At 37.9% G+C, this 71,856-nt stretch overlaps 5 protein-coding genes across 12 annotated transcripts in view; 3 read left to right on the forward strand and 2 right to left on the reverse strand.

Moving 5' to 3' along the window:
- Positions 1-4,937: 4,937 nt before the first annotated feature.
- Positions 4,938-18,633, reverse strand: LOC306911709 (olfactomedin-like protein 2A). Its single transcript, XM_079487255.1, has 8 exons — positions 18,422-18,633; positions 13,951-14,211; positions 12,651-12,758; positions 11,713-11,901; positions 11,324-11,576; positions 8,449-8,694; positions 8,165-8,350; positions 4,938-6,716 (listed from the first exon to the last, which is right to left on the reverse strand). The coding sequence occupies exons 1-8, from the start codon at positions 18,488-18,490 to the stop codon at positions 6,103-6,105; spliced, it is 1,926 nt and encodes a 641-aa protein (XP_079343381.1). The 5' UTR covers positions 18,491-18,633; the 3' UTR covers positions 4,938-6,102.
- A 2,106-nt stretch (positions 18,634-20,739) lies between these two features.
- Positions 20,740-38,183, forward strand: nr6a1b (nuclear receptor subfamily 6, group A, member 1b). Of its 2 annotated transcripts, XM_079487144.1 has the most exons (10): positions 20,740-21,005; positions 25,584-25,619; positions 31,025-31,252; positions 32,450-32,505; positions 33,431-33,588; positions 33,953-34,165; positions 35,077-35,331; positions 35,504-35,625; positions 35,741-35,893; positions 37,056-38,181. In XM_079487144.1, the coding sequence occupies exons 1-10, from the start codon at positions 20,960-20,962 to the stop codon at positions 37,169-37,171; spliced, it is 1,383 nt and encodes a 460-aa protein (XP_079343270.1). In that variant the 5' UTR covers positions 20,740-20,959; the 3' UTR covers positions 37,172-38,181. The 2 variants fall into 2 exon arrangements, with proteins under 2 accessions (XP_079343270.1, XP_079343271.1); XM_079487145.1 differs by lacking the exon at positions 25,584-25,619 and having other exon boundaries at positions 20,890-21,005; positions 37,056-38,183.
- A 5,462-nt stretch (positions 38,184-43,645) lies between these two features.
- nr5a1b (nuclear receptor subfamily 5, group A, member 1b) lies at positions 43,646-56,334 on the forward strand. The gene is made up of 7 exons (XM_079486053.1): positions 43,646-43,889; positions 44,632-44,756; positions 45,115-45,256; positions 46,230-46,969; positions 53,299-53,418; positions 53,502-53,649; positions 54,561-56,334. Exons 2-7 carry the CDS (start codon positions 44,652-44,654, stop codon positions 54,812-54,814), a joined length of 1,509 nt encoding a protein of 502 aa, XP_079342179.1. The 5' UTR covers positions 43,646-43,889; positions 44,632-44,651; the 3' UTR covers positions 54,815-56,334.
- Positions 56,335-61,947: 5,613 nt separating this feature from the next.
- Positions 61,948-66,002, forward strand: psmb7 (proteasome 20S subunit beta 7). The gene is made up of 8 exons (XM_079487262.1): positions 61,948-62,131; positions 63,266-63,359; positions 63,454-63,551; positions 63,630-63,770; positions 63,974-64,089; positions 64,667-64,725; positions 64,837-64,988; positions 65,600-66,002. Exons 1-8 carry the CDS (start codon positions 62,070-62,072, stop codon positions 65,709-65,711), a joined length of 834 nt encoding a protein of 277 aa, XP_079343388.1. The 5' UTR covers positions 61,948-62,069; the 3' UTR covers positions 65,712-66,002.
- A 172-nt stretch (positions 66,003-66,174) lies between these two features.
- Positions 66,175-71,856, reverse strand: part of nek6 (NIMA-related kinase 6) — an 8,984-nt gene continuing 3,302 nt past the window's right edge. For 3 of the 7 annotated variants that reach the window (XM_079486735.1, XM_079486733.1, XM_079486734.1), the window contains exons 2-10: positions 69,989-70,066; positions 69,659-69,799; positions 69,152-69,214; positions 68,964-69,074; positions 68,561-68,669; positions 68,145-68,252; positions 67,837-67,931; positions 66,939-67,052; positions 66,192-66,859 (exon numbers count right to left, since the gene is read on the reverse strand). In XM_079486735.1, the coding sequence (XP_079342861.1) occupies positions 66,749-66,859; positions 66,939-67,052; positions 67,837-67,931; positions 68,145-68,252; positions 68,561-68,669; positions 68,964-69,074; positions 69,152-69,214; positions 69,659-69,799; positions 69,989-70,051 (915 nt within the window). In that variant the 5' untranslated portion in view covers positions 70,052-70,066 and the 3' untranslated portion in view covers positions 66,192-66,748. Of the gene's footprint in view, positions 66,860-66,938; positions 67,053-67,836; positions 67,932-68,144; positions 68,253-68,560; positions 68,670-68,963; positions 69,075-69,151; positions 69,215-69,658; positions 69,800-69,988; positions 70,067-71,856 lie in introns of all 7 variants that reach the window. The other 4 variants (XM_079486737.1, XM_079486736.1, XM_079486738.1 and 1 more) reach the window with 2 other exon arrangements.

Raw genomic sequence — 71,856 nt, forward strand, 5'->3', positions numbered from 1 at the left:
ACTGAACAATGAAGGTTCTTACATGTCTTAAACCAGCGTCTTGACACAATTGATTTGAAGTGTAGGAAGTGACAAATGCATTTAGTGTGACATGATTTATGATTCCTGCCCATCTTTAGATCTCTGTGGTACTCAAGGCTAATGAATTCATTTGTTAAGGGAAAGCTTGTTTCGGGTTATTAGTTAATTGCAAGACTGATCTAACACAGTTTAGTCTAGCCAAACGTGTCATGCACCCAGATTTACATGCTCAAGCACATACCTACTGCTCACACGGCATCCAGACACACACCCAAATCCCACGCAAATGCCAAGACGGGGCCCTGTGTTCACGACAAGGCTTTATGACTACACTGTAAACACAGTGAAGCGATTTTTACGGTTTTGTTTAATGAGAAAAATAACAAGCAAATCCAGAATCACTCGAGTGTTTGAATTCAAAACATGCTCAACAACGCTGGCTGATGCCCATCATGTGAAAGAAAGTGAAAACCTGTCTTAAAAATTCTGCCACCCTTTACTCACCCTTAAAATATTTTGAGAAACGTCTCAGTGGGTTTGTGTCATTATAATGGAAGTCAAGGTTGTTTGGTTATCAACATTCTTCAAAATATCTTCTTTTGGGTTCTGCAGAAGAAAGTCATATAGGACATCTTCATTGAAGGCTAAAACATCCCTTTAAAAATAAACAAATAATTCAGGCAGTGAATTTCTCATTTTCTATAAGTGCACTTCTTAAGATATAAATCTTATCACCTCATGTCACATGTGCCGAGCAGCTTTACGACCGGTGTGTTTTTCAGATTTTTTCTGGGATCTTAAAAGACTCCTACAGAAATTCTCAGTCAAGATGTCAATCAAGTATGTTCTTCTATCAAGTATTTCCTAAAAGCAGGATAAAATAGAGAGACATCCTCTCAGACTCGTTGTGCAAGATAGCAGATGGTCTCCAGGCAGAAATGCGGTAACTGAAATCACATGCAGCGGAAATAACTTCTGACTCTCATCTTTCTCTAACTCACAAAACGCGTTGCCTTGATTCTCAGAATATTCATTCATTAGAAAACGTGAACGATGTTGCTAGACAACCGTGGCAGAAATGAAATCAATGCTTTTTCTAAGCGTGAGCTTTTGAGTTCGAGAATTTTTTTTTCATGTTTATTCGGACAAATCGGCGATCAGAACATTTGTATCAACTGATCCAAACCCTTGTGCTATATGAAATGTATAACACCTCAAATAGAAGTGGGTTGGTCTGGTTAGTGAACACAGGTGTTACACGTTACTGGGAAGCTTTTAAAAACCCTTAGTCTGTAATGTGCCAGAAAATGGCATAGAAATTAAACTTGAACGAAAAGGAAAGAAAAGAAAGGGGACCGAAAAGGGACAGAAAAGGCAGTGTCGAGGAAATCACAGACGAGATCATTTCAATATCTCAATTATTTCTCAGACATCAATTTGAATGGAAACCTTTGTTCGAAGAGATCTCATAAATGCCTCAAACTGAGCTCAGATTTGTCAATGTGCATTTAAATTCAATATAATCTCAAACATTGTTTATGTATTTTAAATGTATACATGTAGTTTACAGATTCGTTTCTATTTGTATTTACCCTAAGCAATTTTAAGAGACACTAAACTACTAAATTGATACTTCAATTCCTCCAAATCATAAAATTCGCCCTGGCTGAAGCTATGAGATTCTTATCAAGAGCTTTCCTGTAGCTCAGTGGTAAGAGCATTGCGTTAACAAAGCAAGGTTGTGGGTTTGAACCCAGGGAATTGCAGATATGTGTAAATGTATAGGAAAATAAAATGTAAGTCGCTTTGGATAAAAGCGTCTGCCAAATGCATATATGTAGATAAAAACAAATATATTGCACATTTAGGAGTCGGTTCTTGTGCATGAATGTTATTTCTCTACCAATACGCAAATCTGAGCCATTGGTTTGATATCTGTGCAGAGCATCAATCTGAAAGCCTTTCTATGTTTTGACAGGGCACAACCTTTGTCTCTGGTGACAACAGCTGGCACACAGGCGGGAATATAGCAAGCATTCAGACACACGATATCTCATTTATCATCGCCAAACAACATCTGGTAGATTCCTGCTTTAAAATGACATTGAATGGGATTCATTATTTGGCATCAGTGTTTCAGCAAAGCCAATTATTTTGAGAAATGTGTTTGCTTGTCTGTTAAAACTCATTCTATTAGCATGCTTGTGCATTTGCTTTGCCAAGGCTTCATTCAGTCTGAGAGATGAAGAATGTGTGTATAAATGTGTGGAGTTTTAAAAAGATTTTGCATCGTTGTGCGTTCTGTAAAGAGCTCTTTGTTTCCGGTAACAAAGAGCAGAGCGTGACTTGAGCTAATTAATCACATTGCCACGGCCTGAGGAAGATTGAAGGAAAGAGATATCGAGTGAGTGTAGGAGGAACTGAAGGACACAGGAATGCGTGCGAGATAAAGAGAAAGTGTAAATAGAGAAAGTCATATAAAAACAAATGGAAGACGGCAGCAGTGGTTGCAGAGCTGTTGCTCCGAGCTTACAGTAAACATTAAATAAACAGATGATAATCAGATGATAAAGCATTTCAACGGTTAATGAACAGATCAGATCCTCTAACATTCTCTCTCTTTCTCTCTCACCAAAGCTGCATTTGTGTACAGTATCAAACTGATGCGAAGTCTTCAGATTGACTTCAAGGCAAGGTCAAGAGTGTTTGGTTCGTATTATGAGGCATATTACTTCATCTTATGAACGAAAAACAACTGGCACATAAATAAACAAAGACATAAATAAATCAAATGTTTCGAAAATTTCAAGGAAACATTTTAAAAATGGACTTCTCAGTAAGATGTCTCCTGTGATTTTCCACGCAAATAGACAAATAAATAAATTATAAACAAAAAATGTAGGTATTACATTTTAATAAACAAACAAAACAATAAAAAGTCTCTAAAAATATAATAGAAGTCTATGAGATGTCTCCTGCTTGTGGTTTTCCATGCCATTGAAATTGCAAACAAACAAATAAACCAAAAATAAAATGTCTCAGAAATGTTCAATATAAGGAAACATTGCAATAATTTACTTCTAAAGGACGTCTATGAGAAGTCACCTGAGTCCTGCTTGTGATGTTCCATGCCATTGAAATTGCAAACAAACAAACCAACAAACAAACAAAAAAATCAAAAACCCCAAAAATAGAACAAACAAACAGATAGACAGGTCAACAGACAGAAAAACAGCTTCATAAATAAAAAATTATAGGTGAATGGGTAAAGGTAGACCTATTTCAAACATTTTGAAAAGTGAAAAAAGTGAATTCAGATGTGGTTGAAATCTGGACCAACAGATTGATCATCCGTCTGTTTCTCATCCAGTCCGTGGTTACAGAGTTTGGTTTTAATCTTGATTCTTCATTCCACGTGTTTAAACGTTGAATTTTAAATGATAATGTCACAGGGAACAGACAGACATTTGGCCTCCATTACTCTTGCATCATATACTGATGTGATCCTTTCATCAGCTAATGGATGTCCAGGGTTACAGTGTGTCAACGAGTAATAGAAATAATGCATCTACACAACTGTACTGATTGGAGTCTAAATATAACGTCTTGATTTAGACTCAGTTATTTTACCGCTCTGTACGGAGTGAAAGATTAATACATTAAATGAGCGCCACGTTCCCAGCGGTCTGAAAAGGGTTGCTATTGATGGAGGGGTCTCAAACTGGTTACATACTAAAAATACGCACAAACATAAAACTCCTTGGGCACTTACACTACATAAAGAATGTCAATGTTTCAATACATGACAATGATGCTAGACTTCCCAAACAAAGCGAGATTTTTCCATGAATGTTATGAGTTTTTATGCTCTGTGGTGCTCAGTCAATTGTTACATTATTCAGATTATTGAAAAGTGTCAAGAACATCTTGAATCTGGGCAAAAAACTTTCAGTTTACATTAAATTTACAGAGTGAATCAGTCTCTTAGAGCGCAGGAAAAATATATGTGATATGGAATATGTTCAGGTACGTGAGAGAAAATATAAAACGAGTAAGACCTTGCTTCTGATAATTCACATGTTTATAAGTCTCTCAGATCAAAGAACATTTACTGGCCTTGATAGTGAATACTGGGGCGATGTCCTCTTATCTGAAGAACCGTTTGTAACCACAAACAAAGTAGACATTTAGAGAAAATGAACGTTGTCTTAAGACTCTACATACTGGCTGAGTGCAGTATATATGTAAGATGCCTACAGAGATGACAAGGGGGATGCGTGGGAGATTTTTTTTAGTGTAGTGGTTTAACTTTATTCTACGTGTTGTCTTAACTAATATCAATAATCATTTTAGAATAAAAAACAGTATGGGCCTATGAGCAGGCAATACTAGAATATATAAGCGGGCCTGTCCTGGTTCACTTCAAATACAAACAAGCAAGATTAGAACTACTATTTATCATCTGCATCCGAGAGAAAAAAAAAGAGCAAGAGTGAATTTCAAGTTCCCATGTGTTTTCTGGAAATTGTTTGCTTATTTAGATGATTCTCCCATTTAAGGGAATAAATGAAGAATCTGTGTGATCTTAAGTTCAAGATCAGCTTCAACCCAAATCTGCTCATTTCCCTGTGTTGTGCTTGGATTGTGAACATTTAATCAAATTTTCTTTCTCACCTCAGTGTTGAAATGAATATCACGGTTGCACCTTCGGTTTTGAGTGGAGGAGAAACTAAAATTGCAAATCTGTTTTATAACCAGCACCACAGCATGACCCATGAGGTTTCACTGTTAGATGAAAGAGACGAGCAACGTGGTCATTACATTAATGCACGTGACACTGTATAGCATCACAGGGGCTATGCAGTGAACTCACTGGGTCTCACAGAGCTTTAGGAAATATTTCACAATACCAAATGCACACTTAACAAAATCAGTTTATTAAAATCAGACATGCTGCATTAGAAGAGTAAAAGAATGTCTTCCTATTGTGAAAGATGATGTTTCTAAAACTCCAACTTAAAATAAAAATATTCTTCTATTTACAATGAACAAAAGGACCCCAAACAATATTAAAACATTGAATTGCATTACATATATGTACGTTACCCATACACTTAAGAGGCTTTCCCTGCATGACCATGTTTGTTATAAACATTCTATACGTAACCCGGCCCTGTCATGAGATAAACAAACATCATCACGGCTCTCTTATTAACACACACAGCTGCCTTTCAGCATGATATCATGGTTTTGCCAGCCCTCTGAGACTACATGGGCTGAAACCCCGCATTGAATTCTCTGGAACGTTTTTAATATGAAAACAGACATAAACATTCAAGCAGGTGTGTCGAGAATGCGCGTAATGTTTATAAAATATCTTTACAGGTACATGAAACATCAATATGTTATTGCTAAGTATTTTTATTTCCAGAAACGCTGTTCGGAGTCACGAAACGTTTGAAGACTGCGACTGAGGGATTGGGACTCGAGTCTGAATGTTTGTAATGGCCTTTTCATACCAAGAACAATAACGATAACTATAAAGTTTTAACAACTGAATAAAAGAACAGCAGATGCCAGAACCTTTTTTCACAGCTGATGAATGAGAAAACAAATACAAAAAATATAAATCTGTTCGGGGCCGGTGCAGTCTTTACAGTGAAACTGTAGCATGCATGTTTTCGTCCATTGATGTGGAAGCTAATATAGTAACAATTACAGTTATCGGTAAAGTAATAACTTTGTATTTTTTGGTTATGGTCATTTTTCTTAAATAGGCCATAAGTATTTTATTTTTCAACCAATCACAACCATTTGTTTTAACATCTATCTGCAGGTTTGTAACTGAACATAAAATTGTTAAAATGTTAAACAGCACTTGACCAAACTTAAAGTCAACTAACTCTGCAACTCCGAAACTCCAGTTGGGGAACATTGACACCAATTTTGGGCATTCAACGAGTGTTATGTCCCTTCGTCCTAATAAAATCCCACTAAAAAAGTAATGTTCACGAGGACATGATATACGTTGCTCTTTGTCAGGAACCAATCGGATTACGGTTACGATCCACCAGCCGAAGTTCACTTATTTTCCTGCTCAATAAAGTTGATTTTATAAGTAAGTTGATGTCCGTTATCCCACGCATACAGAACCTTCTCTTTAGGGTTGTAATCCACCTGCGTGGTTAATCCGTACTCATTTATAAAAGGTAACCGTGGAGACGCTTCGGCACCGGTGAGCGTATCGTACGCGTACGAAACCTCTCCTTCCCTCTGGTTGTAAACGTCCACGGCGTACAGGACGCCACATATTATAAAGCAGTTTCCGAAGGAATTCCGTCTCAGTCTCGTCCTCCACGTGGTCTCCTTTTTGAGCGACAGGTCATTAGGATCGAGCTTACTGACCACGATTACCTCGGCCTGTCCGTAGTCGTAGTCGGTGGACGGGTAGATGACCCAGAGCCCGCTCTCATCTACGGCAAAGTCGATGTCGGAGTGGCCTTTCCACTTCCAAGGTGTGGTGTCTTCGTAGACGACGTCGTGCAGTTGAGACCAGGCTGCTACGAAGCGTTGTCTGAGATCGTATTTAATGATGTTCTTTGTGAAAGCGCGGTTATAGAAGAAGCCTCCTCGGTACACAACATGACCCGTTCCGATCCAGTTATAAGGTAGCTTGTATAGATTACTCCAACGACCTAGAAGAAAAGAAAGACAACATTTACACAAATACATACTTAATTGTGCTATGAGTACACCAATCCTGTTAAGAACCTACGGACATTTATCCAAACCGATAGTCTTGCTAATGTACATATTTTCAGAGATTTACAATAATATCATGTATTCTGTATTATATATATATATCATTTCCATGATTATTTATTTCTATATTTACAGCTGCGGACAAAACAAGAGACCATTCCAGATTTGCACTGCTAGATGTGTTGTGGCCATTCCAGAATTTCAACTAAATCAAACCTCAGGAGTGACACAAAGTCATCCAACAGCAACGTGAAAGACTTACAACATGACAAGACACATTATGAGGTTATCATATGACACATCATTTTGAACTTTTCCAAAATATATGTAGAAATATTACTGTTCTATTGCTTAAAAGTGAATGTGAACAGTTTTTCCTGCTGTATTTGAGGACTTCTTTTTTGAAAGCTTCTCTTCTATTATTTTGACCTGTTTCTCCAGATTTCATTTTTGGCAAATGGGTGCAAACAGAAACAATATTTTTATTTGTAATTTGGGAGAATTAGTGAAGTGCAAGTGACCTATATGTCAGATATGGTGACCCATACCCGAAATGTGACCTCTGCATTTAACCCATCCAGTGAGTAGTGATGTTCACGCACTGCAAGTCCTGAACACACATTAAACTAGAGCAGTGGGCAGCTATCACTGCAGCGCCCAGTGAGCAAGTTACACAATATTTACATGTATTACATCTGCACATGCACTATTCGTGAGCAATATAAACTAGAAAATATACATTAGCATGTTGAAAATTGCATCATTGCTTACAAGACCAAAAAAACCTTTAAATAAACATGATTAAAGAAGAATGTGACTGATAGCACTATTTGTTTGAACACGAAGACCTACTTTTTTTTGTGGTTTGTGTTTTTCTCTAGGGTACTAAGTGAACTAAGTATTACAGGAAATGTCCCTGGAAATCTGAAAAAACAGCCTATACACAGTTACACATACGCAAATAATAACCTTGTTCCCAAGGACACAAACTCTCTTCAGGGTCTTACAATTCTCACACAAACACCACACTCTATCTATCCATCCATCTATATCTATATATATCCATCTATCCCTATATCTATCCATATCTATCTAATCCATCCATATCTATTTCTATCCATCCATATCTATCTAATCCATCCATCTATTTCTATCCATCCATATCTATTTCTATCCATCCATATCCATATCTATATCTATCCATCCATATCTATATCTATATCTATATATCCATATCTATATCCATCCATCTATCCATCTATATCTATTTTTCCATCTTTCCATCTATCCCGGAGTATAACAGCTGTTGTCAATAAATAAGCACATTAACGTGTTCTGAGCACAAATGTGTGTGTTTGTCTCTAAAGAGCAGAGTACCCACCCTGTTTAAAGTTGTCCAAGTTCCGGAACTCCACAAGGTTGTTGCCATAGTAATAGTTGGTGACGTAGATTTTAGAGTCCTTGGTGACCGGATCCTTCATCCAAGCCCCCTCGTTTCTGCCGTAGCTGTGCTGTTTGATGGGCAGCTCGACGGACGCCAGGGTCCCTTCACAGCTCTGCTCTTTAACTGCAAACGAAAAAACAACATCAGCTTAACTCTACAAAACTCTAAAAAAGACACTAGTTCAAATGTATATTATGTAGAGACGTGTACATGTTGTATACCTGAAATGTACGTGTTGTTGCCAGTGTTGTCCAGCACTAGCGAGATGGTCGGGGCCGGTCTTTCTTCTCGATTTATTGTTCGGCTAGTTGTTGTGGCCTGGGTGGTGGTTGTTGTCGTCGTGGAAACAGTGGAAGTTGTTGTCGTGGGTACGGTTGCTGTGGTGGTATCCGTGGCTAAAGTAACTGGTGGGGTGACGCTCTCCTCTACCTCTAGCAGTGTGTCTGCTTCATCTGCTTTCTCTTCACCTTATAAAACAAAGCAAGATTCATGTCACAAAAATTGGGTTTCTAGGCTGACAAGAGCCATGTCTTTAATTCAACAGTTTAGTTTTGCATAGTATTTTAAGATATCTTTAACACCAAAAAACTGAATGTTAAATAAGTATGTAAATATACAACTGTGAAGAGCAATATAAACAGCGAAATGCAAGATATTTTGATCTATCATAAAGTTTCGGTCATTCTTTCATCTTTTTTTGACTTAATGGAGTTTGACTTTTAAACTTGTTTCTACACCATTTACCAACCCTCCTTTATAAAAAAATAGCTTTTAAGATGAAATGACTAACATCGATTTCTCAAGTTTACAGGCTGAACAGATCGTGAGAGCACTGCTGTCAGAACAGGTGCTTTCCATTTCGGGGTGTTTTGTGAGGATTATCTGAAATGTCAGTGTGTTTATTTTGTGTCTCGCTCTGCGAGTCTGGATGCATCTGGCTTACACCCGCTGTTGTCGTGGTAGCAGAAGTACAATGACGCCAAGCAATGTCATTTACTGTGGCAGTGCACCTGCTCTGGTGCTATGGGATCGTGGGATAGCTATATTTAATAAGACACTGGATTTGATTATATTTCATTAGATCACAGGGTGGACCTCTAACTTGAGTCAGATTTTTTGGATCACTGTTATAAAACTGCTTTTAAACGTCCCATCTGGCCAGGCGGCATTTTATTTTATCAGAACAGATCAGACGGGAATCTACATCATGCAAGTCTGCTGTACGTTATCTCAAACCATTTGTCCTGATGGCAAAAACACACTAACAACGCTGCGTGCAAACGCAATAGAAGCGGTGTTGTACTGTATCTTTAGGATGGACAAAGTATTCAATTTGATGTGAACGAAACCTAAACTAAGCAAGACATTTTATTCGCCTTATCCACTTATATCCACTGCCTTACAGCAGTATACTGCATTTTGGTTCATGAGTGTCATGGAAATCAGATTCTAATGCAATGCTCTACCAGCTGACCTACAGGACTTGTTACGAGATACTTTATATCCCATTAGACTAAAGAATGTCGAGCAAAGGGCAGTAAATACAGACACCGACAAGCAATGAGAGAACATCAAACACAGACTTCAGCAGGAAATGGGATGGGAACGACTACACAAATGAAAGGAAACAATGAATCTGAGACATTTGGCTGGGATTTGTGAAACCTTTGGGTTGATACGAGTGCCATGTGAACCTAATTCATGAGTACGTGTCGGCTGGAGGTGTTTGGGAAGAATGGGGGGTTTTACACCAGCATCCTGTTAAACTGAGTGTTGGATTACCGTACCCACATCCAAGAGCTAGATGAACTCTCCATGTGAGAGACATTTGTTATGTGTCCGGGAGAGTGTGAATGAATTGTTGCAATATTTAAAGTTGATGTGTGTTGTGTGTGTAAAATACTTGAAATCTTTTTTTCATGGACATCTATGTGTGTGTGTTGGCCGGAGTAAAACACTGGGCCTGTGTGTGTTATGTACTTGGCTATTGGAGGCAAAATTATTCCCTAAAGTGAGCTATATCTCGCAAAACCTCCTTTTGGAGACATCGAGGAACATCCGCGGATTGGAAAAATGAGTCATAAATAAAGCAAATGTGTTATATAGCAACGGTGAATAAACATTTGTGCGTATGGATCAGATTTTGTCGACATTGTAGAGAGCCCATAGTCCCCACGAGAAAAACAAGTCTTAATGAAAACGCAAAACAGAATTGAGGTGTGTCTCGAAGTTACATTTTATAAAAACTCTAATTGTATATATAAAGTGCCAGACGTAAATGGAAGTCCCCACCAAGACATACAGAAAAACATCTGTGTGTAATCTGTAGCCGTGCCGTCAGATTTACGTGCAGAGAAATGGTGAATCTCTGAGGGAGTAATGTAACGCAGGTGACTCACTTGTATTATATTCTGCTCTTACATGCTAACTTTCTACTCGTCTACACTTCATAAGAGAAGTGCAGGTGTATGCACACTAGATACAGCATGAGTCATTGCAACAACGAAACTAACACTTTCATTGATATAATAAAGGAATAGTTTGACTTTACATACATGAATGTCCATATAAGTGTGTAGATGTGCTTGTGTCAATATATGAGTGTGTGTGTGTGTGTGCGTCTGAATTGGCGTGAATACAAGCAGCTGTGCTTCCACGGGAAACAAAAAGGAAAAATGTGTGTGCCGTGTGTGTTATGGACGAAATTTGTTAAAACATACAATGACTTCCAAGTAAAAATGGAATTCAGGAAAATGCAAATTTGTTCCTGTAGCTCGAGTGGTAGAGCATAACACTAGCAATGCAAAGGTCATGGGTTTCATCTCAGGGAACGCACATACTGATAAAAGACATGAATTGAATGCACTGCAAGTTGCTTTGAATGAAAGCGTCTGCAAAATGCATAAATGTAAAATGCTAATTTCCTTTTAAATGTGGGAATCTTTTTGGAAATGTCCCCTCAACAAGCCACACAAATAATTATTCCATATAGTTTATGTATATATTTTACAATTGAGATGAGAAGTTGTCCTCACTAATAAAAAAGGTTAAAAATGATCCATTTGAAATGTAAAATGCTATGCACGTGTGTCTTACCGCGACCATTTTGGCTGCTCGTCTCATCCGTTTTGGTGGCTTTGTAATATGTGATTCCTCGGATGAGTCCCGGCTGGTTCTGTGACGGTTTGCTTTTACTGGGCGCTTCCGTTTGCTCTGTTTTACTGGGTTTAGTGGTCTCTTTCTTTGGTTTGGCTGGTTTTTCCTTCCCTGGTTTAGGTGGCAGTTTGGCTTTCTCTGGTTTCTTCGTAGGAAACTTTGAAGCAGCTTTAACATTCGTCCCCACTGTGTCCTACAAACACAGAGCAAACACAAACGTTACAGGTCATACACTTCAAAGATACACCACACAATTTAAAATTCACAAAACCCTTTATTTATTAAATGTTTTATTGCATCAGTTATATAAACATGGTCATGACCTTCACCTGTGCTTTGCTCTTTGGGCCTGAGGGGGCGGGGTCTTTCTGCAGCAGCTGCAGGCCCAGATTGGACAGTTCCTTCTTGATGCTCATCATGATGTCAGAGTGATTCTCGTACTGGCGCAGCTGATTGGTCAAAGTTGCCACACTGTCTTTAATGAAGTCATTCTCCCGTGAGATGTTAACCTTAACCATCTGGATGAGAAACACAGACTTTCAAACACAACCTGAACATAAGTGCTCAAAAGTTTGATAATGGTCTGTTAAGATGTCCAGAAAAATGAAAATAGTTCAAAACTCTATAAATGTATACATTTTAAAGAATAAAAAAAGGAAACAATGTAACAACACTTTATCCAGGTCACCAATCGAACAAGGAAATTTGTGACATTGACTACTTCAAATATAAGGACGGATTCATTTCTTGAATGTAAAAAAACCCAAATCAAACAGGAATAACAAACTTTCATGGCAGCTGTAAAACTATAATTTAGTATTAAAACAAAAATAGTATTAAATGAAATGCAAAACAAATGCATGAGATGACGTAGATGTTTTCACTGCACTGTATACAGTAAAACTGAAACATTTGATAATAACGCACACTGCACATGCAGTAAATTCTTTCCGGTTATGATTTTGAGGCCAACTTTACCCAATAACCAACACAACTTAATTGGAAATAAAAACAAAGTGGATAAGTGTGACCATCACATGCCTGAGGTTTTCTCCTGCTGGCCACTTTCTATTTCTCATTTCACTTATTTTTCCCATCCCACAAGCCAAAGCCGGGCTATAATTGATAACAACTGGAGCTAAACTGTCGTGGGTGACCACAGAATGTCATGAGTCCAGTCAAATCCAGCCACAGCTCATTAATGTTCACATGAGCCTGCTGACACGTACACGATCTCATTTCACACCAGAATCCCTCGCACACTCACCTCCTCCAGGCTGTTCATCTGAGACACCACCTTGTTGACGTACGAGTGAACTTTAAGGAGGTCCATGCTGAAGAGGGTTCCCTCTAGAAGATCCACCATGGACTGAAGCTGCGAGAACACACAAAGTCCTGTCAATGTCATTAAAATTGGAGGGAAATAAAGAAGATAACATTTCCTAGATCAAATAGAGACTTTTGCTTAAATCTCTTTTGTGTCTACAGATAATTCTCCTGAGAGTCAGAAATCTCACAAATGTCTCCATTAGAGTTTCAGAAGAGATCTTGAAACTGAGCTCAGATTTGTCAATTCTGCAGACGCTTTTATCCAAAGTGACTTACATCGCATTATACTATACAGATGTTTCTGAGTATGTGCAATCCCTGGGATCGAACCCAGTGAAAGCATCTAAAACTATATTGATACTTAAATGAAACACAGCTGAGAACTCCCTTGAATCTCTTAAGCTAAGAGAAACAACTGAGCAATAAACATTCAATCTACATGTTGACTGTTTCCCATACTAAGGTGCTGTGGTTGGTTTCATTGGCGCTATGCCGTTGCTTGGTGCGAAAACAGTGATGAAATGCGCGGCCATGCGGGTCCACCAGCTAGAGAAACAAAACCCCACTAACCAGCATAAACCAGCACAGATCAGCATGGAAAAGTCAATCTGAAATAAAATCCTCATATGCTTATTGTTGACACATGTTGTAGTTTTCATTCGTGTAACAGCTTGACTGCCATTTTGATTTACGACCTCGTGTACCATCAACAGAGATGAAGATGAAGGAACTACAGCGGGTTCATAACACAGCCACATGTTTGAATTGAAACAGCAGAAGGTCAACAAATGTTTGCGGTGTCAATATTAAAACATCCTTTCAAATACCGTCCCATACAGTATTTGCATTTGAACAAATATGCAGTTGAAGCAGAACTTGGATTGTACAGCTGGATTGTCACACGGTTGCGTGTGTGGAGATATCTGGAATACTCAGATGGAAAGAGAAGAAGAGGAGACACTGATGGAAAGAGTGAACCAGACAGGAAAAGGTGGAAAGGAAACAGGACAGGTGCTAAAAAAACACGCTTGTGAACACACATGCCCATAATTCAGCACTATTTTTGATATTCCCCGGTGAGTCTGCGTGCTATTAACATCAAAATGTCCTTTTCTTTTTCTAGCTTTTTACAGTTCGTTCACTTTGTTTTGAAAAAGCAAAACTTAACCAAAGTAATACGGTCATATTGATCTAAGCATTGTCTAATATCTGAATTTAAATCTGAATTTTAGCCTTACCTTGAGCAGTTCTGGTGCCTGTTTCTTGAGTTTTTCCATCTTCCATTCGTTCTCGCAGGGGTTGAGCGAGGAAGGCGGAGCCGTGCAGGAACATTTACAGTCGGCTCCCGAACTCACCGTCTCCACCGTGTAGAAATCCTCAACGCGCACGCTTCCCGTCTTCAAGCGGGCGCACGCGTCCCGTGTCAAAGGTCGCATGATACACTTACAGCGGCAGTCGGAACCCTCCGATGTCATTCGGACTTGCTCATCTCCAAGGATCTGGAAAGGAAATACAAAGAAAGTGAAGAAAATGATTTCATGATTCTGTGACTCAGTTCTGTCTCCAAAACTTTGTTTCAATTGTCTAGTGTTCTGTGGGACATATAGCACTAAAGTGTTTTTATTCTAATGAAGGATCGTCTCAGGTTAACCTCCGACCAGTTTATTGATCAGTGCTGTTTCCTTGAGCGGTCGTTCCGACATTCCATGATATGAAAGTTAAAGGTTGAGAGGTCACCAATCTGTGTTCTGGTAAGAGACCGCATTGACTGAAGTGACTACTAAAGACCGGTGACCTGTGACCTCCCCCCGCCCAACACCACATGTGCGTCATTACTCAATTGCTACAATTACATTAGTGTCATGCTATGTCGCCAATTTATCTTTGGGTGGTAAAGACAAACATGTATGTCAAATAGTGGACAAGTGGAATAGTAAAAGGAAACTCTTTGAATTTTTAAACCTTTAAGTCAAGACGAACACTTTTTCATTGTTACAAAGCAGCTGTACAAGAAAACATTGACTTTAGGCCAAACATAGGTTATGCAAGTCAAAACACAGGTCAGATATCAGACAGAGTATAAATGACTATATGCAGTGTTAATTAAATAAAACTATAAGATTCTAGCAGCCCTCCGGCCAGGCAAAACAGTATGCAAATGGTGGCGAGGATCCCAAAACTCCATTGGAGGAGAAAAAAACCTCAGGCCTAACCAGGGGATTCCAGTTCCCCTCTGGCAAAAGCTGCAGCCTCTGCACAAGCTCGACAGTGCTTGCACAACAAGGCAAAATAAAACAAATTTTGATTTAAGATTATCATTAATAATCTAGTAGCGGCTGAAATTTATTTGAGTCGCCACGTCCCTTGTCCAGCTCTATCATCACTGCATTTTTCAGGTCTGGGCCAAAAAGGATTGTTGCATTTTGATAAAATGTTATTGAGAATTTTCATTTTTGTCATTGATGAATGATGCTTCATATGGCCAAGAATATAAAATGTATAACATGTATAAAATGTTACATTTTAATTGACTGGTTGACTAACACATCTGCCAAAAACAAATCAGTCTAAATAAACACCTGACAAAGAAAAACTACACAAGTAAGTTCTGTGCACAGCTGAGGTCCGGCTGTGATTTACAGTTCATCATTTTCTGGGCTGTTGTTCTCAGTGGACTGACTGAAAAGCAAGCAGATGGTTTAAACGGAGTAAACTCTGACCCCTGAGAACACGTCATTCAGGGTGTGACCATAAAGACTACATGAAATGGTATGATAAATGCAATTGTCTTTCCATTCATTATTGTTGTAAGTCGTATCAAAGAACTCATCTCCAGTCGCCTAAAGTTTACATCACAGCCCAGAATCCGAAAATCCATATTACAATATGAAATAAAAGCAAAATCTTTTAGAACTAAAGAACCCTTCAAATTTAACAGACATGGACCAAAAGCCACAAAACTCAGATTCATTGGTTTTTGAAATACATTTTAAAAATACTGCATTTTAATTCTTGCAGGTGTTACAGCTTGGATTACTTACATCCTCTTCAGCAATCCTAAAACCTAAGACCGGTGAAACACAGCAAATCTTCACACCCTGCCAACCTTGGTAACTTAAATCGTGAGATTGATCTCTTCTCTTGATCTGCATGTCTGATAATGTGTGTGTCTAAGCGTGTACAGAGTTCCGATTTACAATAGAGTGTGTATTATTGCTCAAAATGGCATGCTGGTGTGAATCGTACAGTATAAAGAACCATAATAAGCAATACACTCTCATACCGTGAGCTTACAATCCAAATATGCTTTCATCTTAAATGACGGCCCTGATTATGTGCATTTCCATCATTCTGGGGTTCACTGACACATCGTTGGCTAAATAAATCAGGGATGGGCTCTTTACAGTCGATTATTTCTCAGATATTATTTGGAATGTTTAAGACGGCAACTTCAGTCTCCAAGCCAAACAAACAGAGTGCAAGTGTCAGCTGTGTTGTGCTAAAATAAGCAAATCCATTATTATTTCCACAGCAGGGACATGTTTCCACAGTTTAAATGTTGGCGAGATGACAGAAATAGCGACAATAAATCACATAACATTACAGATAGGTATACTATATTGCACAAGTATTATTTACACTTTATTGCAATACTTGTATTTAAAACACTGAACAGGCCAAAATATGAAAAATCCTTTATCATTTTCTCATCCTCGTGTCATTCAAAACCTTTAGGACTTTTCTTATTCCTCCAGAACACAAAAGGAGATATTTTGAAGAACTTTGAAAACCAAACCACATTGGTCTTACTTGACTTCCATTGGACAGAAAACAACAACATTTCTCAAAATATCTTCTTTTGTGTTTTGACGTAAGGAATTTCATTTTTGGGTGAACTACCCAGTGAGATATTTCAATTTGGCCCATTGTGATTTTCACAGTTCTCTCTCTTATGAACAGGTGCACTGTGCGAAGCAACTAACCACCCATCACAGGTGCTGGATAATCAAAACCAACATTAACCAGTGGAGTCGAGCGGTCTGCATTTCAAACCCTGTGTGGATCACAGATAAACACAGCTGACAAAACAACTGCCACTGAACTTCACAACTACTGTTCATAGGAGGAGAGGAGTAGGAGAAGAAGAAAGTAATCCTATTTTTTAGGTTAAATCCCCTGTAATCCCCTCGAGAACCCAAGGTGGCTGTTGTCCATTTACTTTCAGCTGAGATCATTTGTACTAGCGACATATCAATGTTTGATCTTCTGCCAAGTCCTTGTTTAAACACAAGAAGCATGTGAAGTCCTCTATAAGCTCCTCAACATCTTTTACTGTTTCTATCGCTGTAAATCACTCTTACAAATTATTTTTAATCTCTTACATCCCCCTACTCTCTCCGTTCTTTATAATTGGGCCATCCTTATCTTAAACTTCAACCTGAGGCCTACCCATGGACCTTTTTATATGTTGTGCACAGTACTTATTCATTAAAATGAACAGAATAGAGAACTGAACAGTGGGGATTGGGGCCCGGTCATCCTCTCTGATCTGAAGTCTGCTGTGCTGTGACCTGTGATACGTGCGGGTCCTGATGGGTCCTGACGTCTCTGTCGTTTTCTCGGGTGGTTTAATTCATGGTGAATCAACCGTTTTAGCCAAAGTGACTCTCACCGTGCACACATCCGCCCGCAGGGCTTTTATCTGTCCGTCACAGCTGGAGACATCAAAAAGCGTGGTATAAAAGGTAAACAATTCTTATATGGTGCAGGGTGAAAATTATGTTTTAATACAAAAAATGTAGTTTTAAGTTTGGTCTAGAGTTTACTGCAAAGTTGCAAACCTAAATAGTGAATTTGAAAGCCACAGTCAGCTGGAAAGATTTTATGACAGCTCTTACTCAAACCTATGATTTATAATGTTAGATATCAGCCTTCCTGTAGAGTGCAGTTCCAGCTCTAATCAAACACACCTGACTCAAGGTCTTCAGCTTTATCTGGAAATAACACCCAGCCACATGATGTCACAAAGAAAAATCACATATGAAAAGTTAATATATCAAATGTTTCTTCTAGAAAGCAACGCGGTTCAATCCTGTGGTTTATCCCGACCCTAGTAATCTCAAAGTAGAGAACAAATGATGTCACAAACTGTGCAAGGCACCTATATCAAAGACTGAAATTTAAAGTTTTCAATATATATTCGAAATGTTTCACTTCTTCGGAGAAAAAAATGATGTACAGTACAACACACATTAATTTCCTATACATTTCTACATCGGTGCATCTCTTGCATTTAGAGACGCAGACACATGTGCACCTGTGATCTTTTGACTGCATTGAAATATTTTTCATTGTAAAGAAAGAGGCGCGGAACATGCGCTCCGCGCGACGCTCATTGTGTACTTTACTCGATAGTTTAATCCGAGTGTATTCAAAGCGCGCACCCGTGCGAAAAGTCCCCTCAACTGACAAAAGAAATACAAATCCCGTTGTGCGTAACCATACATTTTCGCAATATATAACTAATTCCTGTTTAGCAAATTATAATAAAACAATATCAGTGAAATTTTATCTCGCTTAATAACATATTGAAATAGGAAATAACATGAACTGCGCTTCATCAAAGATCTCACGCGCATCGAAAATCTACTTTATTGCTTTTAATATATGAGCTACTCGACCGCAGACTTGTGTTTTATTATTTCTTACCTTAGTTAAACATGATACATGACTGAACATCATCAGCAAACACGCCGCGAGCTGCACTGCCCTCCACATCTCGCCGGTTTACGACGATCCACTGAGAGACGCACGCTGACGCCACTACACATCCATCTCTCTCTCTCTCTCTCTCTCTCTCTCTCTCTCTCTCTCTCTCTCTCTCTCTCTCTCCGTCTCTCTCTCTCTCTCTCTCTCTCTCTCTCTCTCTCTCTCGCTCTCTCTCTCTCTCTCTCTCTCTCTCTCCGTCTATCTATCTATCTCTCTCTCTCCATCTATCTATCTATCTATCTATCTATCTCTCTCTCTCTCTCTCTCTCTCTCTCCATCTATCTATATTTCTCTCTCCGTCTCGCTCTCTCTCTCTCTCTCCATCTATCTATCTCTCTCTCTCTCTCTCTCTCTCTCTCTCTCTCTCTCTCTCTACCTCTCGCTCTCTCCATCTATCTATCTATCTATCTATCTATCTATCTATCTATCTATCTATCTATCTATCTATATCTCTCTCTCTCTCTCTCTCTCTCTCTCTCTCTCTCTCTCTCTCTCTCTCTCTCTCTCTCTCTCTCCATCTATCTATATTTCTCTCTCCGTCTCGCTCTCTCTCTCTCTCTCCATCTATCTATCTATCTATCTCTCTCTCTCTCTCTCTCTCTCTCTCTCTCTCTCTCTACCTCTCGCTCTCTCCATCTATCTATCTATCTATCTATCTATCTATCTATCTATCTATCTATCTATCTATCTATCTATCTATCTATCTATCTATCTATCTATCTATCTATCTATCTATCTATCTATCTATCTATCTATCTATCTATCTATCTATCTACTCTCTCTCTCTCTCTCTCTCTCTCTCTCTCTCTCTCTCTCTCTCTCTCTCTCTCTCTCTCTCTCCTATTGGCCTCCACCTACTGGACTCGCATTATAACATTTATTAAAAACCAATAAAAAGTTAAATATATTATGTTCATATATATGTAGCCTATATTTTAGTTCATATTTAAGATTAAGCTAGGTTACCATTTCAGTTTAAAGATGTAATTTCATCGCGTAATTTGGCAAGCTTTACTTTCTTTTGACATAATACATTAACATTAATATTTAAAAGAAATACATCCAGTACACAGAAAATGCACAACAGTACACAGATGAATTAAATAAGCCTTTGGGTTTAACAAATTAAGAAACACAATGCAATAAACATAAGATAAATATATAGAGTTAAGCTATGTAAATATGTATAGACTATTGTAGTACAAGGTATTTGCAATATACAGCTGAATGAAATATAATTCATAGAAAAATTAGATAGAGTATTTATTTAATATTTATTTAGGGTTGGCAGAGGAGCACCAATGGTCTTCTCAGCGGTCTGAACCATCCTCTGTAGCCTTCTGATGTCTCACTGAGCCAAACCAGACTGTGATGGATGTGCAGATGTTTTGTCAACATCTGCTGGGCTTTTTTAGCAATGGAGCCAATGTGATTGTACCACTTCAAGGTCCTGAGAGATGGAGGTGCCCAGGTACCTGAATGACTCCACTGCTGCCCCAGTGCTGTTTACGATGGTGAGAGGGAGGGTGCAGGGGGGTTTCTCCTGAAGTCCACAATCATCTCCATTGTTTTAAGCGTGTTCAACCTCCTGTCTGTACTCATGTAATGCTTTGTGAACACTAACATTAAGGATGCAACACTAATGTTACCAAGTGGGCTCTCTGCGTTCATTGAAAAAGTGTAGTACTATGAATGACCACCTGGGGGCAGCAGAAGGACATAAACGAACGGAACAGCTCTTCTGAATCTGAACGTAAATAAAACGTTTGCGGTGTTTTTTTCTTGTCTGCTGCCTTCGTTTATTATATCAGTAATATTAAACGATTTAAAATGAGTGTGTATCTGTCCAGATTGAACACAAACGCCCAGTGACAACACTATCAGTACGGTAGGCTATATATTGTCCTGAATCCACCACAGGTCTATCAGTATGGTATATATTAGTAAATGTATTAATAATCCATTAGTGCATGTTTCCCTACCTCCTTTTTTTGTATTTTCCCTGTAGCGATTTTAAGTAGAAATGTCTGTGCATATTTGTACCTAAACTGATGTATTTTATAAGAGAACTGAATTTTGTAACCGACTCGTACAAATCAAAGCTCGCTGGCGAATGCGCATGCGGTCGTTTCGTAGCCAAGAGGAAGTAAACAAACAAACAAACAAACAACCAACTTACGCTGCCCGTATATGTCGTTTTATTTGATTTAAAATGAATTATTTAATTTAATTACACTTTCTTTTATCTAACCACTCAGCACGTCAAAGCACCGAAAGGAAACGTAAGTTAGTATCTACTTTCTCTCTGTAGCTTTGCACTACATTTCCCATACGGCGCCACGGAGGCGTGTCGTCACGTGACCCCAGCAAGGTGTTTTCACGCTGAGCGTTTTGACGCGAGAGCGCGGAGAGGAGAGGGCTCGCAGAGGTCAGTGCAGGCGGACCGCAGAGAGACACTCTGAACTTATCTTCTGGAGGATGGAGGTGGAGAACCGACCGAACGGGTTTGATTTCTCCAAACGGGGCAAGTTACCGATCATCTCAACTTTTATTCACAGTTATTAATATCGCATTTACTTTTCTGTTTCGGTAGCGTCATGTCTTCTGCATTATTAATATGACCGAGTTTGTAGATGCACGAATACCTATATGTTTGAGAGCATCAATGCACCTTTACGGATGTTAATGCATGCTTTTAATCTGTTTATTTCGCGCATGGAGTGCAATGTTAGTGTGATGTAATGAATGGGGGTACGGAGCTGGAGTTTGGGGACAGTGAGGGTTTTAAAGCTCTACTGAGGAATGTTTTTATATGCGCGTCCGCGAGGAATCGTAAAAGATGAACTTATGAACTTGAGCGAATCAGCCTCCAGCGCCGCAAAAACAAGTCAATGGCGTCAAACAACCAGCTGCAACATTTCTTTTATCTCTGCAGTTTATGAATAATAAATGACGCAATGTAACAGGTTATCTTTAGGGGTGGGGGGTGACTAAGGGCACGTGCATCGTTCTACGATTATGACATCTAGGAATTCCAATGGTTTCAATTAAAAACACCAAAGCAATCGGATGTAAGTCCCGTTTTATGAGAATTTCCGTGTTGGTCTCTATTGTCTGTTGGTAATACTTCTACTTATTAGTTCTGAAGGCAAATAAGTTCCCATGCACGTCTTGAGTGCCCATCACAACATATTTGAGTTTTGTTGGGAGGAGTCTGCCAAGTGAGATATTGCATTTATTGCACAATGTACAGAATGTTTTAAAATCAAACATAACTGCATCATTACTGTGTGATACAGAGATAGGGAGAGCTCCAACAAATCTCCCGTGTATATTCATAAGTCCAAATTCACATAGTTTTGAGATTTGAGATAAAGTTTTCATGCTCTCTGTTTTTTTGACCTGATGTTTTACTTGCGCATGGTTGTGTTTGTGTGTGTGAATGTGTGCAAGAAAGGAAAGAAAAGGAAACACACACAGGTTTTTGCACACAAAGGCCGCCGGGACTTCCAGATTTTACAACTCCATTTCCAGCATCTGTTTAGTTAAACGACACACACGGCAAATGCGGGCAAGACATACTGTATTTGTGTAATCCAAGCATGACATATTTGTGTTTTACATTCACTGATAGCTCATCGATGCAACAGTTGCTTTTATGATGGCTTACATGCATTGCCCCCCAACTCTTTGTAAGTCGCTTTGGATAAAAGCGTCTGCTAAATGTAAATTGCCATAGCAATGCTTCCCAGCTCCGCATTGGTCACTGCACATACCAGAATACAACTGTAGTCAACAGCCTTGACCTTTCACTTCTGGGTGACCTCTCTCCTTTTACTGACCTTACTGAGCAGAAAAAAGAAAGAGAGAGAGGAAGATGCCAACATGTGCGTGTCTGTGTGTTTAATACACAAATTTAATGTTACGTCTTTCTTGAGGAAGGAGTCACAGATCACGCAAGACTTGAAGTCTTAAACGTCAGGCTTAAACATATCACAAAATTGTGCAAACCCACTAGGGAACATGCATACACACAAGCTCAAATTCCCACACACAACAGCACTGCCGGGTTGATGTTGGATGAAATGTGTGTATATGTGTGTGTGTGTTTGAGTTTTCCTTTGAGGTTGATCCCATCCCCCGCAAATAAACAAACACACAAACACATGTCATAAACACACAGATGATAAACTTCCTGTCCACCCACCCACACAGGGATCATAAACACCCCCCCCCCTGCCACTGGCCGTTCCATGACCCCTTGTTATGTTTAGACCTTGTTGTTGCCATAGAAACCTTGATTGACATGTCAAACAGGTAGATTCTGACTTCCCCACAAATGTTTTGCTATGGGTGTATAGACCACTTCGCCAGATGTAAACTCTGGTCCAGAAGCACTTCTTTGTTCATTTTTATTCTTACGTAAATAAATCTTAAATATCTTAACGTTTTTATTCAGTTCTGAATATTTGTTGGTTGTATTTTGTTCAAACATTTGTGTGGTGTAAAAAAATTGAAACAGGAAGTGCTTCCGCATCAGTGTTTTCCGAAGTGGTCTATAACAATATTTGAATCTATTTTAAGCAATTTGAATAATACTTAGGTGCTATAATATAGAAATGACACATAATGGTGTTGTAGCCTACCTGCACACTTGTGTAAATGTTTGGGATTTTTTATGTATATTTTATAGTCTTATAAATCAGTCCATAGCACAAATTAAATGGTGTGAGTTGTTTGCTAGAGTAAAATATGAGATACGAAATTTGTTTAGGTCCTTAATCCTGTAAATCAGCAATATAAATTATATGATGGTAGCCTACCAAATAAATAATTATTAAAATAAAGAACCACTAAGTTAGTGTGTTGGGATGCAGCAGGAGCTCGGGTGTTGGTCGGGATCTTGTGTTCTTGATCTGAATGATGAAGTCCTGGAAAATGGAAAGTAAATGGATATTCGGGTTACATATCACTACATCTGTACACCAATCCTCCCCCCGAAACCCTCTCTCCTATCAGTCAAGTGGAACACAAGACATCTGGGCAGTGATCTTTGGTTGGGGGGGTGGTCTGGGCTGTTGAAGTAAGTGTGTGTGTGTTTGTCTACTGTCTCTGTACCTGGGCATATGCATGCATGGATATTTTTCTGCATGTGGGTTTGTGTGCTTCAGTGTAAAACAATTCAACACACAAACAGTCCAGTAGCTCGCAATCATAAATTCCAATTTATTAACAGTCAAACGATACATATGGAGCTGAATGTGCAAATAAACATGCATGCTTGGAAAGAAGAGAGTAATGTTCTTACAGATCGAAATGTCAATCAAAACCTGTATGATAAACTTTCTTCCGTTGGACACAAAAGATATTTTGGGAAATGTTTCAGTGGTTTTGTGTTCATACAAATGGAAGTTTATCAACATTGTTCAAAATATTCTTCAAAATTTCACAAAAAGACATTTATGAATGATAAAGCCTTGTATTCCATTTATACACTTTCTGTGTTTTATCCATGTCCATATGCTTCTATATACCATATCTGTAGCTGAATATACTGTTGAAGTAGAGTTGCGTGTGTGTGTGGCACAGTCGCCAGACGGTGAATATTTTCTACTGTAGTTCAATACCAACGTACCACAGCCATCAAAGATATTAGATTATCATCGAGGAGGCTGAGGTTGGTGGAGTGCGTGTGTGTTCCGACGTACCATATGCCGATGACTGCTGGAGTGTGTGTGTGGTGCCCCGCGTGTGCCAGATCAAAAATCCACAGCTGTCGGCGTGCTGACGAGATCACACACACACGTGGCGGATTTTGAGGAGGTCACGGGGGTCGTGTCCTGAGGGACAGAAGTGAGATGACTGGGCAGATGGGTGTGTGTGTATCTGAGAGAAAGATAGATAAAGTGTTGTTTCAAGAAAGAGAAGACGCTCTGTTTTAGGGCTCCTTTGGGTTCGCGGAAGGATGAAGAATGTTCACAGGTTTTTGAAGTGCGCTTTTGTACTTTTTAACATTCATTAGGTGTCAAGAAAAGGATAATGGCTCAAATTCTTTTACAAATTGAAATTTAGGAATTTTATGAATCCGCTGAAGAATGAACAATGTAGATCAGTGTTTCTCAAGGGTTTTGTTGCGGGTCCCTGTGTGAATCTGAAGGCCTGAATTGCACCATCAACATAAAATCCCAATGTGTTCTCTTTAACTCATACCCAAATTTCGTTTAGCATTATCATTTTTATTAATAAGAATAACTGCGATTCATTTAATTATTACAATGAAAATAAACATTACATATATAGAGTTCATCAAGTAGATTCTAATTTTCTTTCATAAGTTTTGGCTGATAAACGTTTAGAAACTACAAAGTTGTTGCTTTCATTTATAAATACAGTCCAGGTGGAATGTTTATCAAAAGTCACTTGCTGGTATTTTTTATTAATGTTTTTTGCATGTTTGTACATATGACAAATGTACAAGTTTCATGTGATGCAAATGTTAAAATAGTCCTTTTTATTTAACAATCTGGAACATACAGCCACAGAAAAAAATGAAGAGATCATTCAAAATTTTCTTTTAAATACACATTTCTGATGTGCTGTGGCCATTCCAATCCAGTGTCTGTTGAATTTCAACACAATCAAACATCAGGAGTGACATAAAGTCATCAATGTGAAAGACTTACAGAATTACAAGACGCATGAAAACTAATAAAAACGCAAATATATTTTTTAGAAAATAACATTTAGGTAGAAATATTACTGTTGTATAGCTTAAAAGTGAATATGAACTTGTTTTCTCTGCAGTAGCCTATTCGAGATCTGAAAAAATATACACAGCATCTTTTTTTGATCATATTTGTTCTGCAAATAAATACAATATTTGTATTTGTAATTTTATAGAAATGCTGTTAGTAGTTCACAGAAACAAATTAATGAAAATGAAAAGATAATTTTACCTAAACATAGTACATTTAAAATTTAGAAAAACTGATTTTGAAATAGTTGCTTAATGTATATTAACTGCACAGTCTATATTAAGCCTCTCACAGCACTCTTGGGTTCTTGCTCTCTAATATATTTTCTCTTTCTCTCTCATCTGCAGGTTTTTATGATGAGAACTCACTACAGGATGATGCAGGTGAGAGCTGGTCATATACAGCAACATATTAATTCTTGCTATTTGTTTCTGAAGTACATCTTATTAAACAGTGAAGGCGTGTAGATTTTCTTAAGACATCCTTTTGGATAGGATTTAGGATACACGGTATGTGTAATGTGTGGACAAAAAGAAAATGTTTTTTATATTGATTTTCAAAATTTCATGATATTTGTCCTGTGTGTGTGTGTTCCAACTCTATAGTCTTAAAGGGATCCCCGTGTTTTACTCTTCCTCGAGGCATTCTCACTGAATATGACTTTCTTCTTGAATAATGCAGTAGAACTTATAATACCACTCATTATCGTATATTTTTACTCTGAGGTCGTTTTGCGTCAAAATCTGTGACGTCAAATGGTTGCAACTTAAACCGTTCTCTTAATGCTACAGCGAAACACACTTGTTTTCCCTATATAACAGTAGAATATGACAAGTCAACCATAAGATCAGATGTATAAATACACAGGGACAGTAAGGGGCGGTATGTCCTCTTGAGACAAGCCAGCCAACAATGCGTTTCCCTGTATCTTTGATGTGTTACAAGTTGTTCATGCATATATTAAACACGTAAAGTCTCAAACCAAAAGAGATGTTTTATTTAAAACCGGAGGCTCATGCAAACCTGCCTAAAATGCTTCGTTTTAACATGCCCCCACATTTCTACATCAGTCCGTGAGAAAAGTTGAAGAACACCGGCCAAAATGTGTGCCCGTCAAGACGACGCATCAAAGGCAGTTAGCTATAGTTAGCTAATTGTCCAACCTATTAGTTTTTTTAAATAAACCGAAGTAAATTCGGGCTTAAACTCGTACCGGACATTAGCAGCTGTCAATATGCTTTGAAGGCTGATGTTCCGAATATGGTATGGGGCGTTACATTTCCGCTACATGTTTCAAGTAATTGGCCAATCACAGCGCTTTTTACAACGATGCGCTTTGTTAAAAATCAAGGCGTTTCTGGAAGGCGGGGCTCAGAGGAGCAACAGTAATGCACGGTTTGTGAAAACGAATGTGTTTTTTAACCGTAAACCGCGTAAACACACTGCAGTACACCAAATACACACAATAATGTTCGTTTTAGCCGTCCAATATGATCCCTTTAAATTCGCAATGATTTTGGTTATTAATATGCATGTTTGTATTGTTTCTAACCAACAATATTAAAATGCATGAAAAGACACCAAATAGGGTCTTTATTTTTATATCATCCAGCACCTTTTATTTCTGAAGAGCTGATTAGTTTGTCTGTTCAGTTTGGCTACCGTTTTACATCATCGAAAAATAGATTGGGTTAAAGTGAGTGTTACACTTAGGTTTGTTTTTAAAGAAATTAACATATTTAATGTGTTTCTAACGCAAAATGCTTGTAATGTAAGGTTATTACAACGTATAAATCCATACATCTCTCTTTGTATGACATATCGCTTATTGCTCCCTGAATTCTTTGTAAGTCGCTTGGGATAAAAGCGTCTGCTAAATGACTAAATGTAAATCTCTCTATACCTTTGGTTCCTTTTAAATACATTTTGTAGTACTGACGTATCACCAGCAGGGTATACCACTGAGCGCTCTCTGTTTTCAAAACACTGTTAAAAGTGCAAGTTTCAGGGGTCAAAATCAGTTCAGTAGCTTCTGATCATCAGCTGCCTTTACTTGACACACACACACATACACACGGTTGTAAATCTGTACAAGTCAGAGCTGTACATTGTTGGAGAAAGCAGTTGATTTATGTGAGAAACCAATTAAGCCGTAAAGTGGCGGTAGAGCACACACACATACACGACATGCTGATGACATCACCTTCATCCCTGTTGCAGAGGACTCAAAGTTAGGTCAGGAGTTCAGGAACAATAAGTAAACAAGCTGGAATTCTTGTCCTGTGATTGGCTGAAAGTGTTTTCTGGATTTAGATGAAGAAAGTTATGGTGTTAAGTGATACAAGAAACAAGTATAGATGTGCCTGGGACAATGGCTAAAATGCTCTTTAGCTATTTGTCAACAAAAATATTGACCAATCAGTATCAAGGACAGACAGAACAATGCAAAGCATTCTTACCTTGTGTTTTTGGGGTCCTGTGCTTGAATAGTAAAGACGTTTGTGCAGGTCTTCAAAGGTTTGCTGCAGTGTTTCTACTGCAGTTTCCACTCATTGGTCAGTGAGTCGCTCTCGTGTTAAACCCAACGACAACAATGAATGTATATCGCAGCTGTAGTAATGAGGAAACTCTGTTTTAATGCCTATTTTGTGTGTGGATGTGTCGCATGTGGTAATCTCAAGGCTCATCCAACGGTCAGTGGTTTCTATTCATGTCCAAACTCACCGACAGCGTTGAATGTTCCCAGAATGCACCAGGAGAAATGGTTCAGAAATGGCTTTTGCTCACGGAAAGTTAAAGTTTTTAGGTCATTGAAAAGCTCAGCTGTATTTCTGTATAAATAAACTATATTTATTTACATCCAGACTTTACCCTTTATTGATATAAAAGGCATAAACGCTTTTCATGTCACTAATAAAAAAGTATGTTTGCATTACAATGATAATGCAATTTTTTTATATATTTAAGTATTATTTTAAATGAATTAGCACGAACAAATGTATCATTCGGTACCATACATCAGTACATATGAAAGTACCTCCTGACATCATCACTGCATCATTGTAATATCATAGTAATTTTAGTCAGGGCTTATGCTTCAGATGGGTACAGATACTGTTTTAACAAAAGTATATAGTATTCGACTCTAAAATGTTTTAATAGTTGCAATAATTTGTAGTTTTGTTTACTCATTAAAATTGAACCGCATCAGTGTATCAAAGAAGTAAAGAGAACTGAGCCCAAAAATCCATTTTAGAAAGGAATTGAGCTTGCACAGAGTAAGAATAATAAAGATAAACTAATAAAATCTTACCTTGACATCTGATAATGTATTAGCCTTACGGTACGACACTCGTGTCACGCTGACTACAGACGATAGAGTTACACAGAAAATAATAATCATTGCCCATTCGTATTGCTGGATGAGTCTCACTAGAGCTGGCGTCCTAACTGTGAATTTATCATATTTGAGATGAACTATATATCACCCAGCTGATGTGCCACATTGAATTTGGCCATGTGGATTGAGTGCCGGAAGCTGATTGGCTGAGATTGCTGTTGCTCTGAATCAGAGCTCTCCTATTAGACGAGGAGTATGGTAAAGACGGACAGAAAGACTAAGCAAGATGTTTTGAAGAAGAAAAACACCCCTGGGAATAATTGATGAAAGAGATATGATGATGAAAGTGGGAGAGATCTGGCAGACGGATATATTTTGCCACCGGGCGGTTAAATCACACGCACTGGCGCTGCTATGAAACTCCAGGCAGAAGAAATCTGTCTAATACCTGCAAAAACATCAGTTGTTCTTTAGTGTTTGTACTTTTAAGGGAAATGCGATTATATCTGTGTTTGTGTGGGGTTTGCTTGAATTGGTTTTTGTGAGATAGTTCCCCCTAACAATTCCCATAATCCTTCATGCCGATGGTGCTTTTCTCGCACAACACGTTTAAGTAGGTCAACGTGCATGCTTGTCAAACATATCAGGTGTTTCTGAAACAAAGGAAATAGGAATGAATATATGGTGAAACGCATTGTTTCTGCATAAGACAAATCCATTTATTTAACTTGAGTATAAGAGACAGTTCACCCCAAAATCTTTCAGTATGACTCGCATGTCATTTCAAACAAGTATGACTTTCTTATAAAGACACAAAAGAAGATATTTTGAAGAATGATGGTAACCAAACCATATTGAACCCCTTTTGACTTCCATTGTATGGAAACCACAGAGACATTTCTTAAAAAAGTCATTTGTTATCCACAGAAGAAAGAGTCGCATTCAGATTTATTTTATTTCAATTAAGCTAAAAGTCTTCTGACCTTCATTGCCTGTAAATGCAGGAGGCATTAACACGCTGACAGATCTAGAACAACATGCACGTGAGACGTTTGTTTGTGATGCTGATGGTGACTGACATGAAGGATGTTGGCCAGCATCATCGGTGCTTCACTTACTCCATCATCAACACTGACACTTGGATCAGGAGAATAAATTAATGTTCTGTATCAAGTACTTACTGTATACTGCACAGTATTGCTGCTGTCAAAAGGACGATGTGTGTGTGTGTGTGTGTGTGTGTGTGTGCGTGCGTGCGTGCATGTGTGTGTGTCACACTGTTCAATTTTAAAACAGTGTGTCCACAGTTCCGGTTTGCTATAAAGTTTGACCTGTGCGTGACCTGATGCTCAACAATGCTCTGCCCTCACAAACACACAGCTTTCTTGGTGGTTGTAAAATGGCTGTAGAGTTCAGGGTTAGGTTGAGTGCTTCTTGTACCGTTTATGACACACTCGGGCTTTTAAAAGACCTCTCCGTGACCCTGAGCTCACCCGCGCCCTCTACAGTTCAACAGCACATTTGTGAAATGAATATGTTCATTCAGTTTAACCTTGAGAAATTCAATTCATGGTAGTGAATCAATTGATTCAAATGGTTTCAATGAAAATGTTATTCACCAATTCAGTATCGTCGAATACAGTTTAGTTAAACTGCTGCTTATGAATTCAACTGGTTTAATACATTATTATCTTTATCATCCCAGCTAGGCTTATATCCAAGATTCAAGTTTAATATAAACGAATCAAGAAGTCTTCTGACAGTGCCAGGGCAGTAGCATGAAAAGAAAAATAGATTTCTAATAAGACACTAAACCGAGACCGACCCTCCAGCATTTCTTACCTAATCTTGATTATTGACGTGATCAATATTTGTTTTATAGTATGTATGTGACTTAAGTTTTTGAAATCCCATTCAATTTAGACATCATAATCACCGTTATTTTGGGCAATATTGAGATCCCGATTATTGACAGGGAGCCGGAGGAAGATGACACATTCTCTTTCTTTCTCTTCCTGTCAAACGCCTCCTCAAGCTCTCTTTAGCTTATAGTGAATCTGGGTCAACACAGCATGATGCTGTAAGTCATTTCAAAGCTCTACATTCAGTGTAAGAGACAGCAGAAGGTGTTGCGGATACGCGTTGCTCTGTTAGAATAATCCTCATCGAGATTTAAATAAGAACTTCTGTAACTTTCTTTAAGTGTAATGCGTTCTATGTAAACTCAGATTAACCTATTAAAATATGGCACAGGTTTAGATTTACGTTTTGGGGTTGAATTCCTGAAACCTCTTTAATACCAAATAATAATAAAATCTTGATTTTTTATATCCATTAAATTTTTATTTAATGACTCAACCCCCGAATTTATCCGCCAGTATAGTAAAAGATTTCAACAGGTTAAATGATGTTTAATGAAATTTCTCTTTCTCTCTGTCTCTGTAAAAGATGTGGGCGAGCAGCGCTGGTGTCTGATCTGTGATGACCGGGCGTCCGGGCTGCATTACGGCATTATTTCCTGCGAGGGCTGTAAGGGCTTCTTTAAACGCAGTATATCCAACAAGCGGGTCTATCGCTGCAACAGAGACAAGAACTGCCAGATGTCACGCAAACAACGAAACCGCTGTCAGTACTGCAGACTGCAGAAATGCCTGCAGATGGGAATGAACCGCAAGGGTGAGAGAGACATTCACTAAGCACACACACACTCACACACACACACACAGGTGATGTTGATTTAAAGCAGATCTTGTCTTTAGTGTGAGCACACAGACATCCTCCTAAAAGATTGACTTTGTGTCACATGCATCTCTAGATGAATCCTCTCAAAAAACTCTTTACCCATCCTGTTTTGCTTTCTTTCCTTCTTTGTAAACACGCATCCGTTCTTAATTATAATTTTACCGTAATTATACTTTTTGTAAAGGCATGTCTGCTTTTTTATGCCTTTAATATTTATTTATGCGCTTCTTAAAGCTGTCCCTCTTGTTTGCTCTTTGATGCTGGTTTATTAGTGGTAGAGATCTTAATCTTTCTGCTGTGTAAATTTGGTGATAAGGATCAGGGTTGTATTGAGCATGCCTGAAGAGACGAAACGCAGATATCAGCTTTTAGATCTGGGTTGCATCGCTGCATGTAAAACCGTGAAAGATGCTCTCCTGGTGCTGATAACTAAATTCTTGATCCAAAGTAGGCTCTCTCTCTCTCTCTCTCTCTCTCTCTCTCTCTTTTTCAGTTACTTTCTTAAATTGACACACACACCTACAATAAATATGTTTGATTGGTATTTTTGAGGCTCACCTTCTTATTGTGTGCAGCAGAGGGTGCTGTTGGTCTTCCAACAATCAGCATACCTTTTCTTTCTAGATGTTTTAACACCCTTTCACACATCAATTTGGTGTATAATTTTGTCATTTTATAATTTATTGGTTTATTTTTAATGTTGCTTTATAATATTAATACATTTTGTTTTAGTTTTTATTATTATAATTTTACTGCTTTAAACTTTCTTAGTTTATTTTTTAGGCAACATTAAAAATGTTCTTTAGTGAAGCAAATGTATAGTATGAAAATGTTCAGTATGCTTGTGTATATACATTATATGAATATACAAAATTTGTCAAAGTGTGAAATATACATACTGTAAAACAAAGCATAGTACTGATTGAAACGTTTCACTTCACATACTACTTTAAAAAATTGCATCTGGAAGATTCATCCGACTGAATTGTGCATTGCATTGTGGGATGTAATATTAATCGCAATGTGCTCTGCTGTATTCTGCACATTTTGGCAAATGTACTGGTCTTCAAAATAGTATGTATAGTATTGTAATTTACCTTATTAAATATCAACTCTTGCTCTCTCTGTCAGCCATCAGAGAAGACGGGATGCCTGGAGGCAGAAACAAAACCATTGGACCGGTACAGGTGAGATCCAGAAGGAACATCCTAGTTTAAAGTATGTCTAGCTGGGTTACCAGCGGAAGAACCTTTACTTGGCTAAATTTAAATGCAACAAAGTTTCACGACCCATCAAACCAATAGTTAATTTAAAATAAATGGACACAATAAAATTCCAAAAATAGTTTATTGAATACAATTATTATACAATAAAACGTTCGTATAAATTAATATGAATAGTTTATTAGCCACTAGCCATAACGATCAACAAACACCAGGCGTGTGCGCAGCATAAGCATCTCTGACAGATCGTGGTGTCCTGGCAAATTTGAGCGCAATGAGATCATACATATTTTGAGCCAATGAGAGACAATGAGATCATAAACACTGTGGAGATTTAGGAATCTGGAGTTGTTGTCCCTAAATGACAATTTGGCCTCATTGAGACCTCAGATCTAGGGGTAAAAAATTGAGGCATTAAAGAGATCTGAGTATTTTGGGGCAGAGGTTCTTTAAAATAAAGCACTACTGGGTGTTCTTGTTTGCTCCGTGTTTTAGTTAGTTTATGTATAAGCCTGAATTGATGTTATCGCTCATTCTTCTGTAAACAATCCCAGTACATTCCAGCAGTATTGAGCCTGAAGTGCTCCACGCCGTCTCTCCTTCTACTCACGTCTCATGCGTGTGTTTTTGCTGAGTGCAGAGTGAAGGCTGAGAACAGGACAGAATAGATCCTGAAGGCCGAATCAATTCTTTATACAAATAGAAAGCGTCCCACTATCTCTTGCTTTGTCGTAAGAAGACTGTACACGGTGTAGGTAGATGAAGCATTTTGGGATGTGCATGCTATGTCTTTGTGTCCTTGATAATGGCGTGCATAGGTTTGCTGGAGCCAAACTGTGTTCGTTTATGTTATCATTTGTATATTCTCCATTTCTCTTTCTATCTGTAGATCTCGCTCGAGGAGATAGAACGAATAATGTCTGGCCAGGAGTTTAAAGAAGGCGCTGAATCAGATACATGGAGCCCCGGCTACAGTGACCACAGTTCACCTGGCAACAGTATCTCCGAGGGCGGACAGACCTTATCTCTCTCCACGCTGTCAACCAGGTGTGACCCGAATGGGAACGAGATGTTCGAACGCAGTTACACGCTGACACGTTGATCTGTGTCTGTTCTTTTTTTGTGCTGGGGACAAACTGTTTTTCAGTTATTGCGTGAATTTGTGCCAACTGGATTAAACTAAACCCAGCCCATATAAAGACCCATTCATCGATTTTAATCTATCACTGATTTTCACTTTGAATATTCTGTTTCGCTTGGAAATATGTCACATAAAGGCAGTAAAATGGATTGCAAATGAAGATTCAGTTTAGCATTTTTACAGAATCATATTTATATAAAGAGAGTTGTCCATTTGATGTACATCTTTCTCTCTCTGTGTGTGTGTGTGTGTGTGTGTGTGTGTGTACAGTCAGTCTGTGGAGATGAACACATACTCTGTGTCATGTAGAGATCAATGCAGCAGTCCACAGCTTTCTCACTCACACACGTTCCTCTTGTGCAAATATCCTTTACTGTCCTCTACTGGCAGCCTCTTGAAGACGCAACCACACACATCATCAGCGCAGCTTCTCGCTGCAGAAGACCTGACGCCTCTTAGTACACCAATGATCATAGAGGAGGGGTAAGACATGCTCACAACCCTAAACAAATGAAACAAATTCCTTTTAATGGTAAAGCTTCCTTTATGTGCCTCACAAACACAATGCAACATCTTTTTAGCACTTACGTGACTTATCATTTAGTCTATAAGGCGAGGTATAGTAGCAATTGCATTCTTTTTTATTCAGTCTACCTAGAAAGATGTCAAATAGAGAAGTGATTTCACAAAATGCGTTCCTATATGTGTATCATTTCTAATACTCGGAATCACGGTCAATAAATGTAGGTAGTTGATAGTCTTTACTTTTCTTCGTCTCCTCTTAAGAACCCTTTAACATTTCTCTGTCCTTTTTCTTTGATGATTTATCCATCATGTTGACAATCAAGGCTACGTGAGCATTCTCAATAGATTTATATAAAACTGGTAACACCAATGGGTTGTATTTCTTAACGTAAGTAAATGCATTAGCTAACATGAGATAACAATGGTCAAAATAGCGTTTGTTAATCTTTGTAAATGTTAGTCTGTGTCAATGTAGTAAAGCGAAAAGTTCTGGGGCACTTTTGACAAACGGTGTCATTTTACGGTAATCAATGGTGGTTTGGTTACAAGCATTCTTCCAAATATCTTTCTCTATGTTCATCGAAACAAAGATATTAATACTGATTTAACCGCTTGAAGGTGAGAAAATGATGACAGAATGTTTATTTTTGGGTGAACTGTCCCTTTAACGGTTACAACTTAAAACAATGTTTTAGTAGTTAGAATTAACTGTAGGATTAATAAATACAACCTTATTGTATATTGTTACCAAAGAATTATGAGTGGTACACATTTTTTGCATCTATATTTGCGCACATCTGCATACACCCACTAAAACAGAGGATAGAAAATTGTCATTTAAAATAAAATTCTCTCTCTCTCTCTCTCAGGTATAGCGTGAGTCAGTCAGAGGTATTGGCTCTGTTGTGTCGTTTAGCTGATGAGCTGTTATTCCGACAGATCGTCTGGATAAAGCGTTTGCCCTTCTACAGCGATCTGACCATCAAAGACTGCACACATTTACTGGGTGCTTCATGGCACCAGCTCATCCTCCTCTCCTCCCTGACGCTGCACAGCAAACAGATACTGGGAGAACTGGCCAATATCACACACCAGTACACACCATCTAATCTGATGCGACAGGGGTGAGCAGTGTCTGTAAACTTGTGTGTCAAGCTTGAATGTCCGCCCACAGTGAAATCTGATTGGTCTGAATTTGTGGTTCGCATAGATGTTAAAATTAGCTGTTTGTCAGTATTGTACTTTTTGCATTATGCGTATTATGTTAAATTTATATGTATTAATGCCCGTGTGCAGATTTGGTGAGGATGCCATGGAAGTCATGGAGAGCTTAAATTTTCTCTTCCGCAAGTTTCATCAACTGAACATTAGCAATGAGGAGTACTGCTGTTTGAAGACCATCATGTTCCTCAACCGGGGTAACACACACATGAATAACACATGAAACACACTGTCTGTTTTGCTATTGTGACACAGTACAGTATCTCTGTTTATTGCAATGCATGTAATGTAAAGTGTGTGTTTGTGTTGCAGATGCAGTAGGATTGTGCAACACACCCGCGCTGGAACAGCTGAGTGAACGTTATTGGTCTGTGTGCCGGGACCTGACAGAAAGACTCCACCCCCACCGGCCCAAACACTTCAATGACATCATCACATGCCTCTCTGAGATCCGCCACATTTCAGGTGTGTAACCCTGTGTGTGTGGTTGAGAGTATGATAAAAATATGTTGTGAGAAGAGCAAAATGTTGTGGGTTTGATTTCCAACACTTGTGCCGCTTAAATGCACTCAAAGTTGCTTTGGAAGCGTTTGCCAAATGCATGAATTTCAAAACGTTTTTCTCATACTTCAACAAAAACTGGCCTACTTATAAAACTGTATAAATAGACTCAGTCCAATGTGCGTACAGCATAACATTATAGAATAATAACAAACAACTTTTGAGTAGTTTACAATGTTTGCTAGATCATTTTTCTAGTCCAATGCCAAAATGTTGTCTTTGAAAGAAGAAATATGAATAACTGAATGAATTATCAAGCGTAAATATTACATTCGATAGCATTCAAGCTATTCAAAAATCATCCAAAGCTCGGCTCATATGAGTATAATATTGTTGGCCTTAAGTTGTTTAGAGAGATGATATTTTTTTTCTTTGGATAAAAAGAAACAAAATTTAACTTTTGAGCAAATATGTTTGAAAACGGGGTTTAAAGCGGTCTCGAATAAGGACTTAATTTGAGCTGTCTGATACTAGTCTGCATGTAATGACAGTTTCCAATATAAGTACATACAGTAACTTGCAATTTTATTGAAATGCATAGTGTGTTTAATTATTTATGAACACAAAAACATATACATACATGTGTATATTTAGGAAATATTTAGGTGTATTTGAAGAGTTTGGTTTCAAAATGAGATAACTGATTCTCTGATGTTCTAATATCATGTTTTTATATTGTGCATTCCAATTCATATCAATCAAACTGCAAAAATACAGCTTACTAAACATGATAACATAATGAATGAGTAAAAACATGATTTTTGAACAAACATTATCTCATTTCGGAACCAAACTCTTCATTTATGTATATTTATTTTATCAATAATTTAGATCAAATAAAAAATCACCATGTGTGTTTTTGTGTTTATAAATACAAAATTAATATGCACTGTACACAGATATATTATGTAAATACAAACTTTTTATTTTGTATTTTATTACTTTTTCGTTTGACAGCCCTAATGGTGATAGAGAGGCAAAACATACAGACTGCAACTTTGCAAACGTTCTTCTATATAACTACAATAAAAGCTCTGAATGTTAATTGTGTAATCATTGGTTGCAGGAAAGATGATGTCACTTCCTCTGGAGCAGCTTCCACTGCTGTTTAAGGCGGTACTGTACTCGTGCACGACCAATCAAAAACCCTGGCTAGCCAACAGATCCACCTCAAGGACATAAGCCGCACCTCCTGCCAGTCAATGAATACCTATTTTTATTATCGTATGTTGTTGTTTTGTTTTCAAGTGTATTTATTACATGACAACGTTGAATGTAAAACTCCAGATTAGTGCGGTCGGTGTTCACGAACTTTACCAAATGTAGCAATCTACCAAAGTAGACGTCGAGCCGGGAAACACAATATCCAGCTACCTCTGAAAAATGAACATCATACAAAATTTCCTCAAGTTCAATGAAAATGAATAAGTGTACATTCTGGTGAGACCACGGTTTGTGTTTAAGTCAAAATAATTCGACTTCGTAGCTTTTGAGATACTTTGGTAGTTTTGAGCCAGTCGCCGGGTTGACAAGAAATGCAATAAGCACACTCTTTAGCCCAGGTGTGTATGTACTATGTTACATATGTGATTTCTCTCAAGTTTCTTTCGTACGTGAGATGTGAATGCTTGAACAGGGTTCTATGTGTTTGTATTTTGGCATAGTTGTAGTTTTGTTAGCATTTTAATCTTTATTTTATTGTTTTGTGAAGTTTCAGGATATTGACGACATGGTTGGCTTTACGTCAAGTATATCGATGTTTAGTTAATGAAAGTGGCCAGGTTACAACTTCATCGTATTGTATTGAGGAACATTCCCAATATGACCTACGAAAGTATCAAATCAGAAATGTGATTGTAACCTTCCATTCCTTCAAAGTCTGTAAAAGTTTACATTTCTGTTTTTCACCACAGCAACAGACAGTGAGAGAGTTAGCGTATAGAGAAACGCTCGCCGAGAGCATGCGAGGATCGCTCTGATAGTTGGGGGGTTTATCGTTTTCTTTGTGCTATTTTCTCTCACTGTTTTGTTTCGGTATGAGGCCTTGAAGTGACGACAGGTGGCATACAGGCTGTACTTCTCGACTGTCTGTCTTCTGTTTGTTTTCATTGTTGATCTGTTTATCATTGTATTTTTTATTCAGTGTTTGTTGTACATTAAAAAAGTTACAATTTTCATTTCGTAAAGAGGTGACAAACGTGTCTATGCGTTTTGATTTATGGTTGTCGTCTGTGTTTCGTCTTCTGCTGGGTGCTTAACATTTCGGTATCAAGTATTCTAGGTTCTGTGGCCTTGTAGATCTAAACTAACTCGCTCATCGACCTTCTGGAGCCGTCGTAATCTTCCCAAGACTGGAATCACAGATGGCTTCGGAATGAAATATAGTAAAGTTTTCATATTTGCTGAAGCACACAATGGTTTCTCTGTCCAGGTGGGGGTGAAACATTAATGGTTCAGAATCTTGGTTTCTAGCTCAAAGGTCACAGGTTTATTTTCGATTTACTGCTATCCACTTTCCTTAATGGTTTCTGAATGAATGGAAAATATCCGCTATCTATCCCACAGTTACTGGTTCTTATTGTTACTTCATCTGTCTTTGAAAATCTAATGAAAATTTGAAGTGAGGTGGTGCCGCATGTACAGGATGCAGGAAGGAACCAGGGACTTTATTTCTATGGTCAGTAAAACCTCGTCAGCAGGGATCAACATTTGCAAGCTCAGCGTTCGACGTCCTTCAGGTGATGTTCTTCAGGCACAATTGCCACTTGACATTTAGCAGAAACATACAGTTCACTTGTCAACTTGTACGTTGTTCACCAATACACCGACAGCCCGGATGCAAGGGATTGTGGGCTCTATTTGAGTTTCACAGCCTGAATAGAATCGTTCAGGTTCTCTTTTTTTAGAAGAACTCTTCAGCATCTTTTGGTGCGGCGGGGAACCCAGGACAATGCCAAGAAGTACCATTTTGGATTTTATAAAAACAACGTTAACATTTGAATAACTGTTTCACAAAAGGTTGTTTGATGTGGAAAAGGTTCTTTATACTACAAATAAGGTTATTATCTTTGAACGAATAGTTCTTTATGCAATGGCATCGCTACCTAGATCTAATAATATTAGTGATTTAAAGAACACGATAATGCAACAATAAGAACTAAAACCTAGTCAATAATAAGGTGTTAATAATAATCATCAAATCAGATGTATGTTTTTAATGCAATGAAAGTGAGTATTGAGTAGAGGCTGGTAAACATTAACATTGTAACTTAACATCATTAATGTTCATCGAAAGCAAGATACAGAACAACACGAGGGTTTAAATAATGATGACAAAATGTTCCTCCCTTCAACTGCTGAATATAAAAACTTTTCTTTTGTCTTTTTTTGTCTCCTGAGCAGAATTCTGAGTGTCCACTTGAACTAATAAAGATGCCCATGACCCTGCTTACTCTTCCATTTTTTTGGTTCCATTCATACTTGATTTCTCTATCACAATCCATTATGATAAATGGGTTTCGCTAAAACGAACAATACCAACATATTTAGTAAATACAGAGATATCCTGAATCCTCAGAAGGTAAAATTAAGGACTGTGTGAGTTCTAAGTAAAGAGCCTGTTTCCTGTGTCAGGCCCCACCCCTTCCTGTGTGGAGTACAGAAATGTGTCTGTTTTTAGCACAATCGTAGCGTCTTATTGTCTTTTTCTCTTTACATCGACCTCTCTTTTCATTCTTAAAAAAGAGAACAAACTTCCTTCGTCTTCACATGCGACTTTTGGCTTTCTTTCACTTTTTTCTTTCACAACTCACAAAATAAAGCATCTCATCGCAGTGGCCCATAAAGTGTTTGGACACTTAAGAATTAGAAAAGTAAAACAAATATGAATATTATTGTAGTAGCACTGAACGTCAACGCAAGTGTTTTCTATAAATACACAAAAACAATTTTAAACAAACAAAATTTTTTTTAAATTTGTCAACACTTTCTGGTTGTCACGTGTGCTATATACTTTTGGTTTGGAAATTTAAGTTAAAATGCAAAAAGAAAAGTTCAACTGGTTGTGAGAAAAAGACCTGCAACATTTGCTTTCAAATCTTTTCATGTTTTAACATTTTTAAATGAAACTAAAAAACTTTGTATTTTCATCTCATGTTAAGATGAAAGGTTTTGGTTTTGTCTCTGTGGTCATGAGGATGAATAAATGATGACAATTTTTTATTTGTGAGGAACTATCTCTTTAAGTGTCGACAAACGTTTATGCCTACGATCAAACATGGTATATCACTACAATAAAATATTATAAATATTTGATTTGTTATAAACAAGAGTCTTTGTGTAGGCTAATGTGCAGCCCTATCCTTTTCCTAGCTCAACTTCGCCCCCTGTGGCTCATAACCCGTCACTGCATGACGTAACCAGTATAACACCCTGACAGCGTTTTCTTCACTGTTCTTTTCTTCACTTTGCTTTTCCTCCTTTCAAATAATTTCAACATTTTCTATTTCGAGATGCGTCCTTTACACCACAGGCTGGAAATCTAAATTATCTTATTAAAATGCTGATGATGTCATATCTTTACATTATTTTTGATAATGAGGAGAATTATTTCAAATTCTGCCATCTGCGTGACACACACACTCGCACAGGTTCATTCTGACATGAGTAATCTTATCTGAGCTAAACGTCCAAATCCTCATGATGGCTCAGATAAGAAACTAAAACACAAGAAGACCTTCACACACTAAATGTTCTCGATGCGCACACACGGGTAGGGTCCTGGTTGGAGTCATGTGGATGCTTGGTTGAACGGTGTTTAAATAATCTGTGGAAGGGACTCAAGGTTTTGAGGGTCTCGAGTGAAACTCACTTACGTCATACACTATAAAGCTCACGGCCGGGGGCAATGCCCAATGCCACGCAGACGGCTACTGCCACAACATGCGAATAAACTGCGGGTCAGGTTACAAAGCCTTCCAATAGAATACGGTGGTAATAGTATTAAAGTACACATTTTAAAACAAAACACCGTGTTAATATTTCAGCACATTTTTATTTCCACACGCATAGTCAGAAAAATGAGAGAGAGAGAGAGAGAGAGAGAGAGAGAGAGAGAGAGAGAGAGAGAGAGAGAGCAAAATAAAGATGGTGAAATAAAGGTTCACGGACATCTATAAGTGTTCGAGTGGACCCTCAAAATTCTGCTCAGGAGACAAAAAGAGTTTGTCACACATTTAAAAAAATCTAAGGTTTTATTTAAGGTCTGATTGTTATTTAACATGGCTGAATCATACACAAAAGGTAGTCCTTTAACCTAAAAATGGCTTTTTGAAAATGTAAAATATCGTTTGATTACACCGAATTAACCTCACAATGCGTGTTTCCAATTTGTGTTGAAAAGTGTTTCAAAATTATTTAAGCATTGTTGGCTATAGACCTACATACTAAACACATTTGACTTGTGTGTGTACCTTAAAAAAACAATCTTCATAAGTGTTGCATTGAAAATGTGTGTGTGCAGGTGAAGGACAGACAAGATGGGAAACCACAATTTTTAGACACATACACTATAACAAGAACACCGCGTGTGTAAACCTATACAAGGTTAGGAATAATATTTTGACTAATCTTATTTTATTAAGTGTACTCAAAGTTGTAAAGTGTGGCTGTTTTCTCCTCTTATAAACTCTCATCTTCTTAATTCTTTTTCAATTCTTCACCCATCTCGCCTTTTCTCCAGCAATCATTTTAATTCAACTATAGCTGAGTCATGACAGTGGAAAAGCCATGAAGGTCAAAGAGTACAAAGACTCTTTTGAATCTCTATTTTACTAACACCCCCCCCCCCCCCCCTCACTCTCTTATTAAGAAAATACAATCAGGTGCGATGTTCAGGTCTTGTTTTGACCTTGCAGAATGTCGCTTATTTGTCGGGACCCAAAAAGTGTTTTTGTTGCCCACGTGTTGTTTATTAATGTTCACAGAACAATACAGACCTCTCACGATCCGTTCTTTCCCCGTGGGATTTGATTGAAAGAAGCGCCGCGCATCACGAGGATAGGTGCGCGGAATACCTGTTGCCGTGAACGCGCGTGCGCAAAGAAATTTAAATATTGAAATACTTGAAATATTTGAGATACATGCTGCATAAAACCAGAACGTGTATTTGGGATGTGGTCGAAATATACAGTTATAATATATTACGCATTATACATCTTGAAAATAACGAGTTACAAAAAGTGGGTCTGGATACCTAACCATTCACACTTTAGTTGGTTAAACTATGATTAAATCTTTCGTGGCGTTTTAAAGTTAAGGCTGAAGACGTGTAGGTCTATGAAAAAAAACCTAAATGTTGTTATTTCCATTAAAACGGTGTCACCTAGTCCATGCTGCTGTTGGCGCTCGCCTTCTGCGGTATTTTGTTTACAGAGGACTATTAATTAATATGATAATGAGAAATTAAAAGCACCTTGACTTGTATTGTGTACACATATGTTCCATGTGTGCCTCTGCTAAAGAATGAGAGAGAACCGGAAGGAGAGAGAACGAGATCTTCAGCACCTATGCGCCTTGTCTTAAATGCTCTTCATTGATTTGGGTACACAATAGGTGATGGGAAATGCGCCATATGGAGACACTCGTTCGTGAGAGTACCAGAATGGCAAATTATTTTAAGAGACTGCGTGTTTGTATGCGTTAAGACAACAAATACTGGTTTGTTTACTAAAATACGATTGTATTTTTACATTTATACGGACAGTTGGGCGATGTGATGTGAAAACGTGCGTTTTCGCGGCAGCCTGACTGTAGAATGTACGTGAAATTTTTGTAAAAAAGTGTCGTTCAATTTATCCACACATGCACGATTCTGATTAATTCCACTCTCCTATTTTTGTATTTGGAAATAGATGCAAACTGCATTTACGTAACGCAGGGTGAGTGCGTAATAGGTATATGATGTATCCTAAAATGTCTTCCTTTTCTATATCTGATACATTCTATATCTGTCACGAGGGTGTTGAAGCTGTTGGTCCATTCTCAGAGATTAAAAGTAAGACACCAACAGTTCTTGTATTATACAATATTCCAAAATATAAAGCCTGGGCTGCTGACAGTACAGTGAACTTCTTTATTTTTCCATAACATTTCGACGCAATTCTCAAAGTCGGTTTAAGTGTCCTTGTTTAATTGTTGTTAAATTGTCTTTAAACGTCATGTGCGTTTGTTGCATCGGTATAATAACTCATACTGCATTGCAAATTCATATTTTTATTCGTACAGCACACCCTCCAGCCTTTTGGCACACATGTTTAACTCAAAATCATTTGACTGCTTACATGTAATAATATTAACATAATGTAGCCTATAGAATAGGCCTTTATATAATTTCCAGCTCTGATGACAAACTCTATTGGCTACTGTTTTCATTCAATGTCTTATACAAAAGTGTTTTTCCACACGTGGGATTTATTTAAAAATGAATAAGATGAACAAAATTATGCTAATTTCACGAGGAACAGATGGTTTATTTATTTGCGGGCAGAGAATGGCGAATTCTGTCTCCTCCCTGTATCCTCAGTAGCCTACTGTTGATAGGCGCTTCTTCCTGTCGCTCATTGACTCTTTTGTGTACGTGAGTGTGCATGTGTGTGTGAATATGAGGGCATGTCTGCAGTGTGAACGCGCAAGGCCAAAACACTAAGTGCCGCTGACCTCGCTGACATCTCACTCGTTTTTACCGCGAGCCGCGAGCGCACACGCACGCACTGGACCGGCAGTATCTCGCAGGTGCTGCGGATCCGACGAGTGCCAGCCAGGCGCGTTTTGTGGGAATAAATTCCTACCGCAGAGAAAACCAGCACCGTACCACCGAGGAGGAACACAGAGTCACTCACAGGTAACACGTTCGCTTGACTTCAATACCCGAAGTGTTTCATCTCCCTTCGTTTATTTGTCTCATTCATTTTTAAACCAAACGAAATTTGGAAATAGACAATATACGTATATGCATGTGGAAGATTACTCTATGGATTAATAAATTATTTCAAATGATTTAAATGAATTGCATGCATGCAATTACATGAATACAAATGCTATATAATAATGACGATTACCTCATTTTATCGAAAGTGCTTGATTGTAAATGTTGTATTTTCCCTGTGTTGTAGGAGAATTTATATGACTTGATAAACATTTTGTTAGTCGTCTGATCAAATAAAGATACAAAATGACAAAAAAAAATTAGATTAAAGGTTTGCTAGTTTAGGCTTATCGAAATCGAGATGTTTAAACTCATAAAACTATGTCGATGAAAATAGTCGCTTATTGCTCTTATTGCTTTGAATAAATGCCTCTGCTAAATGACTAAATGTAAATGTTGTAAACCAAAGGAAATTAGTGGATAAAATAATTAGCTAATCACTCGCTTTTTGCGATATAATTTGTCAGATATAATCATTTTAAAGCCTTTAATGGAATTAGTGCTTGTAGGAACACCTTACATTGTATCCATGAAACAATGCAACATGCAAACAATTTTTAAAACGATGAATTGCATTACTGGAACGTTTATCTGCATGCAGCTGCAACACTTTCCAGTGAAGTGAAAGTGTGACCTTGTTTCATGCACGTGTGTTTAGGAGGCGCTCGGCGGGGCGGGATGGACTACAGTTATGATACTGAACTGGATTTGGAGTTGTGTCCGGTGTGTGGGGATAAAGTTTCTGGATATCATTATGGATTATTGACCTGCGAGAGTTGCAAGGTATTCATTTAACATGCTATCTTTCTCTGAACAGTCAGACGGGCGTTTCTAGCATGTAAATAATGCCGTAATGATACATAATAATGTTGTTAATTTTAAATGGTCTACATACGAGATTAATTCCCTTTTTATTATTTTTATACTGTAAAAAGGTTATTTATGGACTGAGATGAAACAATCTCTTTATCTAAATCCTGTTGCTCGAGCAATAGACTTTATTCTTTTTCTTTTGGCCTTGATGCCGGTATAAATTGTTACGATGAAACGGAGCCAGAAACAGATGAAGACTCAACGATAATTTGAGACATGCCTATATGTAACGAAGTTCGCCTTTATAACGGGATATTTTTCTCTTCAGGGTTTCTTTAAGAGGACCGTGCAGAATAATAAACACTACACGTGTGCGGAGAGCCAGGACTGTAAAATTGACAAAACCCAGAGGAAAAGATGCCCATTCTGCCGTTTCCAGAAATGTCTGAACGTCGGGATGCGACTGGAGGGTGAGTCAACCATATTATGTCTTTTTTTGTTAAATAAAAATATTAAATGAAATGAAATTGTCATGGTATTTCATAAAAACGTTGAAAGAAATGATAACACAAAATAGTGTGTTACATATTTGACATCATATTCATTATTGAAATATGTACCCTTAGAGTTCTTAAGCTTAATTTAAAATACACTTATAAATAAATATAAGGAAATACAAGGATCGTATTTCTATCAACATTTTAAGGCATTTTTTATTATTATTTTGCGTTTAATATATCTTAATTTGATTTTATAGAATGCCCCTAGAGAGACATGATGCATTTACAAGAATTATTATAGTTTTTTATGAATGTTTAAATTATATTTCATCAATCAGACATGTTCCTTGTAAATATCTAACTACCTATATTTTAAAACACAAATTTGAGTGTCAAAAAATCATTGCATCTTTTCTAATAAAAACTCAACATAAGAAAATGTGCAAGGTCGCTATTATCTCCAGGCACCTTTGCATTACCGCCTGCGCGTTGCTGTTCGGATCAAGGTTAAGTATTCATTTAAGTCAGGCTCTATTCTTAATCGGTAAGGTATTTTTAACTAGTCCTTGAGTTAATATAATGACGAATTTTATCTACGGACAACACATTTTATTTTGTTTGTACAACGTGATTTATTTTCGCTTGGCTGACGTTAACGCTTTATAATTTAATTATTTCGTTTTTAATATTAAAACAATTAGTATTGTTAGTATACATAATTTTAATGTAGTAAAATTGATAATACTTGATATTAATTGCCATTACATTTTAAGGAATTCATATATATTTTAAAAGCAACATTATGATTATTTATTAAAGTATGTTACACCTGTTTTTATTTAATTTAATTGGTGATACTTCTACAGTTAACATATAATATATCATTTCCATCAGATATAAAGTGTGATATTTAATATATCCTTTTTCTGTTTTTTGACCACAGCTGTGCGTGCGGATAGGATGCGAGGAGGGCGCAACAAATTCGGCCCAATGTACAAACGCGACCGGGCGTTAAAGCAACAGAAGAAAGCGCTTATTCGGGCAAGCGGCTTAAAGATGGAGGCCACGCCCCCTTTACTATCATCACCCCAAACCGACTACAGCTTCAACACGACACTGCCTGTCCCAACTCCAAAAACCAGCCATCCAAACGCCGGCACCATGGCCCCTGTCGATTATGAACACAGTCTGTATGCATCAAGCTCGCTTGGTTTATCTGTCCCTATCTCTGCCCACACCCCACTCCCAGCACAGTACACGTACCCACCTCTGCCAGGCCGTGCCATCAAGTCTGAGTACCCCGACCACTACACAAGTTCAGAGCATTACACGAGCGGCAGCTCCCCAGAATCTGTGCTGGGTTACACGTATGTAGACCAAACGCAAGTGTCGATCAGCCCCCCGGTGACCACACCGTGCCTGACGGTACCAGCGCTGGTTCTGGAGTTTGTTCGCTGTGAGCAGGATGAGCTGCAGGTGCAAAACAAGATAAGCGCCCACCTAGCCCACCTGCAGCAGGAACAGAGCCCTCGGAGCGCTGTAGCCAATCAGGAACAGAACGCACGCCACGCAGCCAAACCAGAACGGCTCACCAATTTTGGCCTAATGTGCCACATGGCCGATCAGACGCTCTTCTCCATCGTGGAGTGGGCACGGGGGTGCATCTTCTTTAAGGAACTCAAGGTGAGTGTGATATCATTTTGATTTAGTTACGTGATTTAAAAGTGTGAACAAAGCATATCTGAATTGATGGAGGAAGTACATTTCCGCTCTGGAAACTCTGTCTCATGTAATGCTCTTTCGGTACACATACAATGCGTCTGTAAACAGTGTGGATACAGTTGGCATGATGAAATGACAGTGACATGAATGAGAAACTTCCACTTGTGTGTGCGTGTGTGTTTTAGCCTTCTGTGTTTGCACAGGACTACTGTCTCGTTCATAATGACTCTGTGAACGATCATGTTTCATGTTGTCACTAAAAGTATTCTTGTACTTTATGTGGGTAAATAGAAAAGACAAAGGGGATTATTACACTTAAAGTGGTATGATGGTGTGAACTGATTTTGATGACAAGTTTGATGAAAATGTATAATTTACGCATCCTCATGAATTTGTTTATTTAAAAAAATATATCATTTTCAGAATGATGCCAATTAAACAATGTGGCCCCAATTGACTTCCACTGTATATGGACACATAAGCACAGACAAGAGACAAAAAAAGAGTCATACAAAGATTTCGAACAACATGAGGGTGAAACATTTTTGACAGAACTTTTATTTTTGCATGAACTATCCCTTTAAGTTGAGTGATGATGTGTGATGTGCACATTTGCTTGGTTATTTGGTTCTAGCGTGCAGTATATGTTTCATCTTTAAATGGCTTTTTATCCTATCCGTTAAGTCATTCGTAGCATCCTAATCCAAATGTGGTGAAACTTTTACTGCAGAGCATTATCATCAAAAGAATGCGAGGTTCACTGAGCAGGGAGGAATTAATCTGTGAGCTAAATGTATTTATAACTTGACTGGTTTGCACTTGGTTTAGTTGCTTATTCACAATGTTGCTAAATGGTTCAATGCCAAACATCAGGAGAGGGGTTATTTTAGCATGTGTAAATGATTATTTATTAATAATTAGTAATGAGAACACTATATATTTATTGTGTCCATTAAAACCCACAGCATTGAGGTGGTCTTTAAATAAAACACTTGGGTTTTTGGTGGTTATGGAGGGGTCTTTAAATAAACTCTCGAGTGTCTGTTGTCTTAAAGGAAATCGAGGATACAATCCTGTCTTTTGTTCATTCTGAACTCCTCTTTGTCTCACTCTCAGTGTTTCCAAAAATTGCTGACACATCAATCTACATCATTATAATTCCCATAAACACGATTTATCATTACAAAAATGTGTCTACATTGACAAATGGATAATGATACTGAAATCAAAAACACGCACGCACTAACACACGCACACACACATACGTTTTAAACATTTTCAAAACTAGAGATATAATAAAGATAGGAAGCAGGGGCACGGAAAACAATAGGAAGGCTAAAGTCGAATCTGATTTATTATTAGATCTTGAATGGTCAAAACAAAGAAAAAGGGCATGAGAAAATGAATTTAAATACATCACAGTTGCTTTCAAATTGTCATCTGCTCGATGAGTAGCAAATCCTAACGTGATGTTCTTAAACATTGAATTTGAGTGATTCTCATGCACTACATGTGTGCACTTGAGTGGGGGGGTTCAGCGGCCACATTCCACTCCTGATAAGAAGAAAATGTGATCTCTGTTCAGTCTAGTCTTTGTGAGGGAAGACTTGTCTTATACAACAAGTCTAAATCTTTTGGATACAATAGATTACGGTGTACAGACAGGCCATTGTAATACTTTTTAATTTCTAGAAATGGCTTATTTGAAGAACTTAACATTATGAATCTCCAAAGAACAATGAGATAACACGTTTTTTAAGAGTGTCGACTTGTATATTATGATATATAGAAATATCAATAGATGTAACAGGCTATATCTACTGTATAATTTCGAAATATTATTTACAAATAGTCTTTCCCTATAGGAAAAATATGTAGTTTCTGTTTTCAATAAGTTGCATTTTAAGTTTGATTTAGCTGAAGTTATGTTGTTTTGGACTAAAGAAGGCTGATTTGTTTTTATGGATAACAGAGTGGTTCAGTTGTATGAAATGCTCGCCTGTAATTGTCATTGCTTAGTATTTGTCTCTTAGTGCTATCAACAATATTTTTTGATATTTTATTCAAACATTAAATTTTTTAAACATTTTATACTTTCCCTTTTAGACTGTATTTTTGCCCTGCTGTGCTGTTCTAACAAGAAATTACTGAGCATCAATCTCTAAAATATTTACCTCTTACAGAAACATATTGGGGTGGTATGGTACAGTGCATATATCATTGACAAGGTACCCCAAGGTACTTTTAAGAACGTAGTTTTACCACAGTAACTTATCAAATAAAACAATGTACCATGATACTGACACACTCAGTATTGGGGCTTCGGAGGATGCTACAATGTGTACCAACACTGTCATCACACCCTCTCTCTGTGCTGATGGACCGTTTCCACCTCACAGTGTTACCTGGACAGGTGTGCTCATACACATACACCCGCACATACAATATTCCGGATATAAATTATTAGTTTATTTACCCTCTGAAGACAAATATATTCAGTGCCCTGACAAACAGAACAACACACTTACACAGACACTCGTTCAGGTGAGGTCTCAGTTGAAAGTAATTTTTTTATTTTTGTCTGTGGATAGAATTCAACCATATTGTGACATACGTTACAAAATAAAGTGGGTAGTATACTGAGTAAATTGAACAGTAGACTATAAATCTATTGGTTTGGGGATGAATAGTTCAGCCATAGTTCAGAAAATGTTGTCTTCCTTTCCTTCTTCTTTAGAATGCAAAAGACAATGTTATTCTCAATATCGGTTGGGATGGACTGGATACAATGGCATTGCATTGATCATTTTAAAGATGCAATGTTGTAATTGCAACAATTTCTATTTCATTCATATTTATTTACAAAATGTGCTATTTCAGGATTTCGGCAGTTGTGAACACAAAAGAGCCCGGATTATTCAGAGAAATATACAGACAAGAACGTACCGAGAAAAAGATAGCTAGAAAAATAAAGGCTACTTTGTGGAAGTCTGGGGCAGCAGGCAGGCGTTATCACCGATAAACCGAGGGTTACAAAATATAAAAATCGCTTACAGGGAACTATTTGTGGCTTTCAGGCGTAGACGTGAATGTGTGTGTCAACAGCTATTGCTGAAAAATGGACAAGGGTCTTGTTTTACTCGTAATCTTTTCTGAGCAAGGATTTTTCTCTGTCACACATAATAGGCCGCAGTGGGGTGTCGAGGGTATATGACACTCTCCAAAAACAGCTTCAAACTGCTCTTATAACTGAGGCAGCAGAGGACAAACTGAAATACACAAGAAAAGCTGCAACCGTAGTACAGTTTGTTATTCTGAAAGGCTCTCGCATTTAGAAACGTAATGGATTGGGAATCTTTTTGTTTCTTTTATTTATGTTTTGGGTTTTTTTTTTGGACAGGGACAGGGTTTTACAGAGGTGATGGAAAACTATACATACTTATACCACAACAATTAATTTAAAAACACAGGTGAAATAAAAACTTATGGCGTGCCTAATAACCTTATCATTTTTTTATTTTAGATCGTCTTTTTGACTGTAAATCAAAGGCAGTTGGGCATACCAAGATGGCGGCGCAATCGCTTCCGGTGGTTTCACCTCCTGCCGTTGCTTTAGCGTTCTAGGCGCAATCCAGTCATTTATATAGATCAGTGACTAATGCTATTGGTAATTCAACATGCTTTCTAATCATAATCTTTGCTAACCATTTAAATGTCCAGTGTATAAATATTTGAATGATCTATTAATTGAAATGCAATATAATTTTTTAATTCACATATGTCTTCAGTGGTGTATAAAGACCCTACATAATGAAGCGTTGTTTATATTACCTTAGAATGAGCTATTTCTATCTACACAAACCGCTTACATTTTCTTGTGTATTTCAGTTTGTCCTCTGCTGCCTGAGTTATAAGAGCAGTTTGAAGCTGTTTTTGAAGAGTGTCATATACCCTCGACACCCCACTACGGCCTATTATGTGTGACAGAGAAAAACAACATTTCCATGTTGTTTCTACAGTAGCCTGAACGGACAAACTGCTCTACAGAGCACGTTTTGTAAATACGTTATCTCCTTCGGCAAAGAAGTGAAAACGTGACGATCTCTTAGTTCAATGTCACCCCCCCCTGCCGTAGTGGTCCGAAAGGGAGGGAGGGAGGGGTGAAGTGAGCCATTGGTTGCAATTCGCCACCTCACCACTAGATGCCCATACATTTCATACACTGGACCTTTATGATTTTTTTAACAATATTATAGTCACTGTTTGGTATGGCCATGCCTCAGACACTAACAAACCCGTTGGCTCTATGTATAATGCAAAAAAGCACACATAACTGAAAACACTTCATTATCTATTCTGCAGGATTCCCGGGAGAAATGTGTTGTGTTATTTATTTAATCTGCCTAGAAACAACATGAACTCTAATTGGTTGTTTTACATGTCCGTCAAACAGCCTGTTAGGCAGTCCTTGGCCATTGAAAACAAACTTTTTTTTTAATCCAGACCTTATGCCGTAAATCTGAAGGTCAAGCTTGAAACTACTGTTTTAGGTCAGGCTAGAATAGGACGATCATTCATTTTAGTAGCACAAAATGGATTTGCTTGCAACCATGGTTTACTAAACCATCAGTCATTCAATGATCAGAAATCATCATTTAGAATAGAGGTCATTCTTTAGAATTTAAATGATTTGTTAACAGTCTACTAAAAGTGGTTGATATAAAATCTATATTGTAGAAATATACTGTAGAAAATCCATTCAGTTGTTCATTTTGCTGATTCTTGTTCAATCTTGCATTTTTATTTGCATGTGCATCTTTTCTGCGTATCTACAGCTTTTATCACTGTTTGTTTTGTGGAATGTGCCGCATCTCTCGTCATGGCAACAGAAACGTGTCATGATGGAAGTGATGGAGCTAGCATTCCATTCAATGTGCTTTAAAAAATAAAGAGAACGTTCCTTCTAAAATGAACTGTTTAACCCCAGAAAGCTACAGTCTGGGTCACACATCTCAGTGAAAATTATATCTCTAGAATTATTATCCACATTATTCGGCCAATTACAATCCAATTAAACCTGCTAAACTGGAGCCTGAATATGCACAATAGCTGCTCGCAGCAGAGACTGCAGCACTTCGCAACTCTGCTAACCTGAATGATGCTTCGGCCCATTCTGTTCCGTTTCATAAATGAATGTCATTGTGTTGGAAAACGTGTAGCTCTTTGGAAGCGTTCTGTGGATGAGGTTTCTTTTAAACACGTCTGCGTGTGTGTAGGCACACTGGCATATTCCTATTGTACAGCACCACATATGAATATCTAAATGTACAGTACATTATATTATCCTATCCTTCTCAAATTAAGAATAAAGAAGTTGTGTCTTTTGTGTGTATACGAATATCTGTAAGAATCAATACCTTGCAGAAAAATCATGAGATCGTTTTCATTTCAAATTATGTTTGATGATTTTCAATGATTTTCTCACGAGGAAATATCTGTTTAAGGGATACTATAAAAATGAATATTCACACAGAAAGATATCTGGAAGATTGTTAAATCTCACCCCCCATTGACTCCCATAGTATTTATTTTTCCTACTAAGCTTTCCTGTAGCTCAGTGCTAAGATCATTGCGTTAACAACGTACACATACCTATGTAGAAATGTATAGGATAATGTAAGTCGCTTTGGATAAAAGTGTCTGCCAAATGCATAAATGTAAATGTACTGTGGCAGTAAATGGTGGGTGAGATCTGACATTCTTCTAAACTTCTTCCTGTGTGTTCAGCAAAACTCAGAAATGTATGCAGGTTTGGAAGAACCTGAGGGTGAGTAAATGATAACAGAATTTTCATTTTTGGGTAAAGTATACCTTTAAGTCACATCTATTGTCCAAAGAGTTTCGTAACAATGTTCAATTCTACCATTTTGACTTTGGATCCTGAAATCTAAATATTTTAATTTAAACTTCAGCATCTCTTATCAGATTCTTCCACGACCAAACTATCCGAGCTATGCTTTTGCAAAAACTGTTATGTATAGCTCAATGCGCTTGCATTGCATCAGCAAGTGGTTCCATTGGTTTTAGTTGTTGTCTTCTAAAAAAATAACAACTAAGACTAAATCGGTACTTTAAAAGGAGACATCTGGTGTCCTGTTCTATAAAAGCACCCTTCTGATTAATTCCGGATGAAAATATGTATACATCATGTATATTTACATATTTCAGTAAATAACTCATTCCCCTTATTGATTTTTCCTTCATTTTCTCTCTCTTTGGTTGCTTTACAGGTAGGAGATCAGATGAAGTTGCTCCATAACTGTTGGAGTGAACTTCTTGTGCTGGATTACATCGCCAGACAGTTGCATCATGGGAAAGCAGACAGTGTGCTTCTCATTACAGGACAAGAGGTAACACTTGTATGATTACACATATTGTATGCTAAAACATGTATTTATAATAAAATATTTACATGTGTTTGTGTTTATATCAGGTCGAGTTCACATCTTTACTGGCCCAGGCGGGGGTCACTCTGAGTGGAATGATACAGAGAGGTCAGGAGCTGGTGCATCGTCTACAAGAACTTCAGCTGGACCGCAGAGAAGCCGCCTGTCTGAAATACCTAATCCTCTTTAACCCGGGTGAGACATCACACATACGAATCACTTCATGAAAGTCATGAAACTTAGATAACTTTTCGTAAAAGGGGTTTGAAAATAAGAAGGCTTGGTGACGATAAAACGAAAATATATTTTCTTTAGTTCTCTTCGGATTAACATCCATAAATAGTTCATTTTCAGATGAGGAATGGGCATTATAGCACGTGGGGTCAGTTTTGATTTGATGTTGAATAAAAACGTGTAGGTTAACTGTAAAGTAAAAATGCAGCTCTTTCATTTTGTCTCTGATGTTCAGTTTTGGACCCTTTAACAAAATCTTGTGCGATTAATCTTGAATGAAATAAAATATATTTTCATAGCTTCTGCGTTGGCGCCCGTCACCTCGTCCCCCGCGTCTTATTGAACGTAGGGCTATCTATTTCCCCCCCGCCAGGGTTTGACCGAGGCTAATTAATTGATTTCCAGCCGCGCTAACGAGGACGTGGCTGTATTGCCTATTTGTTCCTGCTTTGCTCTGAATGGCGGCGGGTTTTGTGTGGCGTGGGTCGTGCTGTAACTGGGTAATGGGCTTAATTAAAATGAAAGCCGGCTGAATCGCTCATGTTTACAAAGGCAGGGAGTCGGAGCCCGAAGCCATGCGCAGACGCTCCCGCGAGACTCCTGCTCAATAGAAATTTAATGGATTGACCCCATATTGGTTCGCGCTGTCGTGGTCCTCTTTTTAAGCATCGAGAGAAAACGTCCCTTTATTGTTCGCATTCCCTTAAGTGAAAACAATTTAAAGCTAGCGGCTGCCAACAAAAGCTGCTTTTCATTACGAGAGGCCTCAGCCGCTCTTGTGTGTGTGTGTGAAGTGCTTGAAAACCCATTTTCCACTCACACCGTCTCTTAATAAGAAAAGTGTCATCCTCTCTCTCTCTCTCTCTCTGCAGATGTGAAACTGTTGGAGAATCAGCCTTACGTTGAAAACGTGTACGAACAAGCGAACGCAGCATTGCTGGAGTACACCCTCTGCGTCTATCCGCAATATCCAGACAGGTTCAGTCAGATTCTCCTGCGCCTTCCCGAGCTCAGAGCGTTGAGCGCGCAGGCCGAAGATTACCTGTGTTACAAGCACCTGAGCGGGGAGGTGCCGTGCAACAACCTCCTCATCGAAATGCTGCACGCCAAGAGAACCTGCGTCTGATTCCCGCATTAGCACACGGACCGGATTCCTTCTCAGAAGACACTGTTACCGTGGTCTGTCGTCGACTAGGTGTTTCGCAGTGTGCGGGGACGAAATCATCACGTGCAGAAAACCTCATCAGCCATGCCACTGTGTTTCAGAGCGAGAAGGAGCGTGCAGAAGATGAGATATCTTAAGGTTTAAAGGAACCGTTTACAAAAGATAAATACTAATTCTGTAAGCTTACTCGCCCTCAAGTTGACCAAAACTGTTGACATTGCTTGGTTCTTGTTGTCACCTGTTGAACATAAAGGAAGATGTTCTGAAGAATGTTCGCAGTTCTGTTAAATCGTTCAAAGCCATACTAGGAAAAATATTGATTGAACACAATCAATATTGTTGACCACATGATGAGATGTTTTGAGGAATTTAGGAAAGCAAACCGTTCTGGGCACCTTTGATTCCCAGTTTTAATCAATGGTGGCCAAGATCTGAAAATTGCTAACATTCTTTCAAATATCTTCTTTTGTGTTTAGCAGAACAAAGAAATGCCTACAGGTTCGGAACAACTTGAGGCTAAGCAAATAATTACATCATTTTCATTTTTGGGTGAACTGTTCCTTTAATGGAGAAGCTAATTTGAATGTGCCTTCCCACTCATTTCCACACCCGCTAATCCAGCACATAGGCCCGAACCATGCTGATCATCTCTTATATGTTGTTTTCAAATAAATGTAAACGTGAAGATGTGATTGGTCTTTCATAGGTTAATCGTTTGACTGTTGGCATAAAGTTGTCGTCACCGTGTTTGGTTCTGGCTGAGAATGCTGTAGGCTATTTCTATTGGTTGCTGAAGGCAAAATCATATTAACGTGACCGATACAAATGCAGAGACTGAGGAAGGTGCTTAAGGAATTTCTTTCCGACTCTTGACGTTTTTGCTTTCATTAATCATCAGACGGGGCGTAAACAGTTTGTGGGCGGTCCGTGTTATTTCAGGACATACTCAAGACAAAACTGAGCCTAAATCATATAGTGAAAGCTGAGGGTTTTTCTCAAGAGGGGCTCAATGGCATGTAAACAAGCTAAATATCCCTTCAGTCAGTTAGTAAAGCCCCTTTTGAGAGTAAGAGAAAGACTCACTCCCCCAACACAAAGTATTTTTTCAACAGTGTGTTTTAAAAGAGCCGTGCGTGTGCATAAAAGAGGTCAAATTAAGATTTGCGATTTTGCCTTAACACTGTAGATCCTGTGAAGCAAAGAAAATAAATCGGCATAAAAATATATTCAGATGTATGTTTGTGTCTGTGCGTTACAGCGTGTGTGTGTGTGTGTGTGCGTGAGGAAAACTCATCTCAATATTATGCCCCTCTCGAGCTGATTATGATATGTGAGCATGTTCTGATTGGATCATTTTGTAAAGTGTAGAGTCTAATTGGTCAAGTTCTCCTTCATGTAACATGTTCGTATTAATGACATTTGTTAATAATGTGTTTAAATGTATTGGTTCAAATGAATAAATGCAAATTATTTAAACTGGCAGATGTTAGTCTAACATGGTTATTTTTGCAGTTTGCCACAATATTATAGACAGTGAACTTTTTTCCCAGAACTGACTTTTAACCGGCTGGTGTCTGCGATTTTAGGTGGATGCAGTCACCAAGCAACCAAGTTTGGCATATAGCGTCCGAATTGTATGATTTAAAACCATTTTTATTGTTTTAATGTTAAAACTTAGAAAGGTGTTTGAGATACTTTTTTATGTAGAATCCAGGTATGACAAATGCTTGAGCATACTTTTTGGAGAAAATACCATGAAGACCACCCTATATTTCAGAATATAAACCCCAAAATATTTTCTGGATGGAACTTGCTGTAAATTAAAAAAAGGACTTTACTACCATGCATATCAAAACACGGTTTTATGTGCAATTCACAAAAACATCCAACCCAGAATCTTTGCAGAGATAAGAAAAGTGCCCTATCCAGAAAAATAGAAAGAGAGGGAGCACAGCTGGGTCCTTTTGAAAGTGCAAAATTAAAATGAAAAAAAATCACTTTTCTTTTCATGGATTTCAAAGAGGTTTGTGTGCATGGTTGTGTTCACGTGCTTGTGTGTGTGTGTTCAGTATTGCACCTGAGAAAGCTACCGTTAAAGTCAGAAGACAATTAGCATGAGAGCTTTTGGTTTAGTGCCAGGGGGCAGCGTGTGCATGTTCATATGTTGCGTGTGTGTAAGTGTACGTGGGAACAGGTGTGTGAGTGGCTGATGTGTTAGAGAGCAGCAAATGGGTCTTTTCAGCCAGTGTGTGTGTTTGGGAGTGTGTGTATGGAAACATGGCACACTTAAGGGCCTCTTCAGCTCCATTAATTGGTCATTTGACATTAACCACCCTTTTCACACTGCTCACTCCAAATGACCCAAAAACCTTCCTCCTCAGCAAGAACACACACACACAGACTGCTCAGTGTCTCAGCTGTGTATCAGCTCCGTTGCCCATTTAAGACTACAGTTCTATTTCATCATCACAACTTATGATGTCACATCCTGGGGCTGTGCTGGTGGGGACAGAAGGGGAGGTCAAAAGATGCGATGAGATCACAATACAATGCAGATCTACAGTCTTCAAGTTCAAAGCAAAGGTATTAGTATTTTTTAACCTCCTTCACATTGTTTACAGAGACGCTGCAGCTTAAGAAGACTTTTTGAATTTATGATGCATTTTGAATAGATATTGCATAGTGACACATAGAATAGATTTCTTTATTGTTATAGCGTGGCATAATGACAATTCGAGTCCACTTTCCAAAACAGAACTCAGTATACTTAAAAAGAGGCTATAGAGTTACGGTACCCTCACACACACAACATTTTCACACTCATACAGATTTAAAAAGGATAGACTAAAAATACGTAAAATAGAACCAAATATAGATTTTTTAAATTATGGTTCTTATATAGTTTATAAGTTCTTATTTTATCTCACAATTAAATATCTATATAATTTTCAGATGCAATTTACAATCTGTCAGGAAACAACAGTGTGAATTTCTTTTAATAAAATCTGACAGGTGTGTGTCTTTGTTAACCTTGTGTCCATTTAGTTATCTGATCCTAGAGTGCTCACCTGCGGTTGTCCCTAAGTTACATCAAAAACTTAATGTCCTTCTCAGCCTCATGCCACCTGCCTGGCACAGGTTACCATGACAACCATCTTTGTCAGATCAAACAGTTTGATAATGGATATCTTATGGATCTCTTTTCCCGTTCTCTTCCAGTCCCTTAAACACACACACACACACACACACTCACACCCACACACGCACACACACTTTAAAAACACCCTCAGTATCTTCACTCTTAAAAATAAAGGTGCTTAAAAGGTTCTTCACAGCGATGCCATAGAAGAAACAATTTTGGTTCCACAAAGAACCATTCGGTCAAAGGTTTTTTAAAGAAGCATCTCTTTCTTACTTTTTTATAATCTGAAGAAAGTTTTACGTCACAAAACTCTGTCTTCAGATGTTAAAGGTTCTTTATGGAACCAAAAGGTTCGCATCGAATAACCTTTTGAAGCACTTTTTTAAGAGTGTTCTTTACAACAGGCTTTACAACGGGTTTACATTCTATCCCCAAGCCTGCGTGGCTCTGTCCCAAATGATGCCCTAAGCACTAGTGATTTTTCTCCAAGTCCCAATTTTGGTGACATGGGCTTGTGAGCACCTTTCTGACATCTGAATTGATGCAAGTGGCAGCCACCAGAATTGCGCAAATGTGTTGTTTTTATCAGGTTGCATTACTTGAACGGTGATTACATTACAATGATGTCAACAAATTAGTCATGTGAGTGTGAGATAAGAGATCAGACTGATCCATGTCAGGGCTCCTTTGGATTTTTTGTTCGGAGAGAAATATAGCACTTTTTTTTAAATGATTCTATTATACTGTCTTTTAAAATGATATGGTTTAAAACATAATCAAATATAACATTGAAATGTTTTGGGTGGCTTGGCACCAAACAGAATTAGAAAGATTTTGATTCTTCCAACCAAGTTCAAAGACTTCCTGTATCTGTCGGTCAGAAAAACAGATAGTCATGCCTCCAAACTCAATACTGCTGTTGATGATCAAGATCAAGATCAAGATCTGTATTTGTCACATACACAGTTATATAGACAATATGCAACCAGCAGTGAAATGTAGGTCAGGTCAGCTGCAAAGACAGTGGAATTATTATAAAAATACAACACAAAAGGAAAATAGAAATAATATAAACTCAAAGGTATATGTAGTCTAGGATAAGAGCAAAAATGTGCAAGAGATGGCGGCTTCATTTGTGTATTAAGAGTTGTTTTTGGCCCTAAGCTCACCCCTCTCTCGATCTCTTTCACTGTAATAAATCAGAATTAATGAGCTGTCTTGGGTAGATCTAACAGAAACCAATGTTTGAGCGCCAATTAAACAAAAGAGGAAATAGTTTTTTTACTTGAATGCGAACGTATGAGTGTGTGTGTGTGTGTGTGTGTGTGTGTGTGTGCGTGTGTGCGTGTGTGTGTGTGTGTGTGTGTGTGTGTGTGTGTGTGTGTGTGTGTGTGTGTGTGTGTGTGCGTGTGTAGGTGTGTGTGTGTGTGGGAGATTTATAGAAAGGGCTGATGGGTAAACAGGGTCTAACCTCCCTGTGACCCATCCTCCCAGGACAACAAGAAACACACACACATGGAAGGAGGGGAAAAACATTCACATACACATGAATTTTTTACATTTGTTAATGACACACAGATATTTCACATATTTATAAATAGATAAATATATACAGGTATCCACAAACACTAGCCTCCTTAAACTGCACATACAAACTCACACGAGAGGAAGACTCCTCTTCCTCACGGATATGATGAGCCGCTCTCCCACTAGAAGCAACAGGATGTTCTCTCTCTCTCTCCCACACACACACACACACACACACAACTCAAACGTTAACCCATATATATGTTAGGACATCACATACAGTAGACACAATGGGCCTTTCCTCATAGTGGGAACTCTTTCAGGCATCCTTACAACTATGTTTCTCTGTATTTGTGAGATAACCTCGCAAAATTGTAGCCGTGTCCCACACCCCTAAACACACACAGATAGTTGTTGTAGTGTCTTCAGACAATGAAAGCAGTGTTAGGAACACTGTGCTCAGACAAAGAGCAGATAAACTTTCCACACTCCTACAAATTCATGCACACTCCTGAACAGACTCACAATTTATACCGGAGGTCCGCAATGTGGAGTGTGAGAGAGAGTACACCTTACACCTGTATGCGTTAACGTGTACGTGTGTGAGAGCGACAACTCTTAATACTCCCACCGAACACAGTCTCCATGACAACCATGCAAAAGTATGTCCTTAGTGACCAGATCTTACACACACATACGCATAGGCACATACAGTACATACATTCACGCGTGCATCACGCATTCTTTCAAACGACAAAAAATTTGAAACATGATTTTGATTCAACGTATCCTTTCAATTGAATTTGAAATGAATAGGAGAATGTGCTGCGCAGTTTCCCCCAGCAAAAGAAACCAATGAAAAGAAAACTGTCATTATTCTTTCTGTCTCTCTCTCAAACACGCGCACACACAGGGTGAACAGTTTGTGTGATTATTTGAGTGTTCTTTGTTTAGTTTTGAGTGCATGAGAAGGGTTAAGAGTGATGGAGCCTTTTGTGCTTGTTTCTCTTTACTGTGAGACCATTCAACTCTGTTTCAAGAGGAGATATCTCAGTATGTGCTGTTGCAAACATTTGGAGAAGTCTCACCTAATGACAACAGAAACAGTGACGTAAATATAAGAAGGAAACAAGATCGCATCCTGAGTAAGAGCGTATTGAAGGAGGTTTGTAACTAAAAGGTGAGTTGGATGAATTCGATCAAAGTTTCATGACAAGGTACTTGTAAGAGAAAGTTTGAAGCCCTCCTGACCCTGCTTCCATTGAGCTGAGCGCACACCGCCTTCTACTGGCCAAATAGAAAATGACAGAACAGTCGGTCACTTAAAGTTATGCGTGTATTGTGCCCATGGAACGTATTTTTACACTGAAATGATATTTACAAGTGTATGTAATCGCGTAAGATATTAAATAAAAGCAAACCTGATTAAAAAAGCAAACAAATGATAGTCCCTGTCTCAGAAGTAGGCCAACTTTACTTTTCCAAAGCACTTTTTAAATTGTAGCCAAATTCTCAAAACACCATTCTTAGTCAGTGTGCATATGTATTGTTTAAATGGAAACCTAACAAAATTGTATTTTAGTCTGTAAATAAATGCCACTTGGTTTGAAATTTTGTCATGTAGCTAAATTAACTGTTAATTTTAATTATGGGTCAATGACGTAGGCTTAAGGATTTTCGACGTGCCTATTTAAAAAATACAAATACATAATAATATCTATTAAAGAAAATATTACCAATTTGGCATAAATACTGATTGAAATTTAAAACGAATCCGTTTTCGGCTATGAATTAACAATAGCCTTTCAAATGTCAGGTGTTACTACTGTGATTCATCTTTAACTTAATTAATTTCCTTAACATACTTAACATTTTTTACAAATCTAGTATAAAAAGACTTTAGAAACAAAGCATTTGCAGTACTTTGAGTTTTGCTAATAAACGTTTCATAGTTTTGTTCTAAAGTTTTGCCTTCTTAAATGAACAAAAACAACCTTTTGCCTGAAAATTGCATACAATTGATGTAGAAGTTTTAAAAAATACCATTTATCTAAACATACTGCATCAGAGATTCATATTTCAGCCAAAATTATATATAAATATATTTCTATTTAATTCAATTATGGATATTATTGGTGCTCGTTATACTTTATTGACCCTTAAATGCTTTTTGGGGACAAACTAAAATCTTTGTTCCAACAAACATTAATTATCATCTAACATTTGATTAAACGTACACGTTATTGACGTCAGAGATGTACGTCTTTCTTACGCACCAATGGAGCTATAGCACCAGTGTTACAGTGTTTATTATATTGTCATTTCATAGCTGTATATACATTTAGGTAGACATACAGTTGGGCATCTTTGTTATATAACTGACAGTCTGAGCGTTACAAAAACCCGCGTGTTACAGTCTACAGATTCCCACTCTATAGGTTCCTACAGTCGCGCGCTCATTCTATAGGCTCGCGAGCGCGGAATCTATAGACTGTGACACAGAAGGAAACGGCATCTCGCGCTTCCCGGAAGCGGTTTCGCAGAATCATGGCGACCGTCTCCGTGTGTCAGTATCAGCCCCGCGGTTTCAGTTTCGAAAACTGCAAGAGGTGAGAAGCGCCGCAGCTTTTTTGATTTTATTAACGGGAAGTTGTCCGATCGGGTGTTTAATTTAGAATGCGTTAATTTGGCGGAAATAGCGAAGAGATGTGAGTGTTTAGGGGGCTTGTACAGCGGGTGTTTGAGTCATGGCCCGTGTGAATGACTCAGGAGAATTCACAGAAAGACGCGCTTTTCACGTTTTAATTCAAGAAACACGCGCGGAGATGTGTATTGCAGCATTATAACGTTCATAAATATGTTTAAATTGTTTTTCCTTTATTTTTGTTAATATTGTGATTGGCGGTGGACTTCAGAGCCATGAAAGCCGGTTCAGACAGCGACTAACACACATTTAAATCTGTATTAACTTACTTCATATTTGGATGTGATTCTATCTATTTTATTTATATTTTAATTAAAACATTTTTGTTGTAATTGGTTAATAGTTTACAAGTTATAACAAATCAGTTGTTTGGCGATAAATGAGCAAGTTTTATAACATTACTTACGATTACGATTCATTTCCTTTGCGTAATTCTCCGTTTATGTGACTATTGACGTAACAAAAGAAAGATGTCACACTAAAGATGTATTAAAAGTCTCCTAGTTGTCAGGACAACGGAATTAAGTTCTCTAGTATTGTTATAGCTAAGTAATATAACGTTATAAAAGGCGTGTCTTGTTGATTTTATTTGATTTATTTATTTAAAAGGAGATCGTACAAAAATGCCAATGAGCTGAAAATGTGCTTTGTATTCACACCGTCTACTGTAGCATAAGATCATTTCTATTTCAGTTCCATATAATACGATACTATTAATCTAAATAAACTGCCAAAACAACATAAATACAAATGCCTTTTTTTTAAGTACATCAATGCACACACATATGAAGAGTTTGGTTCCTAAATGAGATAACTACACTCTTAAGAATTGTCTTAAATCGTGTTTTTGAGTCAAAGTCGAAACCAAACTCTTCATATGTTATTATAATACATATATATTGCTAAAACTGCAATAGTAATAAAATATTGAAATAGAAGAATAGGCTGTTAATATTAAAAAGGAATTTATGATGACCGGCATTTAAAATTTTAGAATCCAAATCTCTTTAAATACGTAATGGCACAATATGTGTTTTAGAAATGCTCTCCTGGAAGCAGACAGCACCAAGTTTGGATTCAATGCCCCAGCCGCTCGCAAAACTGGCACCACCATCTGTGGTATTGTTTTTAAGGTAAGAAATGGAGCAAATATAAGAAAGATTACTTAAATCTCAATCTCAATGACTCAATCATTAACATCAAAGAATCTCTCTGTCTCTCTCTCAGGATGGTGTTGTTTTAGGTGCGGACACACGAGCGACTGAAGGAATGGTCGTGGCTGATAAAAATTGCTCTAAAATTCACTACATCTCTCCCAATATCTAGTGAGTACACAAACACAACATGATCAATTCCTTCCATTCCATGTTTGCACAATCCCTAAAGCAAATTGACATTTTTAGTTGTTGTGGAGCCGGTACCGCGGCAGACACGGAGATGACCACACAGATCATCTCCTCAAACCTGGAGCTCCACTCTCTGACCACCAGCCGTCTCCCTCGAGTCGCCACCGCCAACCGCATGCTCAAGCAGATGCTCTTCAGGTATTGGATTATTTAACTGTCTGAGAAAGTCTTATGCTTCTCCGTTGTCCTGTCACTCCTGTTCATTTTGTCTGTTGTCGATAATGTTTTGTCCATTCCATTGATATTTGAAAATAACTTTTTTCTATTTAAACAATATATCCGGTAATCACAAATGACTGGAAAAGTCATAGAGATATTGATGGAATGTGTTGTGTATGTAGGTATCAGGGGTATATTGGTGCAGCGTTAGTTCTTGGAGGCGTTGACTCCACTGGCCCGCACTTATACAGCATCTATCCTCACGGTTCAACAGACAAACTGCCCTATGTCACTATGGGTAAGTTGAATTTAGGGTTCATATTTTTATTTGTTTTGTTAAGTTGTAATCTTTTGAAGAATCTCTTCTTTTAAAGCAGTACCTTCTGTCTCCAAGTCATTCTTCCATTCCACCCAAAGGGGGAGATATTGTTTCTATCTATTCCGTCACTAGTGTTAAATGGTGTTAAACATCCATATTTGGATTTTGAATAACTGTTGGGTTGTGTGCCATTGAGACATGAACTGAGAATGGCTGTTAAATTCTAGTTCAATTCATGATTTTATATTGAAGTCACACGCAGGAGGTATAATTGGATGTGGAATGTGAAGATAAATTGATTTATATAAAAACTCCAGCAATTTATTACTTAGATTATAAATTTATCTAAACGGAAATAAAAAAAATTCTTGTTAAAACGTGTTTGACATTTTCATCATAAGCCATTACACTTCCTGTCGTTCCATTTCAACTTCCTGTGGGGTGTGGCCAGTTCAACTTTACACTCATGAATGTTGACCTATTTCATCCGATTTTTTTTCTGCCCAGCGAGATTCTCTTTTATGGTGTATTTATGTAAACATGTTTTTCTCATCAGGATCTGGCTCCCTGGCTGCCATGGCAGTCTTTGAGGATCGCTTTAAGCCCGACATGGAGGTGAACTTCTTTCTTTTCCTCACCCTTCTCGAATAATCATTCTCGTATGTTTTTGATTAGCTGATCTGTACGGAGTGTTGTGATGATGATGATGTTGTTTGTGTTGATCAGGAGGAAGAGGCCAAGAGTCTTGTGCGTGATGCGATCGCAGCCGGTATCTTTAATGATCTGGGCTCAGGCAGCAACATTGATCTGTGTGTGATCACCAAAGGGAAGGTGGATTACCTGAGACCACATGATATGGCTAATAAGAAAGGCGTCAGGTAAGTGTGCACTGTGGATAATACTTCAACAGTTGTTGAATGGCATGCAGAGAGGATTAGCATTAAAGCAATGACACAGTCTGCATAATGAATTGAATACGAGTGACCATCTGCAGTTATTTCTGTTGTAACAGATTTATTTAAAGAAACATTTGAATAAGATTCAGGAAATGTGTGCATGAGTTGGTAACTCTCTGTGACCGCATGTGCTGCTATTAATGAAATATCATCTGTGGTCATTGAAAACGAAATGCAAAACTGATTCAATGTTCCCTTTTAAGAGAAGATAAAATCGATGGGCACCCCCATCGTGTGAGTAATCCTGTGTGTGTTTCAATACAAAAACTCAGAGATGTGAAAGTAACCTATGCGTGTATCACTAACCAGGTTGTTTCAAAAGCACACATTTTTCACCCCACTTCGGTTTTACTAAACTAACCGGTAATTTTACAAGGACATACAGCAGTGTATTCTGAATCAAAACATGTTTATCTGAATCAACACTCCTGTTTAACTCTGCGTAGATCTGTGTGCACTGTAAACTTTCGTTTCTCTTGTGAAACGGTGTCTCTTTCTGTTGGATTTACTTTCTTAATCTCTTCTCCGCACAGAACCGGAAGCTACCGATACAAGCGTGGAACCACCGGTGTTCTGACGAAGACTGTGACTCCTCTGAATCTGGAGGTTGTGGAGGAGAGCATTCAGACCATGGATACCTCCTGAGATCACTGTCACAACTCTTTTTTTTATTTTTTTCCCCCTCATAACCATTTTCCTTATGTGGTGGTATAGTCATTTTTCCTTATTTCCAATAAAAGAAGTTGTGTCATAGTTTGTTGTTTATTTTATTAAAAGCAAGATATTCAATTGGCTAAAATGTTTTAATCATGTTTGGGATATAGAGTGCCAAGATAAATATGAATATCACATGTCGTTCCTAAACTGCATGACTTTCATCTACAGGAAAAAAAAGAAATATATTAGCTTACATAAATACCTTATGCTCCCGTTGACATTTCTCAAAATATCTTCTTTGGTTTTCCACAGAAGAGAAGTCTACATGTATTGAGTGACATGAGGGTAAAAATGACAGTAAATGCATTTGTTTACCACGAGGGGGCATTATAGAAAAACCTTACTACTTCCTACCATCTCTATGATCTGGGTGGTATGTTCTTTAACAAAAACCGAGTAACACAGTTGGAAAATGTTAATAGTAAATTTTATTGTTAACTACACAACATTTACATTCGAGGACATAACAATGTTCCAGAATTACAAAAATCTTTTTGGTGAGAGGAGTATAAATATTTTCACATTAAATCACGTATGAATACTTTTAGACATTTGACCCAAGAGCAAGAATGCCAAACTCGCGTCCAACATAATATCTGTCTTTACTGTGAAAGAACTGTGTGCGTGTGTATTAGAAACAGAGAAATACTGCTCTTTTTTTTAAATGTTATGAATATATAAGCCTAACATGAAGTATGCATAAATAGAACCTTGTTGTGACATCATCATGAGGTCCGCGGTCATCTGACCTGACCAATGTAACACCCTTCCACTTTCTCCAAACAGCACTGTGACGAATCATTCAAAGGCACGACAAATTATATCTGCGCTCCGTCCAATACAAATCTACAGCAATGTTCAGCTTTTAGCCTACATAATGTAGCTATCTATCAGTTAAGTTGACAGACAGGAGACGTCACAGGTTTGCACAAAGGTTCCCCTCATTGGTTATACGAGCATCTGTTTCAGGTGCTGGCCGTCCACATGTGCATCTGTTTGGCGAACTGCAGGACGAAGACGATGTCGGGTCGCTGATCAGGGTCGGGACTGATACACATACTGACCAGATCTCGGAGCTGAAACGCATAAGGAAGCGTGTAGTTCAGTCACAAATCTGTTTAGGTAATGACAGACAGGGTGTGTGGGTATTTGTACCTTCTGGGAGTAGTGTTCTGACGGGAGAGGTGGATAATCACACTGCTCGATCTTCTGACACAACGCCAGCAGGTTCATCTTATCGCTGTAAAAGGGGCTGTGTAAAGCTGCCATCTGAGAGAATAACAACATATAGAATTAAACCAATATAGTGATTTTTGGCTTGAAGGACAGTTCACCTGAAAAAAAAGTTCTGTCATCATTTACTCACCCTCGAGTTGTTCCTGAATACATTTCTTTGTTCTGATGAACGCAAGGAAATATATTTGAAAGAATGATTGTAAACAAACAGTTCTTGGCCACCATTGACTACCATAGCAGACAAAATGAAAAAATGAGTCAAAAGTGCCCCAGAACTGTTTGTTTTTCTACATTTTAATAAATATATTATTTCGTGTTCATCAGAACAAAAATACATACAGATTTTGAATACCTTCTGTTTGGTGAATAAATAAAAACAACATTTTCATTTTTGGGTGAACTGTTCCTGTACATTGTAAATTCTTCTACATCATAATGTCATAACGTTTATAAATTGTTTTGTAATGTAGTGGATGTAAAAATCATTTCACTGCATGTCGTACTATGTATGGTTATGTATGTGATGTAATAATACTTAAAGTTAGTTTAATTCGGTTTTTTTTAATTAGTTAGATTTATTAGTTTTTTTAATTTAAATATAATTAAAAAAACAGAAAATCAACCAACAGACATGTTTCACGTTAAACCATCGGCATACAACTTTAACTTCACAACTTTAAAGTATTTAAAATGACTGTGATTATATCATTTGAAAACACAGCCTTACACAGCAAGTTGGCTCCATATTGGAGCGTAAACAAAATGTAATTGATATGCATGTTTGTACACATTAGCATGAGCTTGTGGATATGTTTACCTCATACAACAGACAGCCCAATGACCAGATGTCTGATTTGAAATTGTAACCGTTCTCATGAATCCTTTCGGGAGACATATAATATGGAGTGCCAACTGTGAGATTGAGACATACAAACATGTTATGGGATGTTTGGCTGGTTGCATAGAGAAAGTCTGTATGTTGAATGTGTATGTTAAATAATGTACAATTAAAACATGAAATGTTGACCTTTGAGAGCGATATCCAGTGTACTACGTCTAAAACTAAGACTAGTTACTGCATCTTTTACTTGAACATAAGTGTGTGTGTGTACGTTTGAGCATTACCTAGAGAGTGTGCCGCGGTGGTTTTGGAGCTAAAGAATCGACCCAGTCCAAGATCTCCCAGTTTAACTTCTCCAGTAGCCGTGATGAAGACATTGGCTGGTTTTATATCTGATACACCAACATTCAGAGAGAAATCCAATAATTATTTAGACACTTATTGCTGCAAAATTTCTACACATCAGACCTCAAAAATTAAAGGTGAAGCATGTTTGAGTCTAACTAACATTTGGGACAAATGATGTCCCCAGAAGTGAGCTTAGCCAAACACATTTTTTAGGAATAAGATTTGAATTGCCTACTTTGTGAGGATTTCTTTTTTTATTTAGCTTTGGTTTAAAGTCAGTCTACATACATTTTAAATAGCTGTATATAGAAACAAAACAATGCCTTGTGAACGTGTATGTGTGTGTGTATACCTCTATGCATGACTCTGCGTGAGTGCATGTGTTCAAGTGCGCTGCAGAGCTGCACAAAATACTTCCATATCGTTCTCTCTGGAATCAATCTTTGCTTCTTCTTAAAATACTACACACATAAACACAGACGTTAAAATTTGTATTAAATAAGTCATAATTAAGGTTTGCATCATAGCAATACATTGCAAATGACAAAGTAAACCCTTGGCAAACACACAGGGTTGGGCATGAGAGGCAAAAATGAAGGATAGAGAGATTTTAATGACATGTTGACTGGTTTATGTCACATTAATGCCACAGTCCTTCTACTAAACATCACCGGTTTGTCATTAAAACCTCCCACACTGTTTTCTCAGGTGCTGACATACCACGCTTTTATAACAGTCCACACACTGACAATCACCTTTATCATCTGAGAGAGGTCTCCAGCATCCGCTAACTCCAGAACGATATTCAACTTGTTGTCTTCAATAAATGAATCCAGATACTTTATGACTTTCGGATGATTTAATTGCTGTAGAAACACAACGTGAAAAATAATCACAAAACTCTCTCTAAACACACGGATGAGTCTAAAAGCATGTTACTAACCTTTAGCAAGTCAATCTCCTTGATGCAGTCTTGACGGGATTTAGCATCCATCATTTCAAAGATCTGATCGGACACAATGAATTACACAATGTTACAAAACACAATCTTTCGCCATCTTAAAAGATATCGTGGCGATACTTTTAAAACTTCCTCTTAAAGTTTGGGGTTACTTGAATTAATTTTGTATGAGTTTAAACATATTTTCATTTCTACGTGTTAATGTTTTAAATGATTTCTGAAGACATCAATTTAATTTTGCTTACATTGATATTTATTTTTAATATTAATTTATTTAAAAGGTACTTTAAAGACGCTAAAGATAATAAAACAGGTCTTTACCATGGTTTATGTCAAATAATGACTTAGTGACCCTTAACATATGTATGATAATATAAAACATTCATGCTATCATTTAAAAATGCCATGCTCACAAAACATCTTATTATGGTAACATTCTATTCGAAATAAGTCATGAAGTGATGATAAGTGTGAAATGTTCAGAATCACCTGGACTTTCTTCAGGGCCACCCGCTGATTATCTAGCAGACATGTGGCTTTATAAACCTCGCTGAACTGACCACGACCGATCTTTTTCTCCACACGGAAGTTGGAAAGCATGGAACTGTATCCATATCCCAACATGTTTCTCTGAGAGAGAGACAGACAGCAAGTCAAGTCGTTACTACTGCGGTCAGCATTATGTTAGTCCACATATTAGTGTATAGTGTATGTCGGGATTACTGTAAATGATTCATACAAGACTGACAGGTGTAACAACAGCGTGCGCCAACAGCTGCATGTCAGCACGTGTGTGTGTGTGTGTGTGTGAGATCAAACCTGGTCGTTCTGTACCGGCACAGTGTAATTTTTATTCTGATCTTGAAAGCCGTTCTGTTCCATAATGACATTCCACACCTGTAGACAAACACAAATATCATTCAGTCAATCAAAGACACATAATCGCTTCATTCAAAACCTTCCCCAAAACCAAACCTGATGTCATCTGTCAACACAGACAGATCCCGGCTGTCAGGGCTTGGATCACATCAGGACTGTAAACTAGTAGTGCAGGCATGAGGAGTACGTTCTTTAAAGCTACCTTTGACTTGCAATTCAAAAACTCCAATCTCTTAAAGACAAGCAGCCGGAAATGATTTTTCGATGACAATCCATAAACTTGCATTTACACACATTCTTGGCTCAGGTCGTCCTCTTACGAAACCTATTTCTCGATCCACGGCACGCTCAAAATACTAGTGAAATTCTTACAAATACTTCTCAGGAACTATATACTTCAAGCGATAGTTCACCCAAAAATGAATGTTCTCTCATCGCTTACTCACCCTCTTGTCGTTTCCAACCGTTATGACTTTCTTTCTTCCAGAGAACACAACATAAGATATTTTGAAAAAGGTTAAAGAAAAGCACTGGCCCCCATTCACTTTTATTGTATAGACACAAAACCAATAAAAGTGAATGAGGGACTGTTAGATTAGATTAGATTCAACTTTATTGTCATTACACATATACAAGTACAGTGTAACGAAATGTAGTTTAGGTCTAACCAGAAGTGCAGTTAGCAAGTGCAGGATATACAGTTAGAATAAATACAGAATACAATATGAGAGAATATAATACAGTGGGCATGGACTATAAAAATATTTTGCAGTAGGTATGTTCTATGAAAATATGACAGTAGGTATATACTATGAACAATATATACAGATGGCTATATACTATGAACATTAATGTACAGGTGGATATGAACAGATAATAATTTAGACTAAAATAGTGCAAGTGACTTAGCTATGCATAAATTATTGACATTGGCTATTAAAGTTGCAGTGCAATAGGTGAGTTAATGCAGTTGTTGAAGTTACAGTGCAGTGGATGAGTTAAGGCAGTTATTAAAGTTACGGTGGAGTATACGAGTTAATGCAGTTAATAGGTTGCAGTCCAGAAGATGAGTTAATGCAGTTTATAGGTTACAGAGCAGTAGATTAGTTAGAATGTTAACAACATTCTTCAAAATATCTTTTTTGAGTTATGTGGAAGAAAGAAAGTCATAGGTTTCAAATGACAAGAGGGTGAATAAATGATGACAGAAGTTTTACTTTTGAGTGAACTATCACTTTAAGACACAAAACGCAGATAGAGAGTCAAAATATTTGTGCACTGAAGCGTGTCGTATCGTACTTCCGAAGAGCCTTCCACGAAACGCATTGCGAGTATCGGTGTGTGTGTGTAGTCTTCAGGGCAACTGTTCAACATGACATGTTCTAACCTGTTTATATTTACAAACCTACTGACACACATTTACACACATAAAAACACAACATACTTTGTGAATCTCTGTTACTACAACATTCCATGCCTACGAGGTACAATAAAGTCTAATAAGAAAAAAGAAGGAGCGTGTCCGCAAGTGTATAAGGATGTTTATGTGCACATGATTCACTTATAATCTTTTTATAGTAGAACATTACAAAGCTAAAGAAAACAAACTCTTCTATGCGTGTTTGAGGAGTTATAAATAAGCATTATGTAGCAAATCTGTGCACTATGAAAAGTGGGGATAACAATAAAAAACACTATAAACTAGTCAACTAAATAATAGAGAGCCTGCTCGTATCAGAGAAAAATGTGAATACCGTTTCAACCATAAATACTGTATTCATACTGTAACCACGGATTAGACTGAAATT

The sequence above is a fragment of the Barbatula barbatula genome, assembly GCF_947034865.1.
Source record: "Barbatula barbatula genome assembly, chromosome: 22".
In the NCBI taxonomy this organism is placed as follows: domain Eukaryota; kingdom Metazoa; phylum Chordata; class Actinopteri; order Cypriniformes; family Nemacheilidae; genus Barbatula; species Barbatula barbatula.

Excerpts from the sequence above, each read along its gene's own strand:
- LOC306911709 (XM_079487255.1), bottom strand. The coding sequence starts at position 18,490 with ATGTGGAGGGCAGTGCAGCTCGCGGCGTGTTTGCTGATGATGTTCAGT. Across the intron at positions 12,759-13,950 it reads AGGCACCAGAACTGCTCAAG|CTTCAGTCCATGGTGGATCT; the intron begins GTAAGGCTAAAA and ends GTGTTCTCGCAG. Across the intron at positions 8,351-8,448 it reads CAACAACACGTACATTTCAG|TTAAAGAGCAGAGCTGTGAA; the intron begins GTATACAACATG and ends TTTCGTTTGCAG.
- nr6a1b (XM_079487144.1), top strand. The coding sequence starts at position 20,960 with ATGGAGGTGGAGAACCGACCGAACGGGTTTGATTTCTCCAAACGGG. Across the intron at positions 21,006-25,583 it reads GTTTGATTTCTCCAAACGGG|GTTTTTATGATGAGAACTCA; the intron begins GCAAGTTACCGA and ends TCTCATCTGCAG. Across the intron at positions 31,253-32,449 it reads GATGGGAATGAACCGCAAGG|CCATCAGAGAAGACGGGATG; the intron begins GTGAGAGAGACA and ends TCTCTCTGTCAG.
- nr5a1b (XM_079486053.1), top strand. The coding sequence starts at position 44,652 with ATGGACTACAGTTATGATACTGAACTGGATTTGGAGTTGTGTCCGGTG. Across the intron at positions 44,757-45,114 it reads TGACCTGCGAGAGTTGCAAG|GGTTTCTTTAAGAGGACCGT; the intron begins GTATTCATTTAA and ends TTTTCTCTTCAG. Across the intron at positions 53,650-54,560 it reads CCTAATCCTCTTTAACCCGG|ATGTGAAACTGTTGGAGAAT; the intron begins GTGAGACATCAC and ends CTCTCTCTGCAG.
- psmb7 (XM_079487262.1), top strand. The coding sequence starts at position 62,070 with ATGGCGACCGTCTCCGTGTGTCAGTATCAGCCCCGCGGTTTCAGTTTC. Across the intron at positions 64,726-64,836 it reads GCTTTAAGCCCGACATGGAG|GAGGAAGAGGCCAAGAGTCT; the intron begins GTGAACTTCTTT and ends TGTGTTGATCAG. Across the intron at positions 64,989-65,599 it reads GCTAATAAGAAAGGCGTCAG|AACCGGAAGCTACCGATACA; the intron begins GTAAGTGTGCAC and ends TTCTCCGCACAG.